This window comes from Dipodomys merriami, unplaced genomic scaffold, assembly GCF_024711535.1.
Source record: "Dipodomys merriami isolate MVZ:Mamm:240054 unplaced genomic scaffold, mDipMer1.0.p SCAF_1978, whole genome shotgun sequence".
In the NCBI taxonomy this organism is placed as follows: Eukaryota; Metazoa; Chordata; class Mammalia; order Rodentia; family Heteromyidae; genus Dipodomys; species Dipodomys merriami.
The window spans coordinates 19,762-83,215 of NW_027203357.1; the positions used below are offsets into that span (position 1 = coordinate 19,762).

A 63,454-nucleotide genomic window follows, 5' to 3' on the forward strand; every position below is an offset into this window, starting at 1 on the left:
TTTGAACCACAATCCTACCACTACTCAGCCTCCTGAGTAGCTTGGGTGACAGTTGTGAGCCGCTGGCAGCTGGCAAAGGATTGTTTTGAATAGTCTAGAACTTTGGTTGGGAGAGGGGAAATGGTGGTAATTATTGGCTGCAAATACTTGGAGAACTAAGATATGAAAATAGAATAGATACTTTTATGTGCAGCAGAGAAGATAAAACCAGAACCAGTGCAAAACTGGGAACTGGTGACTCACACCTATAATCCCAGCTACTCAGTAGGCTGATATCTGAAGAGAGTGGTTTGTAGACAGCCCAGGTAGGAAAGTCTGTGAGACTCATCTCCAATTAACCAACAAAAAGCTAGAAGTAGTGCTGTGGCTCAAGTGGTTGAGCACCAACATTGAGAAAAAAATTTAAAAAATCAAAAGCTAGGGGACAGTGTCCAGGCCCTGAGTTCTAGCATAATTCCAGTATGCATGTGCATGTGCTGTGTGTGTGTGTGTGTGTGTGTGGTGTGCTGTGCGCGTGCGTGCACACACACATGCATATAGACACAATTTTTTAAAAAAGATCAATGCACAATTAAAGAAAAAAAGATCAAGAAACAGCTTTTAGCTTAATTTAGGTTGGTCCCAAATAGAATGCATACACTTGTATAGAAGGAGGTTGTCCAGTCCTGGGAATGTTCATGTTATTCTGTTTCATAGGCTAGAATGCTTTCTAAATGGATTATCTAATTTGATCTCCCTAGGGGGGAAAATACATTTAGTCCCATTTCGTGGATGAGTGTCCAGACCTCAGGAATCCTACCTTCTCTGCCCAAAACAAAACAGTGGTGTGTGGGTCACAGTCACACACACACTCCTTTTCCAGGTTTTTATTCATCTTGTTGCTACAGAGATGGGGGATAGGTAGATTCCAGTTTCTTTCTGAGTTTTCTCTTTTCTGAGAGTCCAGGGTATAGCATCTCTGCTTTTCACTTCCAGCGTCTACACATGTAGTGCAGTGACTGACCGCCTGCTTCCTGCTGAGTCTTAGGTGGCTAATCTAAGTTTTTGAAAGGCCAATTATACAGTGTGTATACCTGGAAAATTTCAACTTTGTATTTCCTTCCAGTCTACTAGAATCTTCTCTTTCTCCTCCTCCTCCTCTTCCTCCTTTTGTACCAATCCTGGGGCTTAAACTTAGGGCCATGGTGCTGTTCTCGAGCTTTCTGGGGCAAGGCTAGTCCTCTAAAACTTGAGCTGCACTTCTGACTTTTTTATTTAGTCGTTTATTGGAGATAAGAGTCTCATAGGCTTTCCTGTTCAGGCTGGTTTTGAACCTTGATCCTTAGATCTTAGCTCCTAAGTAGGTAGGATTATAAGAGTGAGCCACTGGTGCCTGGTTTTATTATTCTCTTTATACACAGTTGTAGTCTGTCTCTCAAGGTGCAGCTCAAATCTCATCACCCCCTAGAGCCTTCTTAGGGAATGAAATTTGGGACTTCTTTGAGCACCTGTAGTATGTATCCTGTGTCCTGTTTGTCTCAAGTCATGGAAATTCTGCTCTCCATGCTTCACATATGCCAGCCATAGCTTCTTGCTTGTGCTGTGGAATCCTCTATGGTGTATTTTCTTCTCCTTTTCTGGGGAACTGCACACCACCCACGGCAAAGCTGGAGTTGACCCAAAAATGATAAGCATCTACTTGATGATTTTTTGTTTATCTCCATGGGGTTTTGATCTTCTTATTAATAACATCTTACAATATGCCCCAAAACATTATAGAATTTCAACTCCAGCACTCAACCATCTAGTGTTTGACTTGTGGCTCTGCTACTTTCTACAAATGTAATCTTTATTTTTTGTCAGTCATGGGGTTTTAACTCAGGCTCTGGGTCATGTCCCTGAGCTTTTTTGCTCAAGGGTAGCACTCTACCACATTGAGTCACAGTTCCACTTCCTGTTTTCTTGGGGTATTCTCATGGGAGGTTGGCATAAGACAAAGAAGTGTACACTCTGGCTAGTTTCTTAGGACTGGGTCACCAGGACATTTCATTTTCCTTAAAAGATACTGGAGCCTCAGCAGTTTGCTTACTGAGAGGCTAGGATTACAGGCATGAGCCAGTGGCACCTAACAAGGACCCTCACCTAAGTGAGGCCCTATGAAATTAATAAATAAGGGTTCAGTAGCCATCTTGCAGGCCTGTGAAGTAATGTAGGTAGAGGAAAGGCTGCAACTTGAACTTGAATTCAAGGCCTTAGTGCTGTCCTTTTGATGCTCAGTGCTAGCACTCTACCCTTTGAGCCACAGGTCCAATTCTGTCCTTTTGCTGATTAATTGAAGATGAGTGGCTTTAGAGTTTACTGACTAGACTGGCTTCCAACTGTGATCCTCAGATCTCAGCCTCCTGATTAGCTAGGATTACAGGCATTTACTTTGGACAGATGCATACAAGCCTCTTCACAGAATTTTCACAGAATTGTAGAGACATACCTCATCTGTTTCTCTGTCACTTTTATACTACCATGTAGGACTTAGCCAGTCCCATAGTGTCCTCTTAGTTCAGAAAAGGAGAACCATAGAGTTGACTTCCTTCTCTCTTCCTATTGGTACAGATCCCTTCACCATAACTGGGAGGAAGATGAACAAGTAAACCAGTAAGTGGATGTTGGTACAAAAAGAAGTTCTGTTCCTGAAAACTGGGTATCTTTGAGGCTTCTGAACCAAAGTGCAAGTTTGTTTGCCTACCACTTATGAGGGTTGATGCTTGGCACTTCAGTGAATGCCAAATAACACAGTTGTGAATGTGGTTGCAATTGTGGATTCTCGTGGATGACAGGGAAAGCAGTGTGCAGAAAATCAGATCCTGTGGGGAAACAACATTCTCACTGGCTATCACAGGGTGAGTTTTGGAGAATTGTCTTTCAGAAGCTCCTGGAAGTATGTTGTGATGATCATTCTGCTCCCAGGAGTCTCCTCCCTTTCTCAACATGCAAGTCTGCATATATGATGGACAGCCACAGCATGAGTCCTGGCAGAAAGGGGCTGTGGTAGAAGGCTCAGGATTGGGAGGTCAGGCTCTAACTTTCCTTGTCACCAAACTGCCCACAGCATCATTTGTTTCATCTTCACTCTGTGGATGGACTTGTACAATGATGACTTTTATGAGCGTAAGGACCATGACACCCTGAAAGAACTTACACAGTATGTCAAATTCAACTTGCTGTCTTCGGACTGGTCTTCCCCTTACATATTCTTCTTGACAAGCTGGAGGAGTGTGTGACCAGTGAGTCCAAGAAAAAGAGGAAGAAGTCCTTGTTTAGATGCCTCATAGCCTATGAATAGGGTTGGAGCCTGGGTGTCTAGGGATAGGCCTGAATGGCCAAGAGCCCCTAGTACTACCCGGCTTGGCAAAATGTTCTTTTATGGATATTCTCTGCCAGGTAATTTTTCTTTTTGAAAATACATGAACATAGCCACTCATCAGTGTTCAGTCCAAGTTCAAACTATAGAGATCCCCCATTAGATCCTCATGGAAGTTTAGTTGCACCTTACCTTCTAGATTCCACTCTAAAATCCTGTGCCTATTTCCATTCTCAGGTTAGCATTACTGTACAGCAGCTTCTCCTGAACTCCAGATAAGGAATCTATTAGTGATGTTGGTGTTGGTAACCAATGGAGATCAGGAGCCATCCCTGCACTCCAGAAAGCATGTGAACATAGAGGGGTTTATTCCATTGGTAGCAAAGCCCAAACAGGTTTTGAGTCCTGTGCATATTCCAGTGGTTCTGAACCCCACATGTGATGCAGGTGTACCTGCATGAACCAGCAAGGAAGAACATGATCCAGAATGACTTCCATTGACGTTTAGAATCCACCTAGATCTGCTCTAAACTAGTCAAATCAGCACTTGTTTTGTTGTGCAGGATAAAGTATTACCCATGGGGCTAATGGAAAATGCCCCCAGTCTATGTTCAGGAGAATCAATAAGTTCCCAGCCAGTGATATCTGGAAAAATCTGAGTTTCTACAAAATCATATAATGAGGTCCTAGAAAAGCTTTGAAGCCTGACTTAAATGTGACAAGCAAAGAAATTGGCCAGTTTGAGGCAATTTAATATCCTGGGTGGTATTTATTGTCATTTTGGGAGTAGAAATCAGACATTTATGGCCTACTAAAGTACTGTTCAATTGTGCTATAGGCTCTGAGTCCAGAGATTCAAATTTCTTTTTTTTAATTTATTGTGAAAATACTGTACAGAGGGGTTACAATTACATGGGCAAGATTTCTATAACCTATTAGCTCTCCATCATCTATACCTCCATTTCCAAGGAACACAAAGTTTTACAGGACTTCTACATTTCTTCTTCTGTTTCCACAACTGTTCCATTTATATAATTGTTGGTTTGTAAATCTGGTAGTAGAGCTGCATACTTATAATCAATCACAGCTTTTGGAAAGGCAAATCTGAATGCCATCCCAGGGCAAAAACTGAACACCTCATCTGAAAATAAACAAAACCAACTGCCTAGGGCAGGGTCAAGTAATAGAATACCTCCCTAGTCAACTTAAACTTCTGAGCTCTATGCCAGGACAGCTTATTATTTTTTTCTCTCTCTCAGTGATTCCCAAATTGAGAACACAAAATTCCTTACATCATTGCATTTTTTTCCACAGTGTTTTTGTCCAGGATCAAAACCGTCTGAAGATAATTTCTCCTACATCAGAACAAATAATAAAAGTATTACACACCTCTAGCCTCTAGCTTCTTGGCTTCAGCATACCTGCTCACTCGGCTTAGTCTTCCAACTCTTCTAAAACTGCATCTTTCAAACTATTATTCCAGCCAGGTGCTTGTGGTTCACACCTGCAGTCGTAGATACCAGGATGAGATCTGAAGATTACAATTGAAAGCCAGCCTGGGCAGAAATAATCTGCTCTAACCATCCAAAAAAAAAAGCTGGAAGTGGAGCTGTGGTTTTAGCACTAGAGTGCTTGTCTTGAGCAAAAAAGCTAATGGACGGCACACAGGCATTGAGTACAAGTCCTTGGCCAGAAGAAAACACAAAACCCCATTATTCATAAAAATATCCTTTTCTTGTTCAAACTGCTATAATTTTGTTTAAATTTTAATTTCAGGTTTTAGTCTTTTATTTTTGTATTATTTCCTTAGCTCCAGTTCTGTCTCAATTTTCCTAATTCAGTCTGTTTACCCTTGAGTCTGGATACGCATCGTCTGGACTAAATACACATTACCAACTTAGGTTATTAATTGTCAGGACTAGTTTAGTAATAGAAAATGGTTTTTGTTGCTGTTGTTGCTATGGTACTGGGATTAGAACTCAAGTCTTGGATGCTCACAAAATGCTCCCAACTCCATAATTGCAGAGGTCAGCATATATTGCTTTTCTTATAAAATTCTTCTTAGGTTTACAGTATTTTTTTTTACAATTTGGCTATGGCTCCATTTCCTGTTTTTTTAACTAATTAAGTGAATATGATGGAGTTATACAGGCTTTCCTGCCCTGGGTGACTGAATCCTAGCATCCTCAGAACTTAGATTACAGGTGAGTCTCCAGCATACATGAAATTGATTTTTTTTTTAAATTGTATTTTATTTTATTTGAGAACATACTGTACAGAGGGGCTACAATTACATGGGCAGGATAATGCATACATTTCTTACCAAGCATTGCAGCCTCCTCCTTTGTTTACCCTTCACTTCCCTTCCCCGCCTCCCCCCCCCACCCAATTTTACCCCCCTCCCCCCACCCAATTATACCCCCCTCCCCCCCCACACCGAAATTGTAAAGCTGGTTTTGACATGACATTTTGTACTTCTCATTGTTGCAACAGGTCCACCTGAATCCTTAAACGACTTGTTTGTCCCCATCTCCTCCACATGTTATACTGACATCAAATATAGTGAAAGCGGGGGTTACACTGTGGGGGAGGGACATACAAAGCAACAAAGAAATAATCTTATAAATGCATTAGAAACACATGCATGAAAGAAACGAAAACATTAAAATACATATTTAAGGGTTCATTTTCCTAACCTCACATTATCTGGCCTTTTCCGCTTGACTCATACCTATACTAGATATTGCAAATAAGGGAAACCATGGGACCTATGCTTCTTTGGGCCTGGCTTACTTCACTTAATATAATTTTTTCCAAACCTTTCCATTTCCTAACAAATGGGGAAATGTCATTCTTTCTGATGGAGGCATAGAATTCCATTGTGTATATATACCACATTTTCTTGATCCATTCATCTACTGAGGGGCATCTGGGTTGGTTCCATATCTTAGCTATGGTAAATAATGCTGCAATAAACATAGTTGTGCTGGTAGCTTTAGTGTGGTCTTGTTTGTAAACATTTGGGTAAATGCCCAAAAGTGGGATTGCTGGATCATAGGGGAGATCTATGTGAAGTCTTTTGAGGAACCTCCATACTGCTTTCCAAAGTGGTTGAACAAGTTTACATTCCCACCAACAATGAAGTAAGGTTCCTTTCTGTCCACATCCCCTCCAGCATCTGTTGTTATTAGAGTTCTTGATTTTTGCTGTTCTAACTGGAGTGAGGTGATATCTCAATGTTGTTTTGATTTGCATTTCTTTTATGGCTAGGGATGTTGAACATTTCTTCATGTGTCTATTGGCCATTCTTCTTTCTTCTTCAGAGAAGCTTCTCTTTAAGTCTTTCGCCCACTTATTTATTGGGCAGTTGTTTCTTTGAGGATTTGTTGTTGGGTGGTTTAATTTTTTGAGTTCCAAGTATATTTTAGATATGAGACCCTTGTCCGTTGTATGGCTAGTAAAGATCTTCTCCCAATCGGTGGGCTTTCTATTGATCTTGCCAGCTATGTCATTTGCCCTGCAGAAGCTCTGCAATCTTATGCAATCCCATTTGTCCAACCTTTCTTTGATTTGTTGTGCTTCCGGGTCTCTATTCAGAAAATTTCGACCTGAGCCAAGGAGACCTAGGGTTTCTCCTATTCCATCCTGTAATGTTTTCAGAGTGTCTGCTTTGAGTTCAAGGTCTTTGATCCATTTGGAGTTGATTCTGGTGCAGGGTGATATATAAGGATCTAGCTTTAGTTTTCTACATGTAGTTAACCAATTTTGCCAGCACCATTTACTGAAGAGGCTGTCTTTCTTCCATTCTATTGTTTTAGCTTCCTTATCGAAGATTAGATGGCTATAGGTCTGTAGGTTCATTTCTGGGTTTTCAATTCTATTCCATTGGTCCTGAGGTCTGTTCTTATGCCAATACCAAGCTGTTTTGATTACTATGGCTTTATAGTAGAGTTTGAAATTTGGTATTGATATTCCTCCAGCAGTGTTCTTTCCGTTGAGGAGCGTTTTTGCTATTCGGGGTCTTTTATTGTTCCATATGAATTTTTGGATTGCCTCCTCTATTTCCTTGAAGAATGAGGGTGGAATTTTGATAGGTATCGCGTTGAATTTGTAGATAGCCTTGGGAAGTATTGCCATTTTCACGATGTTAATCTTGCCAATCCAGGAGCATGGGAGGTTTTGCCATTTTTTAAGTTCTGTGTTGATTTCCTTTTTCAAGATTTTAAAGTTTTCATCATAGAGGTCCTTCACTTCTTTGGTTAAGTTAATTCCTAGGTATTTTATTTTTTGTGGGGCTATTACAAATGGAGTTGCTTTCCTAATTTCAGCCACACTTTTCTCATTGTTGGCATATAGAAAAGCCATTGATTTTTGGGGGTTAATTTTATAACCTGCTACTTTGCCAAAGTTTTGAATCAGCTTGAGTAATTTGGGAGTGGAGTCTATGGGATTCTTTAAATACAAGATCATGTCATCTGCAAAGAGGGAGAGTTTTATTTCTTCTTTCCCTATTTGGATCCCCTTTATGTCTGCATCTTGTCTTATTGCTGTAGCTAGGCATTCTAATACTAGATTGAAGAGAAGTGGAGAGAGTGGGCATCCTTGTCTTGTTCCTGAGTTAAGAGGAAATGGCTTTATTTTTTCACCATTGAGTATAATGCTGGCTGTAGGTTTGTCATATACAGCCTTTATTGTATTGAGGAATGTTCCATGGATTCCTAATTTTTCCAGAACCTTCATCATAAAGGGGTGTTGGATCTTGTCAAATGCTTTTTCTGCATCTATTGAGATAACCATGTGGTTCTTATTCTTGCTCCTGTTGATGTGATGAATAATATTAATTGATTTGCGTATATTGAACCAGCTTTGCATCCCTGAAATGAATCCTGTTTGATCGTGGTGTATGATTTTTTGGATGAATTGTTGAAGTCGATTGGCCAAAATTTTGTTGAGAAGTTTTGCATCAATGTTCATCAAAGAAATGGGTCTATAGTTCTCTTTCTTTGATGAGTCCCTGCCTGGTTTTGGGATGAGGGTTATGATGGCTTCATAGAATGTGTTCGGTACTGAGCTTTCTCTTTCAATTTCATTGAAGAGTTGGAGGAGTATTGGTGTGAGCTCTGCTTTGAAGGCCTTGTAAAATTCCGCTGTAAAACCATCTGGTCCTGGACTTTTCTTAGCTGGGAGGTCTCTTATTGCTGTTTCTATTTCAATGCTTGATATGGGCCTGTTAAGCTGGTTTAACTCATCTTGGTTTAGTTTTGGCATGTCAATATTTGCTAGGAAAAGGTCCATTTCTGTCAAGTTCTCAAACTTATTAGCATAAAGTTTTGAGAAGTATTCCCTTATAATGTTCTGAATCTTGGTTGTTTCCGTGGTGATGTTTCCATTCTCATCTCTGAGTTTATTAATTTGGGTGTGCTCTCTCCTTTTTCTGATAAGGTTTGCTAAGGGTCTGTCAATTTTGTTAAGTTTTTCGAAGAACCAACTCTTTGTTTTGTTGATTCTTTCTATAGTTTTTTTGGATTCTAATTCATTTAATTCTGATTTAATTTTGATTATTTCTTTCCGTCTACTGGATTGGGGTTTATCTTGCTGCTCTTTTTGAAGGAGGTTTAGATGTGTCATTAAATTGTTAGTTTCCGATCTCTCCAATTTGTTGATGTAGGAGCTCAGAGCTATAAACTTGCCTCTGAGTACTGCCTTTGCTGTGTCCCAGAGGAGCTGGTAATTTGTGTGTTCATTTTTGTTGAATAGCATCAACATTTGAATTTCCTTTCTAATCTCTTCCATGACCCACTCATGATTCAGCAGTGTGTTGTTCAGCCTCCATGTGATACCGGACTTTCTTTGGTGGCTTTTGGTGTTGAGTTCTAGTTTTATTCCCTTGTGGTCAGAGAGAATGCAGGGTATAACTTCAATGTTTCTGAATTTAGACAAGTTTGCTTTGTGGCCTAAAATGTGGTCTATTTTAGAAAACGTCCCATGTGCTGCTGAGAAGAACGTGTATTCTGATGCTGCTGGGTGAAATGTTCGGTAAATGTCTGTTAAGTCTAGTTGATCTATGCAGCTGTTTAGATCTGCGGTTTCTCTGTTGAGTTTTTGCCGAGTTGATCTATCTAGTGGGGAGAGTGGTGTGTTAAAATCCCCAACAATTAATGTCTTTGGATCTATCTGGGATTTGAGGGAAAGTAGTGTTTCTTTGATAAATTTGGGTGCTCCATTGTTTGGCGAATAGATATTTAGAATTGTAATATCCTCCTGAAGGAGAGATCCTTTAATTAGTATGTAGCGACCTTCTTTATCTCTTCTCACGAATTTTAATTTGAAGTCTATTTTATCTGATATTAGGATTGCAACTCCCGCCTGTTTATGAGGGCCGTTTGCTTGGTAGATTTTGTTCCAGCCTTTAACCTTGAAAATATGTTTGTTTTTACGGGCAAGATGTGACTCCTGCAGGCAGCAGATAGAAGGGTCTTGTTTTTTAATCCAACTAGACAGTCTATGTCGCTTAATTGGAGAGTTCAGTCCGTTAACATTAAGAGATAGGACTGAGAGGTATTTGGGAGTTCCTGCCATGTTATCCACCTTCTTGGGGGCTGTGAAAACTGGGTTCTTCCTAAGGTTCTTGGATTCTCAGTTTGGGTGCAGTTTCTTGGCCTTTGTTGCATTCTTGTTGGTTTTCTATGTGTAGGACATCTTTAAGAATCTTTTGCAGGGCTGGTTTGGTGGAGATGTATTGTTTCAATTTTTCTTTGCTATGGAAGGTTTTTATTTGGCCTTCAGTTATGAAGGAGAGTTTAGCTGGGTACAGTATTCTTGGTTGATAGTTGTTTGTTTTTAGGGCATTGCATACATCATTCCAGGCTCTTCTTGCTTTGATTGTCTCTGGTGAGAAATCTGAGGTGATTCTAATTGGTTTCCCTTTATAGGTGATTAACCTTTTCTCCTTGACAGCTTTAAGGATCTTTTCCTTGGTCTGGGTTGATCCTGTGTGGATTATAATATGACGGTGGGATGTCCTATTCTCGTCTGGTCTATTTGGGGTTCTAAAAGCTTCTTGTATCTGAATAGGCCTATCTTTTTGTATGTTTGGGAAGTTCTCTGCTAGGATCCTGTTAAACAAATTTCCTAGACCATTAACTTCTGTTTCTAGGTGCTCCTCTACACCCATTATCCTTAGATTGGGCCTTCTGATGGTGTCTTCCAGGTGTTGGATAGACCTATCATATTTCTTGGACTTGTCTTGGATGGTTGTATGTTCTTTCTCTATAATATCTAGGCTGTCTTCAATCCCTGAGATTCGATCTTCTGCATGGTCTAACCTGCTGTCAAGACTCTCTACTTTGTTTTTAATCTCTTTTCCTTCTAATTGGTCAGCTTTGATGGCTTCAAGTTCTTTGTTGAAGCTCTGTTTTAGGTCTTGTATGAATTTCTTTACTTCCTTAATTTGGTGTTCAGTGTTTGTTCTCAAATCACTTAGTTGATTGGTTATGGTTTCTTTGGACTCCCATTCCTTCTGTTGGGTTCCATTCAGCATTCCCTTTGTGGTCTCCCTGACTTCCTTCAGCTCTTTGTTAATGGATTCCATGAATGTCTTTAGTGATCTTTGTGTATTCTCTACCTGGTCTCTTAATTCGTGAATTACTCTTTGATTAGTTTCCTCCCTTCTGTGGGATTCCTGCAGTTCTCTTTGAGTGTTCTCTGCCTGCTCACGCCATTCCTCCCTTTCTCTTTGAGTATTCTCAAGTTGTTCACGCAAATCCTGTATCAGTTTTTGAGAAGCTTCCTCACGCTTATGATGTTCCTGTATAAACTTCTGGGATGCCTCCTCTCTCTCCCTATCACGCTCATACAGAGTCCTTTGTACATTGTCAAACTTCTCATTTATCATGTTTGCTATTAGTGTTTGTAGAGCTATTTGGGAACTCTCCTCTGGATTATTCTTTATCTGTTCTAATCCCTGATTATCAAGGTTGGGAATTGAGATACCCGAATTTGCCATTTTTCTTGTGTTTTTCCGGCTTACTCGGCCCATTTGAGATACAGATTGCACCAGTTTTGTGCTAGAACACTATCTTAAGGCAACCATCAACCAAAGTTTGCATTTGTACAGTCAATAGTCTACAGATACAATCTAGTTCAACAGATACATCTATTCAACATCAAATGACTATATGTTAAAGGACTTCGAACCGCAGAAAAGAATTTGGAAAACCAGAAATTATTAGGATTAGGGAGAGATGTGGGTAAAAAATAGGAATAGATTGGTGTGGGGAGGCACAGGGAGAGTTAACTATGTCCTAATCACAGTGCAGGAAATGGGTTGGGTAGGATGCAAGTAGAGAGAGAGAGAAAAAGAAGAGACGGAAAGGGGAATAAAGAGAGACCAGAAAAAGAATAGAAACGTAAAAATTAATGTTATTATAGAGGTTAAAAGACCGTCTATTTAGAGAGGAATGTGAATATGTTCAGAGAAGGGGAGGGACATAGAGGAGATGTGGAAAGCTTTAAGGATGGGAAAGGGAGAAGAAAAGATCAGAAGTTCAGTAGAGCTAGATAAAAAACAAAAAGATAATTAAGAATGAAAGAAAAAGAGAAAGAAGACAAGAAAAGAAAGGAAAACTCTCATTCACGTATTCCTAAAATAAAAATTATAAGATGAGAAAAAAAAATTACTGGAAAACAATTATTTTTTCAGAAGAGGCAAAAATTAAAGATTAATAAAAGTTTTAGAAGGGAAAAAATTTATATATATATATATATATATATATATATATATATAAGGTAACAAAAAACAAAAAACAAGCAAAAAAAAGAAAAGAAGAAGAAGAAAAAAAAAAAAAAAAAAAAGAAAAAAAAGTCTTTTGATTTTTTTTTTTTTGGGGGGGGAGGAGTGGGAGGAATCCTGTATCTCCCTTTTGTCTGCGACCAGTCTCTTGTTGTAGTCTCTGGTCAGCTTGAGGTCCTGTGGCTTGATTGGTTTCTTAAGTCGGTTGGTTGGAAGAGGCAGAAAAATGCTCTGCTTTACCCAAGATTTTGAGATCCCCCTCCCAGGTTAGTTTTCTGGGAGGGTGGTCTGCTTTGAGAGTCACAAAAGAGGGGGATGTGGTTATGAGGCTAGGTTCTGGGTAGGGTTGAGGCCTTTCAACAAACAGTAGCTTTTCCCTGGGGCTATTTTGTGATAGAGCTCACAGCGCCCAGCCTGGAGCCATTCTCAGGGTTTCTGTTTTTCAATTGATTGTGGTGGCTGCTAGAGGGAGGGGCAGCCTCTGGCTCTGGTTACCCAGTGACGCTAGGCACTCCGATGGCTGGAGCCTGAGCTGGGTGACTTTTCCCTGGATGGAGCTGAGTCTGGCAGGTCACTTCGGCGTTAAGTTCTTGTGACCTGCTAAATGACTCGTTTTATTCCAAGGCCTGAGCTGGAGCTAGCAGCAACTCCGAGCTTTGTCGGTATCCAAGATGGAGATCACCGGTGCTGGGGGGGGGAGGGGTGGCCTTCCCTCCTCTGCTCCCTGAGGAGTGAGGATGTCGGGCTTGTACTCACGCCGAGTCTTGGATCCTGGGTCGTCTCTGGTCTGCAAACAGCAGGATGAAGATGTTCGCTCCTTGTCGGTTCTTGTTGGTGTTGAGTAGAATCCGCTCGTCCGCTGCGTCTGGCTCCTTCGTCCCCGACTCTCTGTGTCTCAGGTATGACTCCCGCGCGGCGACCCCGCCGCCGGAGCGGCAGCTGGTGCGTTTCCTTGGCTTCCCCTCTCTTGTCTAACTCTCTGTCCTGTGATGGTACACTTGGTGTGATTCTCTGGCTTAGGACTGTTCACTGGAACTCTAAACCTACTTTCTATGCGAGAGCTTGTTCAGATTCCAGCTTCTCCTCCGCCATCTTCCCGGAACCCCCAAGGACAAGCTTCTTATCCTATGATAATCTATTCAATTCCTGTACCAAGATGGCCACCTGTAGATGGAAAGTTAGCATTCTCTCCAAAAGGATCTCAAAAGAGCCTTCTGAACTATAGTCTCTGACTATACTGAATTAAAGATTATTTTTGTTCCCAAGCTGCAAACACATATAAATATGCCAATGGCTCCAGAGATGGACAAAGTCTTACAAATACTCACATAAAATTATATACTATGTTTCAATAATTCTGTGACAAATCATCAAAGGCATGTCTTGATTTTTTCTTTTCTTTTTCTTTTTTTTTTAAAGAAATGGAAACACACTGAGTGCATCAGGGGGTGAGGGATGGTTTGGTTGCTGAACTTTTGAATGTACTCCTGGGCATGGGAGATCCCTGTCTGGGTGACCTTTTGTGGGGGTGGGTGTCCTCACAGCTTCACAAAACAATGGCCATAACTTCTATGACATCACAGATACTTTTGCCATGGCAGCAGATAGGTTTCAGGCACTGATCTGGCCATCAGGTGGACTCAGATACACAGAGAGCACAAAAGATGAGAGGAAATGACTGCTAGACACCAGGCTACAGCTTGATGAGCTGTCCTGACTGGTAGCTAGGATTACTTGAGCTGGAACAGGCTTATTCCCATGCTAAGGCTCCTGAGCACTAAAGACCAGGCACTAGGCAGGGGTTGGAGAAACAGAAGTGAATGTGGCTGCCTCCATGCCTATTTCATGCTGAGAAGAAAACCAGAAATCATAATGACAATTTCTATAACTCAGAGGCATGACATTGGTGGTATTGTGGGTACAACTTCACAGTGGGGATAGGAAGAGACATCCCTGAGGAGGGGACATTTGATCTGAAAGCAGGGCCATCATCCATGCAATTTTCTAGGAGCAGATGTTCCAGGTAGCAAGAACAGCAAGCACATTCCCAATGGTGGGAATGGACCTGACTTGTTTAAGAAAAGGAAGAAAGCACTGACATGCTGAAGTTCATGGAACAAGGAAGGACTGGTACAATGAAGAAGAAAGAGATCAGAGATGAAGAGAGGAATAAATTAGATATTGTGTGCTACTTGTTACAGGAAGAAAAGTTCTGATTTTACTCTAAATCGGACATGACTCACCGGAACCAATGTTCTCAAATTGTAACCAGACACACCAGACTAACCTAGAGAAAACTTTTAAAATGTGATCCTAGCTGGGTACTGGTGGCTCATACCTCGAATCCTAACTACCCCCAAGGCCAATATCTGAGGATGAGGTTTGAAGCAAGCCCAAAGAGGAAATTTGGTAAGACTGGCTTTCAATCAACCACCAAAAATCTGGAAGTGACGCTGTGGTTCAAGAGGTAGAACATTAGCTTAGAACAAAAAAAAACCTAAGGGACAGTACCCAGGCTCAAAATTTAAATCTTCACAAGACAAACCAACAAACAAAATGTGCCCCATTGTTCATCATTGGGCAATCTAGTTCAATATATTTGGTCTGAGCCTTGGAAATTATATCCTTAGCAAATGCTCTCCTCTGAATTCTGCTTCATAGCCAGTTTTCAGAGCTCCAGCATCACCACTGTCTCCTCCAAGTTAGCACAGCAGCCTACCACTGGAAATTTGAAGAAATCTTTTTAGTAATCATAAGAAATCTGATCATTTGTCCACATACATCAAATCAGTAGTTGCCACATTCCACTATTCTGAATGTATTTAATCCCTTTTTGAGTTAATAAGCCTTAAGGATTAAAATCTATAGAATAGTTACTAAATTAATTCAACAATCATCATTCTTCCAACCAATCTATAAGTTTATAAAAGCAGAGACTGCCGGGCACTTGTGGCTCAGGCCTGTAATCCTAGCTACTTAGGACGCTGAGATCTGAGGCTCATGGTTTAAAACCAGCATGGGCAGGAAACTCCGTGAAACTCTTTTTTTTTTTTTTTTTTAATTGTATTTTATTTTATTTGAGAACATACTGTACAGAGGGGCTACAATTACATGGGCAGGATAATGCATACATTTCTTACCAAGCATTGCAGCCTCCTCCTTTGTTTACCCTTCACTTCCCTTCCCCGCCTCCCCCCTCCCCCCACCCAATTTTACAGCCCTCCCCCCACCCAATTATACCCCCCTCCCCCACCCACACCGACATTGTAAAGCTGTTTTTGACATGACATTTTCTACTTCTCATTGTTGCAACAGGTCCACCTGCATCCTGAAACGACTTGTTTGTCCCCATCTCCTCCACATGTTATACTGACATCAAATATAGTGAAAGCAGGGGTTAAACTGTGGGGGAGGGACATACAAAGCAACAAAGAAATAATCTTATAAATGCGTTAGAAACACATGCATGAAAGAAACGAAAACATTAAAATACATATTTAAGGGTTCATTTTCCTAACATCACATTATCTGACCTTTTCCGCTTGACACATACCTATACTAGATATGGCAAATAAGGGAAACCATGGGACCTATGCTTCTTTGGGACTGGCTTACTTCACTTAATATAATTTTTTCCAAACCTTTCCATTTCCTAACAAATGGGGAAATGTCATTCTTTCTGATGGAGGCATAGAATTCCATTGTGTATATATACCACATTTTCTTGATCCATTCATCTACTGAGGGGCATCTGGGTTGGTTCCATATGTTAGCTATGGTAAATAATGCTGCAATAAACATAGTTGTGCTGGTAGCTTTAGTGTGGTCTTGTTTGTACACATTTGGGTAAATGCCCAAAAGTGGGATTACTGGATCATAGGGGAGATCTATGTGAAGTCTTTTGAGGAACCTCCATACTGCTTTCCAAAGTGGTTGAACAAGTTTACATTCCCAACAACAATGAAGTAAGGTTCCTTTCTGTCCACATCCCCTCCAGCATCTGTTGTTGTTAGAGTTCTTGATTTTTGCTGTTCTAACTGGAGTGAGGTGATATCTCAATGTTGTTTTGATTTGCATTTCTTTTATGGCTAGGGATTTTGAACATTTCTTCATGTGTCTATTGGCCATCCTTCTTTCTTCTTCAGAGAAGCTTCTCTTTAAGTCCTTCGCCCACTTATTTATTGGGCAGTTGTTTCTTTGAGGATTTGTTGTTGGGTGGTTTAATTTCTTGAGTTCCAAGTATATTTTAGATATGAGACCCTTGTCCGTTGTATGGCTAGTAAAGGTCTCCCAATCCGTGGGCTTTCTATTGATCTTGCGAGCTATGTCATTTGCCCTGCAGAAGCTCTGCAACCTTATGCAATCCCATTTGTCCAACCTTTCTTTGATTTGTTGTGCTTCCGGGTCTCTATTCAGAAAATTTCGACCTGAGCCAAGGAGACCTAGGGTTTCTCCTATTCCATCCTGTAATGTTTTCAGAGTGTCTGCTTTGACTTCAAGGTCTTTGATCCATTTGGAGTTGATTCTGGTGCAGAATATAAGGATCTAGCTTTAGTTTTCTACATGTAGTTAACCAATTTTGCCAGCACCATTTACTGAAGAGGCTGTCTTTCTTCCATTCTATTGTTTTAGCTTCCTTATCGAAGATTAGATGGCTATAGGTCTGTAGGTTCATTTCTGGGTTTTCAATTCTATTCCATTGGTCCTGACATCTGTTCTTATGCCAATACCAAGCTGTTTTGATTACTATGGCTTTATAGTAGAGTTTGAAATTTGGTATTGATATTCCTCCAGCAGTGTTCTTTCCGTTGAGGAGCGTTTTTGCTATTCGGGGTCTTTTATTGTTCCATATGAATTTTTGGATTGCCTCCTCTATTTCCTTGAAGAATGAGGGTGGAATTTTGATAGGTATCGCGTTGAATTTGTAGATAGCCTTGGGAAGTATTGCCATTTTCACGATGTTAATCTTGCCAATCCAGGAGCATGGGAGGTTTTGCCATTTTTTAAGATCTGTGTTGATTTCCTTTTTCAAGATTTTAAAGTTTTCATCATAGAGGTCCTTCACTTCTTTGGTTAAGTTAATTCCTAGGTATTTTATTTTTTGTGGGGCTATTACAAATGGAGTTGCTTTCCTAATTTCAGCCACACTTTTCTCATTGTTGGCATATAGAAAAGCCATTGATTTTTGGGGGTTAATTTTATAACCTGCTACTTTGCCAAAGTTTTGAATCAGCTTGAGTAATTTGGGAGTGGAGTCTATGGGATTCTTTAAATACAAGATCATGTCATCTGCAAAGAGGGAGAGTTTTATTTCTTCTTTCCCTATTTGGATCCCCTTTATGTCTGCATCTTGTCTTATTGCTGTAGCTAGGCATTCTAATACTAGATTGAAGAGAAGTGGAGAGAGTGGGCATCCTTGTCTTGTTCCTGAGTTAAGAGGAAATGGCTTTAGTTTTTTACCATTGAGTATAATGCTGGCTGTAGGTTTGTCATATACAGCCTTTATTGTATTGAGGAATGTTCCATGGATTCCTAATTTTTCCAGAACCTTCATCATAAAGGGGTGTTGGATCTTGTCAAATGCTTTTTCTGCATCTATTGAGATAACCATGTGGTTCTTATTCTTGCTCCTGTTGATGTGATGAATAATATTAATTGATTTGCGTATATTGAACCAGCTTTGCATCCCTGAAATGAATCCTGTTTGATCGTGGTGTATGATTTTTTGGATGAATTGTTGAAGTCGATTGGCCAAAATTTTGTTGAGAAGTTTTGCATCAATGTTCATCAAAGAAATGGGTCTATAGTTCTCTTTCTTTGATGAGTCCCTGCCTGGTTTTGGGATGAGGGTTATGATGGCTTCATAGAATGTGTTCGGTACTGAGCTTTCTCTTTCAATTTCATTGAAGAGTTGGAGGAGTATTGGTGTGAGCTCTGCTTTGAAGGCCTTGTAAAATTCCGCTGTAAAACCATCTGGTCCTGGACTTTTCTTAGCTGGGAGGTCTCTTATTGCTGTTTCTATTTCAATGCTTGATATGGGCCTGTTAAGCTGGTTTAACTCATCTTGGTTTAGTTTTGGCATGTCAATATTTGCTAGGAAAAGGTCCATTTCTGTCAAGTTCTCAAACTTATTAGCATAAAGTTTTGAGAAGTATTCCCTTATAATGTTCTGAATCTTGGTTGTTTCCGTGGTGATGTTTCCATTCTCATCTCTGAGTTTATTACTTTGGGTGTGTTCTCTCCTTTTTCTGATAAGGTTTGCTAAGGGTCTGTCAATTTTGTTAAGTTTTTCGAAGAACCAACTCTTTGTTTTGTTGATTCTTTCTATAGTTTTTTTGGATTCTAATTCATATAATTCTGATTTAATTTTGATTATTTCTTTCCGTCTACTGGATTGGGGTTTATCTTGCTGCTCTTTTTCAAGGAGGTTTAGATGTGTCATTAAATCGTTGGTTTCAGATCTCTCCAATTTGTTGATGTAGGAGCTCAGAGCTATAAACTTGCCTCTGAGTACTGCCTTTGCTGTGTCCCAGAGGAGCTGGTAATTTGTGTGTTCATTTTTGTTGAATAGCATCAACATTTGAATTTCCTTTCTAATCTCTTCCATGACCCACTCATGATTCAGCAGTGTGTTGTTCAGCCTCCATGTGATACCGGACTTTCTTTGGTGGCTTTTGGTGTTGAATTCTAATTTTATTCCCTTGTGGTCAGAGAGAATGCAAGGTATAACTTCAATGTTTCTGAATTTAGACAAGTTTGCTTTGTGGCCTAAAATGTGGTCTATTTTAGAAAACGTTCCATGTGCTGCTGAGAAGAACGTGTATTCTGATGCTGCTGGGTGAAATGTTCGGTAAATGTCTGTTAAGTCTAGTTGATCTATGCAGCTGTTTAGATCTGCGGTTTCTCTGTTGAGTTTTTGCCGAGTTGATCTATCTAGTGGGGAGAGTGGTGTGTTAAAATCCCCAACAATTAATGTCTTTGGATCTATATGGGATTTGAGGGAAAGTAGTGTTTCTTTGATAAATTTGGGTGCTCCATTGTTTGGCGAATAGATATTTAGAATTGTAATATCCTCCTGAAGGAGAGATCCTTTAATTACTATGTAGCGACCTTCTTTATCTCTTCTCACGAATTTTAATTTGAAGTCTATTTTATCTGATATTAGGATTGCAACTCCCGCCTGTTTATGAGGGCCGTTTGCTTGGTAGATTTTGTTCCAGCCTTTAACCTTGAAAATATGTTTGTTTTTACGGGCAAGATGTGACTCCTGCAGGCAGCAGATAGAAGGGTCTTGTTTTTTAATCCAACTAGACAGTCTATGTCGCTTAATTGGAGAGTTCAGTCCGTTAACGTTAAGAGATAGGACTGAGAGGTATTTGGGAGTTCTTGCCATGTTATCCACCTTCTTGGGGGCTGTGAAAACTGGGTTCTTCCTAAGGTTCTTGGATTCTCAGTTTGGGTGCAGTTTCTTGGCCTTTGTTGCGTTCTTGTTGGTTTTCTATGTGTAGGACATCTTTAAGAATCTTTTGCAGGGCTGGTTTGGTGGAGATGTATTGTTTCAATTTTTCTTTGCTATGGAAGGTTTTTATTTGGCCTTCAGTTATGAAGGAGAGTTTAGCTGGGTACAGTATTCTTGGTTGATAGTTGTTTGTTTTTAGGGCATGGCATACGTCGTTCCAGGCTCTTCTTGCTTTGATTGTCTCTGCTGAGAAATCTGAGGTGATTCTAATTGGTTTCCCTTTATAGGTGATTAACCTTTTCTCCTTGACAGCTTTAAGGATCTTTTCCTTGGTCTGGGTTGATCCTGTGTGGATTATAATGTGATGGTGGGATGTCCTATTCTGGTCTGGTCTATTTGGGGTTCTAAAAGCTTCTTGTATCTGAATAGGCCTATCTTTTTGTATGTTTGGGAAGTTCTCTGCTAGGATCCTGTTAAACAAATTTCCTAGACCATTAACTTCTGTTTCTAGGTGCTCCTCTACACCCATTATCCTTAGATTGGGCCTTCTGATGGTGTCTTCCAGGTGTTGGATAGACCTATCATATTTCTTGGACTTGTCTTGGATGGTTGTATGTTCTTTCTCTATAATATCTAGGCTGTCTTCAATCCCTGAGATTCGATCTTCTGCATGGTCTAACCTGCTGTCAAGACTCTCTACTTTGTTTTTTATCTCTTTTCCTTCTAATTGGTCAGCTTTGATGGCTTCAAGTTCTTTGTTGAAGCTCTGTTTTAGGTCTTGTATGAATTTCTTTACTTCCTTAATTTGGTGTTCAGTGTTTGTTCTCAAATCACTTAGTTGATTGGTTATGGTTTCTTTGGACTCCCATTCCTTCTGTTGGGTTCCATTCAGCATTCCCTTTGTGGTCTCCCTGACTTCCTTCAGCTCTTTGTTAATGGATTCCATGAATGCCTTTAGTGATCTTTGTGTATTCTCTACCTGGTCTCTTAATTCGTGAATTACTCTTTGATTAGTTTCCTCCCTTCTGTGGGATTCCTGCAGTTCTCTTTGAGTGTTCTCTGCCTGCTCATGCCATTCCTCCCTTTCTGTTTGAGTATTCTCAAGTTGTTCACCCAAATCCTGTATCAGTTTTTGAGAAGCTTCCTCACGCTTATGATATTCCTGTATAAACTTCTGGGATGCCTCCTCTCTCTCCCTATCACGCTCATACAGAGTCCTTTGTACATTGTCAAACTTCTCATTTATCATGTTTGCTATTAGTGTTTGTAGAGCTATTTGGGAACTCTCCTCTGGATTATTCTTTATCTGTTCTAATCCCTGTTTATCAAGGTTGGGAAGTGAGATACCCGAATTTGCCATTTTTCTTGTGTTTTTCTGGCTTACTCGGCCCATTTGAGATAAAGATTGCACCAGTTTTGTGCTAGAACACTATCTTAAGGCAACCATCAACCAAAGTTTGCATTTGTACAGTCAATAGTCTACAGATACAATCTAGTTCAACAGATACATCTATTCAATATCAAACGACTATATGTTAAAGGACTTCGAACCCCAGAAAAGAATTTGGAAAACCAGAAATTATTAGGATTGGGGAGAGATGTGGGTGAAAAATAGGAATAGATTGGTGTGGGGAAGCACAGGGAGAGTTAACTATGTCCTAATCACAGTGCAGGAAATGGGTTGGGTAGGATGCAAGTAGAGAGAGAGAGAAAAAGAAGAGACGGAAAGGGGAATAAAGAGAGACCAGAAAAAGAATAGAAACGTAAAAATTAATGTTATTATAGAGGTTAAAAGACCGTCTATTTAGAGAGGAATGTGAATATGTTCAGAGAAGGGGTGGGACATAGAGGAGATGTGAAAAGTTTTAAGGATGGGAAAGGGAGAAGAAAAGATCAGAAGTTCAGTAGAGCTAGATAAAAAACAAAAAGATAATTAAGAAAGAAAGAAAAAGAGAAAGAAGACAAGAAAAGAAGGGAAAACTCTCATTCACGTATTCCTAAAATAAAAATTATAAGATTAGAAAAAAAAAGTTACTGGAAAACAATTATTTTTTCAGAAGAGGCAAAAATTAAAGATTAATAAAAGTTTTAGAAGGGAAAAAAATTTATATATATATATATATGTATATATATATATATATATAAGGTAACAAAAAACAAAAAACAAGCAAAAAAAAGAAAAAAAGAGGAAGAAGAAAAAAAAAAGAAAAAAAGTCTTTTGATTTTTTTTTTGGGGGGGGAGGAGTGGGAAGAATCCTGTATCTCCCTTTTGTCTGCAACCAGTCTCTTGTTGGAGTCTCTGGTCAGCTTGTGGTCCTGTGGCTTGATTGGTTTCTTAAGTCGGTTGGTTGGAAGAGGCAGAAAAATGCTCTGCTTTACCCAAGATTTTGAGATCCCCCTCCCAGGTTAGTTTTCTGCTTTGAGAGTCACAAAAGAGGGGGATGTGGTGATGAGGCTAGGTTCTGGGTAGAGTTGAGGCCTTTCAACAAACAGTAGCTTTTCCCTGGGGCTATTTTGTGATAAAGCTCACAGCGCCCAGCCTGGAGCCATTCTCAGGGTTTCTGTTTTTCAATTGATTGTGGTGGCTGCTAGAGGGAGGGGCAGCCTCTGGCTCTGGTTACCCAGTGAGGCAAGCCACTCCGATGGCTGGCGCCTGAGCTGGGTGACTTTTCCCTGGATGGAGCTGAGTCTGGCAGGTCACTTCGCCGTTAAGTTCTTGTGACCTGCTAAATGACTCATTTTATTCCAAGGCCTGAGCTGGAGCTAGCAGCTCCTCCGAGCTTTGTCGGTATCCAAGATGGAGATCACCGGTGCTGGGGGGGGAGGGGTGGCCTTCCCTCCTCTGCTCCCTGAGGAGTGAGGACATCGGGCTTGTACTCACGCCGAGTCTTGGATCCTGGGTTGTCTCTGGTCTGCAAACAGCAGGATGAAGATGTTCGCTCCTTGTCGGTTCTTGTTGGTGTTGAGTAGAATCCGCTCGTCCGCTGCGTCTGGCTCCTTCGTCCCCGACTCTCTGTGTCTCAGGTATGACTCTGCGGCGGTGGTCGCCGCCGCGACCCCGCCGCCGGAGCGGCAGCTGATGCGTTTCCTTGGCTTCCCCTCTCTTGTCTAACTCTCTGTCCTGTGATGGCACACTTGGTGTGATTCTCTGGCTTAGGACTGTTCACTGGAACTCTAAACCTACTTTCTATGCGAGAGCTTGTTCAGATTCCAGCTTCTCCTCCGCCATCTTCCCGGAACTCCCTCCGTGAAACTCTTATCTCCAATAAACCATCAGAAAACTGGAAGTGGTGCTCTAGTTAAAGTGGTGGAGCACTAACCTTGATCTGAAGAGCTGAAGGAAAGGGCTTAGGCCCAGAGTTCAAGTGCCACGACTGACCTAAATAAATAAATCAATAAATCAATAAAGCATAGACTATATTGAAGTGTGCATATGATAATTTCTAACTATAATACTCTCATGAAATTGGGTTTTACAGAAACATCTTGATTGCTTTGCCAAAGGAAAGGATAAATGATTTAAATAAGCTACCTAACATCTCAGAAGGAAAATGTTACTGGGTTTAGATCAACTTCATATACCCAGTACTGAGGAAATAAGTTTCAGAAATGGCAGAGGCAAAGTATTATAAAAATCACTTTATCATGAGGTACAACCAGGCTGCCTAGATCAACCTTGCAGGAAAAAAGGGATGAATGAAAAGCAACTAAGGCTTCTAAAATGAGCCAGTTGGTGGTGCTTTATGCTTGTAATCCTCAGAAGCCTGAAAGCAGAGGGTTTGGATTCAAAGCCTTTCCAGGAAGAAAACCTTTTTCTCTGCAACCAGCAGATAGAAAACATCAGCTCTTTGCCCACAGCCCAGCTGGATGCCTTCTTCCCACAGAGCTCCAGACAACCAAGACCCCTCATCTGAAATATTGTCAAATATATTAAAATATTATCTCCTGTTTGGGAGATAATATTTGAAAGATATATCAAAAACATTTCACTGACTTCTAAAGAAAGAATGAAAGAGGAAATATGTGCTCACTAAAGGGTAAGTTACCTACCAAAATGATATTAATATGGCTAGATGCCCATTTGGAAACTTATCCACTCAGCCATCTTTCCTCACATCTTGTCAGTTAGCCTGAACTGTCAGATTTTTGGATGCAAGGGATGTGTATGAGTATGTAGGTTGTAAAAGTAATAATGAAAAGCTAAACACTGGAGGCTCAAGCCTGTAATCCTAGCTACTCAGAAGGCTGAGATCTTAGGATCCCAGTTCAAAGCCAACCCATGCAAAAAGACCCTTACCTCCAATTAACCAGCAAAAGACAGAAAGCTGAGCTGTGGTTCAAAAGGCAGACTACCAGCCTTGCAACAACAACAAAAGTTAAGGGACACCATCCAGGCCCTGAATCCAAGCCTCAGTAGTGGCTCTCACACACAAAAAATAACCATGATACCACCACAGGATGTGCATATCTTAGGTAAGGATGCAGATGGATGGGATGATGACTGTATTGTAGCCCAGTCTGTGAAAAAACCTAGGTGAAATCTTTCCTCAATACATCTTCATTTCCCTCTACACATTTAAAATCACACACACACACACACACACACACACACACACACACACACACACACACACTTACATGGTTATATTTGTCTATATAATTATGTAAAATACATATCATACACACTTGCTTCTGAATTTTGTCCATCTTTTGGTTTTATAGGTAGTACAATATATCCAGGGTTTGGCTCATACTTGTAATTTCAGCTGCTCATGAAGGTGGGATCTGAAGATCACAGTTTGATGCCAACCCAAGGAAACAAATCCTCAAGATTCTTATTTCAATTAAGTAGCAAAAACCAGAAGTGGAAATCTGACTTAAATGACACAGTGATTGCATTGAACAAAATAATCTAAGCAAGATACCAGACCTCCATTCAAGCCTACGTACTGGCCCACTAGCACTCCAAAAGCCAAAATCCCCAAAAGACCAAACCAAAAATATGTCAAAATATTTTATAATTTTTGAAGCAAAATCCAATGAGGCAACGTAGTTTGTTGAAGATTTGGTGGTAAAATGTTGAAAAACCCCAAATTCCACATGTGTTTAAATGATTCAACAGACAAGCAACCAAGTAAAAATTTCCCAATAATGTTCCTTAGTATCCACTGGGACCCTTGACAAAGATTTTTTTCTATGCTTTTCAAAAAATCAGTTATTTTTCAGTAGTATAAATATTATAAGTTATAGAAGTTTTTTAAAGTTCCAAAGTGAATTGAATGTAAAACAAAAAGCACTTAATATTACCAGTTTCTATGACTCTGGTAGAAAACCTGTAATACTGTGGCCTTTATGAAGGAGGAGAGGGAAGACTGGTCATGAAATGTTGGGAAGAAGAGTTTCCAATTGACTGTTTGAAACCCAATCTTCTGCCCCCCACCCCAACAGGCAGAGGCTTGAACTCAGGGATTAGGTGCTGTCTTGAGCTTCTTCTGCTCAAAGCTAGCATTCTACCACCTGAATCATGGCACCACTTCTAGCCTTTTCTGAGAAGTTTGTTAGAGTTGAGAGACTTATGAACTTTTATGTTTGGGATTGGCTTCACATCTCAGTCTCCTGAGTAGCTAGGATTATAGTTGTTAGCTTCCCATGCCTGGCTTACATTCCACACTATTGAACACATAAAATTCAATTAGGAGGCTAAGATCTGGAGAATGGTGATTCAAAGCCAGGCCAGGCAGAAAAGTCTGCAACTCCATCTTCAACAAGCAAAGAGCTGGACTTGAGCAGTGGTTCAAGTAAGGTGAGTATGAGACCCTGATTTCAAATACCATTATGGGCAAAAACATAACAAAATAAAGCAATGCCCCAAATTAAAATAATAAAATTGCTCAATACCAAAATAATGGTCATTAAATAATGGTTTGAAAAGTAGAAAACAAATACACCCCTCCATAAATCCACATATAAAAATCTTCCAGCCAGATACCGGTGGCTCAAGCCTGCAATCCTAGCTACTCAAGAGGTTGAGATCTGAGGATCATGGTTCAAAGCCAGCCCAGGCAGGAAAGTCCCTGAGACTCTTATCTCAATAAACTACTCAGAAAACCAGAAGTGGCACTGTGGCTCAAGTAGTAGAGTGCTAGCCTTGAGCTGAAGAATGAGGGACGGTGCTTAGGCCCAGAATTAAAGTCCCATGACTGACAAAACAAAAAACAAAATCCAAAAAACAAAAAACAATAAACAAAAAAGAAACTTCCACAAAATATTTGAAATGGGTGAATTTTCAATAAGGAAACAACATTTTTCTTTCTGTTTTTTTCTTGCAACAGCAAAAGAGATGGTTTATTGTACATGTGTCACACTTGGCCACAACTATGAACAGAACTAGTCCAGAATGTCACAGGTCTGGGGCACAGGATCATCAGGGGATGCTTGGTTATGAGCAAGGTGTGTCTTTCAGAGATGATCTTGGCAATGAAAGTTCTGGATCCACTGGGAAATCACAGCGGCATGCAGTCCAACATCTCAGAGTCCCAGCCTATGGCATTCCTTATTCCTCCTGCTCCTCTGGCCTTGATGGGTGCACAAACTGGTTTACTTAGACCTCTGCCTCATCTTTCTTCTTTTGCCCTTCAGCCTGCGCATTCGCTTCCTCTACTTGGCTCTCATGGTGCTGTTTTTTCTAGGAAGATGGTGCTAAGGCAAAGAGCAGGAAACAACATTTTTCTACCTAAAGATGTCTGTGGGGTTAACAGTGGAAGAAATAGATTTATTACCAGATATTTAGACCAACATGCCAATTCTGACATATCTATGATGATAGAGACTAGCTTTAGAATGATAAAAATAAACCAAAGGACTACATCCCAAAGTACTGGACAAGGCTAACAAAGCAGAGTAGGGCATCAGGGTATAGGGTAAGAGCTATGTAGAAAAACTAGTTGTTCCTACAATGAAAAGTATTACCAGGCCTAGCAATTCAAGTTCGCCATACCAAGTAGATTTTGAAAAATAGTCTGTTACTTATTATATTAAAGAAAAATTTAAACTTGTAGGCTCTTCAACTTTATATCAAACAACCTAAACTTTGCTCAGGGGACATGGTACTTAATATTTGGATCATCAAGTGCCAATTCCAAATTTAATTATACAAATAATAACTCTACTAATAGAGAATGTTAATGGTTTCTTACAGATGGAGCTGAAGGTAAAACTGCTAAGACTTTTCCCACGTAAGAGACTATTCTTATTACACCTCTTCCCATGGTCTTCCAACTGCCTCAGTTCATTCATTTTTTTTTTAACCAAACTCGAATATTTCCACTTTATTCACCCAGATGTCCTTTTAACACTTCAAAGGCTGTTTTTGAGAAATAATAAAATTTTCAAAAGCACAAAAAATGCCACCCAAGTTAAGAAGTTTTGAGATCAAGCAGATGAAAGGGAAAATTTGAGTAAGGAGCGAGTTTAGTGTCCTAGCCATGACAAAATCCTAAGAGTTAGTGAGTGAACACATGACTCTGCACATATCCACAGAGTTGAGGTCACATGATGATTCTGGCTCCTGGTCCTCCTCTTTGCTTTCCTGGTCTGACACACCATTCTCTGGGATGCTGAGCTCTTCTTTAGGCTTTCTTCATTCCCCTCCAGTAACTCCTGCTTTATAGGCTTGCACAAGATAGTCTTTTTCTTCATTTTGATATTTGGTTTAGGTTGAGAAAGCTATTTTTTCTCCAATTCAATGCTATTTGCCTATAAAAATCACAATAAGAAAAACCCAACTAAGACAAGCATCCTTGGTTAAAGGCATTCTAGGTTGTAATCTCTGAACTTTTAGGGCCTACTTTACTCTTGGCTTTGACTGTCTTTTGTCTTCCTTCTCAATCAAACTCTCCCCATCCCCACTGCTAGGACTTGAACTCAGGGCTTAGAATCTGTTCTTGTTTGCTTTTTTTCCCCCTCAAGGTTAGTGATTTTCCACTTGAGCTGCAGTTCCACTTCCATCTTTTTGGTGATTAATTGGAGATAACTAAACCATGATGCTCAGATCTCAGCCTTCTGAGTAGCTAGGATTACTCAATGAATTTTCAGGAAGAGGCATCATGATGTTATGGGATTTCATGAAGTCATAAATATGATGATACCCAAAACCTTGAACAAGGACATTCTCAACTTCACCCCAGCATAACCATTGAAGTGAGGGATTTTAAACACTTATACATTAGTACTGCTCATATTCCCCTCAGACTTCAGGATCACACATCACTTTTGACTATCAAGCCTCACTGGTTACCTGGAACTCCCAACAACAGTTTCTGCTTTCCTTTTACTTGGAGACCTGAAACTTGAAGATTAGGATTTACTTTGTTCAATTTTGAGTCTCCTCGGTATTTTTCTTCAATTTTTGTTAATCAGTTTTAACTTGAAGTGATACTCTGCTAAGATCAAGGCAACCTAAGACATAGCATATCATTTTTAATTGTCTCTTTGCTTAGTTTACTTTAATCAAAGGATTAAGAAATCTATTATAAGGTTTTTGGTGGGGGTAGCATTGTGAAGGGAAGGGCAAATGGACAAATGTGGTGGAAGTACTTTATGTGCTCCTACAAAAGTAAACAATGAAGGTGGGGGAAAGTGGCTCACAACTTTAATCCTATCTATTCAGAAGGTTGTAAGCAGGAAAAATCAGTGAGTCTTATCTCCAAAAAACTACCAAAAGAAAGGAAATGGGTTGTAGCTCATGTGGTAGCATGCTAAGATTAAGCAAAAGGAGCATAGATATGATACTCAAGCCCCGAGTTCAAGACCTAGAATAAGCACAAAACAAACTAACAAAACCTGCTGAAATTGCTTTAAGAAGGGTCTATGAGAGAAAAATGGTTAGGGTAGATTTGATTTGGGAACATTTGGTATCTGTCACAGTATATGCGAATAGATCCACTATAGGTTGCTGTGGAAATATTATTCCTTGTTCCATTATGAGCTATTTGGATTCACTATTTCAGTGTGAAGTGATATTTCTTGAGAGAAAATTGTCAGTTTGGAGCCCAGCACTGCTGGATCATGCCTATAGCCTTAGCTGCTCAGGAGGTGGAGATCTGAAGACCAATGTTTGAAGCCAGCCCATGAAAGAAAGTCCATGAGACTCATCTCCAAAAAACTACTAAAACACTCCTGGAAGTGGTGCTGTGACTCAAGTGGCACAGCACTAGTCTTGAGCAAAATTAGCTCAAAGACAGCACCCAAGCCCTCAGTTCTAACCCCAGGATCAGCATATACACAGAAAAATTTTAGTATGACTTCTGAACGAGGTTTTGTACCATTTTTCCATGAGTTCATTTTCAGACAGCACTATGTCCTGTGGGAGGCTTCTGTGTTCTGGCTTACATGGCATTTCTATTAGATGATATGTAATAGGCATCTACACAAAATTCCCTCACTCAAGTTATATTCTTCAGTTAACAATCTATTATGGGAAAGAATTGAATTTCCCCATTTGTTTAAGTACTCAATGAATTTAACAGTATAAATTTGTAGATTGCTATTTAAGTTATATTCCATTTCTATTAGTTTACGCTCTTAAAGTTCTTATTCTTAGTTTATGTAAGTATGTATGTATGTATGTATTTTGTTGGCCATGGGGTCTGAACAAAGGGCCTGGGAGCTGTCCCTCAGCTTTTCAGCTCAAGGCTAGTGCTCTACCACTTGAGCCACAGTACCACTTTCTGCTTTTCTGCTTATGTGGTTCTGAGGAATTGAACCCAGGGCCTCATGCATGTGAGGCAAGCACTCTACCATTCAGACACCTTCCCAGCCCCTCTTTGTTTAGTTTTAAAGTGCCTTTAATGACCTTTCTTAATATAAGATGATATAATTCTATAACTATATCTAGTTTTTTAATAGGTTGATGATTTCCCATAGATTCACCGCCATCAAAAGATACAAAGTATTTCCTTCACCCTTGAAAGAACAGCCAACTTCTGTTTCCTCAGAAGTTGCACAGAGGTTCTTCCTGCAGAGTATCTCATACTTATATCTAACACCATGTGACAGAACAGACAATAACAATGTCTTGTTATTCTGTTATCCTCAGAAAATAAAATGCTATTCAAAAAGACTTTGGACCTTTGTTTCCTCATGTTATTTATAATTTAAGGGAGCTCAATGCCAGACATTACTATTTTCTGTAGTTGTATGTTACAAGATCTACATTCATTCCCATGGAATATTTTATTTTTGTTGGGTGTGGTGGTCCTTGTACTAGGGCTTCAACTCAGGACCTGGTAATGTCACTTCAGATTTTTGCTCAAGGCTGGGACTCTTCCACTTGAGCTACCTCACTGCTTCTGGCTTTTTAGTGTTAACTGGAAATAAGACTGGGTAGGTGATGGAGTGGGTATGACTGTGATACATTGTATCCATGTATGGGAACGTCACAACCTCCTTCTTGTACAACCAATACTTGCTAATAAAAAGAAAGATAATTAGAGGTCTAATTGTTCACAGTAAGTTTCTTGTAATTTCCCTTCTTATGTCTTTCTCATTTTTTTCATGCTAGCATGTGTTCAGTGCTGACCCTTAGCTCTTTTTCTTATGGCTAGTACTTCAGCCACAGCTCTAGTTCATTTTTGCTAGTTAATTGGAAGAAAGAAACTATCTGATATTTGTGCCTAGGTTGTCTCTGAACCTCAGTACTCAGATCACAGCATCCTGAGTAGCTAGGATTACAGGTGAGAGCTACTCAGATCCTTGTTGTCTCCTAAATTATCCCATGTCCATTTCACAATGGCAGTCCATTTCCATGCTTCCCAGCTTTGCAGAAATAGCTTAATTATAATCCAACACCAAGTCTAACCTCACCACAGATGCTATTTTTTGTGTCATACTCTGACTATAGACACCCTTCTCCTGGCTGATGCATTGCAACAACCTAGATGGCTCTCATACTACGCCACAAGGATAGGAAGCCAGGAAACACTAGCTTAGAAGCTGTAAAATCAGAGGAGCAAAAAGATATCGTAGTGCATTCTGCTGTGATCTTATTCTGATTTAAACAGCCTTGTCATCTATTACCAGGAGTAGCTTTGACATCACATTCTGAGTAGTGACTGGGTGTAAGCTGGTGTGTCCGAGCTGACTATAGTATTGTCCTGAGCCTGTGCAGACTGAAGAGACAAGCCAGTGCCAGTAGCACACACATTGGAATAACAAAGCAACCTATAGTTAGGCATTGCCACTCTTTGTTATAGAGTAATGAATGAATGACTCTCTAATTTCTTGACAAGAAATTCCTGCAGACCCATATGCAGCTGCCTCATCAGAGCAAGTAAAGAGCATGGTGCTGCCTGGAGGAAACACTGTGAGAAGCTGCCAGAAAGCATCTGTTTACTGGACTCATGGGGCTCCTCTGTCCTCTAGAATTAATGACAAATGAGGAGCAAACACCTCCCCCTCTAGGCAGACATACACAGGAAGAGCATTGCCACAGCACAACAGGGGACTCCCAAGACATACACTTGATCTGTGCTGTCAGAACTGAGAGTTTTATTTTTGGGGGGGAGGGTCCGGTTGTGGGGCCTGAACTCTGGGCCTGTGCCCTGTCCCTCAGCTCTTCAGCTCAAGGATAGTGCTCTACCACTTGAGCCAAAGCGCCACTTCCGGCTTTCCATTTTGCTTATATGGTGCTGAAGAATCGAACCCCCGGGACTCAGGCATGCAAGGCAAGAGCTCTACCACTGAGCCAACTTCCCAGCCCCAGAGCTGAGTTTTTAATGACACTTCATCCCACAGTGCTCCCTAAACCTTCAACCCAACCCTGCTCCTTTCATGTCCCTGACAATGTTTAGAGGCATCCAACATCCAGACTGAAGATGTTCCTTCATGTTTGGAGTAAGTCTGATCAGACTTTATATGGATCCACTGCTCAGTCAGGACTCTCGATCCCTCCCATCCCCATTTTGATAATGTGTGTCTCTTGACCTATTCCTGTCTTCTCTTTTCAAGATTCAGTCAGGGCCGGGTACAGGTGGCTCACACCTGTAATCCTAGCTACTTAGAAGTCTGAGATCTGAGGATCGTGGTTCAAAGCCAGCCCAGGGAGGAAAGTCCGTGAGACTCCTATCTCCAATAAACCACCAGAAAACCAGAAGTGGCTCTGTGGCTCAAGTCGTAGAGTGCTAGCCTTGAGTTGAAAAGCTCAGGGACATCACCCAAGCCAAGCCCAGAGATCAAGGCCTATGACTCAAAAATAAATAAATAAATAAATAAAAGAAAGCAAAAACATACAAAGCTCAGAATGGCAAGCAGCTGAAAACAGGATGGAATAAACCAACATTATCTATGACAGTTTTCAGATTATGCAGAGAAATGCCTGCATTGTTGAAGCCCAAGCCCATCTGATAGCTGAGTTTTAGCTGGCTGGCATGCCCATGATGCCAGGTAATGGTATTCACCAATTTTGTGATATTATTGGATGAGACCAATAGGCTTCAAGTTGGGAAGCTGAAAATTTTCTATTGATCTAGAAGGAGAAATATATCAAGACAAGAAATGGGATTAACACAATGCCAAAAGCAAAAGGCCATCCAATCCAAGGAAGACAGAATAACTCTGTCTCTGAAAAGATGATTCTCTCAAAGGAATCCTGAGCTGAGTATGGTGATCTATGTTTGCAATCTCTGAATTTAGGAGGCTGAGTCAGAAGTTAGGTTGAGACTAGCCTAAGTTCCATGCCAAGAGAAGAACACAAAACCAAAGCTCATCTTACAAAATAAAAGAAGGACTGGGAATGTGGCTTAGTAATAGAGTGCTGGCCTAGCACATACATGAAGTCCTGGGTTTGGTTCCTCAGTACCACATAAAGAGAAAGGCTGGAAGTGGTACTGAGGCTTGAGTGGCAGAGTGCTAGTCTTGAGCAAAAGAAACTCAAAATGAATGGTGTTAGGAAAAATGTAAAATTAATGAAATAACATCTCTCTCCCTCCCCTATATCCCTTCCTGCTTTCCTCCCTCCCTCCTTTTCTCAGTACTAGGGTTTATACAAAGGATTTCATGCTTAGGCAGGTGTTTAACTCTTAATCCACACTACGGCCTTTTTGTACTTTAGTTTTTAAGTTAGGGCATCCTGTTTTCTTCCCATCCCAGGACCAGCCTCCCATCTAGCTGAGATTATTGGAATCAGCCCAGCTTGATGATTGTGATCAGATCTCACTTTTTGCCTGGGTTGATCTTGGATTGCAATCCTCTCAATCTATGCCTCCCAAGTAGATGGTACTACAGGAGTGATCTATTATGCTTAGCCTTTAAAATGATCACTTAGAGCTGGGCACAAGTGGCTCCTGCCTGTAATCCTAGCCACTCAGGAAGCTGAGATCTGAGGATCGAGATTCAAATCCAACCAGTGCAGGAAAGACCATGAGACTCTTATCTCCAATAAACCACCAGAAAACCTAAGTGGTCCTGTGGCTCAAGTGGTAGAGTGCTAGCCTTTAGCTGAAGAGCTAAGGGACAGCAGTACCCCGGCCAAGAGTTCAAGTCCCAAGACAGACAAAAAAAATCACTTAGGAAGATAAAAGAAAAACTCCTGAATTCTCACATTTATTTAAATAGCGGCTGCCAGTCATATTTCATAAAGCACTTATGGGGCCCATGAAGTCTTTTATTTTTAAAATACAATAAAATAGTACTAGAGCAGTTGGGATATTGTTCTGCCAGTAACACAACTGTAAGAGGCTCGGAGGGAGCAAGCAAGCCGGCTACAGGCCAGCTCCACCGCCGCTTCTTCTGAGCAGCAAGCAGCCATGACTGGGGCACAGGCTCCTCAGGCCAGACCCTGCAGGCAGGGCAGCCCCTCCAAATCCCTCCAGTGGCTGACCTCAGGCCTCAAAGGCTCCAGCGCCGAGCTTCCTGGGCTCATCCCTAGGCTGGAGGTGCAGTGTGAAACAGCAAAGGAGCCAGCGAGACTCCTCCAGTGTCAGGGCAACCAGGCAGGAGTGGAGCCAAATGGCCAAACTTGCAGCAGCGACTGCAGCAGTTGTTGCTGCCTCGTGCAGCATGGGCCAGGGCTCCTGCAGCTGCTCAGGCACAGCCAGAGGTGGAGAAAAACTCCAGGACTGACACAGCCCCCTTCCACCCAATCTGCCTAAGATCTGGGAGCTGGAGTGGGAGCAGAAGGAGAGGGGTTCATATGGGTGTTGGAGGCATAGGCCTGCAAAACCCCATTTGAGCACCTGTGTGCCCTGAGGGTGCATACAGACATGCATCCCTTCCTTCCAATTTATTTATTTTTGTTGGTTGTGGGGCTTGAACTCTGGGCCTGGACGCTGTCCCTCAGCTCTTCAGCTGAAAGCAAGTGCCCTACCACCTGAGCCACAGGACCACTACCAATTCTTCTCGGGGAGGAAGGGACACCCTTTCCTCCATGCTGGGCAAAGGTTCTGCCCCGGTGCAAGACTCAGGTAATGGTTTGCTCAAAGTACCATTCGTGCTTCATCTACTTAACCACGTAGAACAATGCCTGGAGACCCCCCCCCCATGTGTAAATCACCTGTGCTTTACCTATTTTTACAACCTTGTTTAGTGGAACTGCTCCACATTTGTTGACAAGGATTAGCTTTTTCTGTTTAAACTCTCATTGTCTGTGCTCCCATAAAACTGTTTAACTCTCTGCCCCTGACTGAAGATTTACTTCTCCTGCTTGTGTGCTGTATATAAGCATGTGATGTTCCAATAAATTTTGTCTATACCCACATGGTGTAGTCCCTTCTTGCCTATACCACACATCGTGTTCCCAGATCCCGTTGTGGAAACAGCAACAGATGGGGTTATGCCGGTTGATGCCTCTGACATCTCCCCCCTTTTTTGTTTTTTAAGTACAACCGTAAGCAAGAGATCCTTTGCAGAAGGGATTTGCAGAAACTATTTTGGAATGTAGACAGCAATATCTTGACAAGACATAATGCAATCAATCCTGTAGAAACACTATGGGTAAAACTGTGCCACCAGGTTCGAGGGTCCAATTGGTTTAGCACAGATGCAATTCCCTCAGCCAGACCTTCATATCCCACCCCAGGGAGTTGTGCCAAGAAAGTCTCAATGACTTCCTGCTGTAACTAGTGGATGTCCCAAGTCAAATTTCCTTGCAAGACTGGCAGGTGGTAGTGAAGTCCCTGCCAAGTAATGTTAGAAGTGTTGAATCAAGTAGGAGTGATGCACAGTTTATTGAGCTCTAATCACACTTGAAGGTTAGCTGTTTCTGCAGATCAATTATCTGGTCTCCCATCCACTGCACCGTGTGTTGCAGGGTGTTCAGACGGGAATCAATGTCCTGTTTAATATTGTGCTGATGAGTCCATAGCTGGTGACAGTCCAGCCACTTCTCTACAAAGTCCTTGGTTTGGATGGAGGAATGCAGGGCCACTCCGGCAGTCGCAGCAGTCATGGTGATAGCAGTCATTTCAAGGATCACAGCTACACTCAGACCCAGGAATCTCCTAGTTCTCTTCAGCAGTTGCTGGAAGACTCCTGTCAACAAACCAACAGTGGGGCTCTCCTGCCAAGGTCGGGTGAGGTTAACAGGCACCCAGACCCCTAAGCGAGATCTTAATATCAGGAGAGACTGAGAAGGCATATTAAAAGAAATAGTATGATTTAAGCATGTAAAGAGTCCAGGCTGCGTGGGTTCTCATTGATTGACACTGTCCCTGTGGGCTAGGACATAGGAAAGTTTAATACAACCCTGTACAGTAAAAGAATGGTTCCTGTAAAATGTATAATTTGCCTCATGGGCCCTAGTAAAGTGACCAATCCAATTCTGAGTTGTATAAAATTGCGTGGCAAGTTTTATAAATGCCACTGCTCAGGCCCTAAGTGTCCCCTGAAGTTTATATGTGGCCTACGAGGCACAAGGCCTCCATCATGTCAGGTGAGCAAGCCAATGGGTTCTACATGATTTATAACTCCATTGTATAGACGTCACCATCAGAAGAATTATTAGTATACCAATCACCAACATGCTTTTCAGAATAATTGGCAATGAAACATCCATGAGGACCTCAATCTATAAATGAGATGTTATCATTATGCTGTATAATCTTTCCTCTAGGGTTTTGACACTGAGACCACTGAATAGAAACATAAACAAAATTCAATAATTAATGTCCTGGCATACTAGGTTAGGTGGTCGCCCAGTCTTATTTGTATAAGAATGATCCTTACCAATAAAATTTAAGGAAATTGTGCTGAATAGCCCCATATGATTGTTGATTTTATCATCAGGCAAGATGTATGCCCATACCTGTCTTCTGGTTGGTAAGCAAGGTGATGTCCCTAAACACAGTGGTAAAGACTCAAATCCTAAGGAAATAATATAAGGTATGCCTTCCTCACCTGGATGAGTAGGGTCTGCATGATCCCATGGTGGAGGAAAATACATGCTGTCATTTGTATACGCCACCGGACCTTGGTCTAGCTAATCCACTAATTTTAACAATGGTCGGTGAGTGACATAGGCCCAATATGCATGTTCACTACTCACTGCAGAAGTATTCACAAGCAGTGCAATCATGGCCAAAACAGATATTCAGGTATTCTAGGGGTTTTTGTACTGACCAGGGTGGCTTCGGTCTTGTGTCAACACCTTATTCTGACCCCATGTTGCTGGGGTCAAGCTGGTTTTCTTAAGATAAGGATGATGGCTTCCTCCAGACTTCAACCTTAGGTCTGCAAATCTGCGTACTAGATGTTCTTCCTCAGGGTTGTGTTGTGTTGTTTTTGCTTCTCTGGAGGTCGGATGAGTCAAAAAGGGACCCAGATGTTGCCAGTAGATCCATCTGGAATGATAGAAACGCTATTTTCACTTATGGGGCATTAGTCTTATTCTTCATTGATTAAATTTTTTAAACCATATGGGAATAGATAGTGAGGTGGTGCTAGAGGGATAAAATGCTTTTCAGCTTTAGTGAAAGGATCACTTTGAGTGAAATTTTAAAAATTTAGAGTAAATAAGGTTAAGGCAAAAGTTCCCTTGGGGATTCCCCTTTTTTGTTTTTTTAATAATTGAAGCTTAAATGTTTTATGGGTGTGTAAACAGTTGGCATTAGTCTACACAGGTTCATTAAAGAAGTTTTACCTAGGGACTAACTTTAGTAAACTCCCCTAATATTTTTCTGATTGTACACTGGCTTTTAGAATATGGTGTGGGGTAGTTTGTCAAGGTGACAACTTTTTACTAATTACATTTTATTCCAAACTAGAGTTTAGGCATAATTTTTTAACTTTTCATAACTGTATGGACCCTTTGGGGGGCGGCTATAGCAGCATAGCCTGTTTAGTACTTTGGTTTGTAAAAGATTTAAATAGTCTAGGATGTTTAAAGGTAAGATCCATAAGAAGTTCCACTTGTAGGTGTTCAGTGGCAGTTTTGTAATTGACAAACAAGTTATAAAAGCAGACCTAACAGTTAGTGATTACAAATTGCATCAAGGCAAATAGGGTGGTTGAGTCCACACAACTGCCTGTAGACATCCTGGTATCTAGGCTGGAGATGGGGGCATTGCACCCAGCTTCAAGGCCTGGAGGTGGGACAAGTCTTACCTTGAAATCCTAGGAAAACATTACCTCCCCAAATGGGCGAAAGCATTGTTTAGCTCCTCAAATAGCCTAGGTGGGACAGGCAGGCCATCCTTTGGAATACAGATGTTTAGTGTAGCTCCTGGTGCTTAACTCTCTACTTAAGCCCTTATCTTTGAAAATTTAACATTTGGTCTAAATCCTGATATAAATGATCTTTTTAGTAATTATCAGACCACAATTTTGTTTTATTTTGGTGTTTATACCAATGTTTCTCTGCTTACCTGGGACTTATTTGTCTCAGTTAAATTTGAATTTTCTCCTTCCTTGTTCTGATTAATACCCTATCTCTTTACTTTTGATCTGGTCCTAACAATTTCATATTTTATTCTTAAACAAATTTATTTGGTTAGTGTCAGCCCAGAATTTACTGCCAATTAGGGTTTTAAGCACATACAGAGCAGTTTGGATTTAAGCTATTCCCCACAATTCACAACCTCAGCCTTTTACAGCCAACTATTACAAATGGTTGACAAGTTCTTGCCCAGTTATGCATGCTTATAAAGTAGCTTGCCATGACCTCCAGCTCTGATCAATTTTAGAAGAGCCAAACATTATTGCCAAAGTCCCAGGAGTGCCTCTTTCTATGTTAGGGTAAACGCAACCTTGACATTTCCCTTGGTCACTGGACTTGAACTTAGTGCCTGAGTGCTGTTTTTCAGCTCTCCAGTGCAAGGATTGCACTTTGCCACTTCGGACTCCAAAGCAACTCTGCCCGCTTTTTTGGCACTCTGCTGGCTAGTTAGAGATGATAATCTTTCTCTGCCTGGACTGGCTTTGAACTGCAGTTTGTAGATCGCTCACCTTTGGTCCTCAGCTCCACCCTCATCTGGGCCCCCTCCCATTTCTGGAGTTCCCTCCATACAACTGGTCTCTCCCTCTCTCCACCCAGACCCACCTGAACTCCCATCTACCTCACTTCCTTTTCTCTCAGATACTTCTGCTACCAGGATGATGATGGAGGTCATGTGCTCCCTCTTGGGGGAAATATGGCTCCTCTAATAAACCTTGTAATAATCTTTCTCCTTTGCCTGCCTGCCTCTGCATGGTCCCATAGGATGGATGTGTCTGATCCTCTTTCACTGGTGGCTCCATACTGGGATAGGTTCCCCAGTGCATTTGCTCCCCCTGCACTTCAGAAGGGAGTTCAAACAGCTGCCCTGGGACCTATTCTGAGATCCTTCACTCCAGTCACCAGAGGACCATCAAGGTAACTTTCTCCTGACTGAGTGCTCTACCAGCCCATCCAGCCCCACTAATTAATTCCCACTCCAGGGTAAGTGACAAGTTTGTCTGAGGTCAGGGTTTCTGATTCCAATATCAGTGGTAAGGCCACCTGAGCCTTTCTGGGCTAACTGAGCCCCACCCTCACCATCTGACCAAAAACTTGGCCAAGTGCTGGAATTAGCCACTAGAGGCCTACCATGGCCCAAGGACCCACCTTGGACCAACATAAGGACAGTCTCCACTGGTGGGGCCACCACCTATTTAGGAGCCAACCTGCACTGCAGAGGACACTCTACTCTAGGCACATGGCTTCAGGTCACTTACCATGGGAAGGACACTAAATTTCTTTACATTAAGGCCACCTGGCCTTGGAGGGCTGTTGAGTCCCCATCATTAAATTTGGCCCCACATTTAAAACTCCACTTCTGAGAGTGCTTGAGCAAGTAGCTCTCTCTCTCTCTCTCTCTCTCCCTCCCCTTAAACTCTGCCTCTTGCCAAAATTACCTGCTTGTAACCTCTTTCACAAGTATTTCATATGCTAAACGCTTTGGTTAAGCCCTGGAAGAATGTAACCAGTAATTGCTTGTTTCTACTCATTAGATAGAAAATGGGTGAGTTTAAGTCTAAACTCCCTGAAATAAAGGCCAACAAGTTTGGATATTACCAAAAGTGTATTAATCTTCTCTCTAGCATTGAGCAAGTGGTGGATGTGCCAAATTGGCATCTTGGTACTTCAGCTTAGTACTACCCCTTCCTCCTCCCCTGTCCTGTGGTGCCATTATGCTAGGCCAAGTGTATGTTCCTATTGCCTCCTGTTCACTAGGTTTCTTGTTGGCAAAGTTTTGTATTTTAAAATGACCACATGGTTCCATCATAATTAGAAAATTAGTTCCACTAAAATTTCAAAACTTTAAAAGTCTATTTTAAAATCTAAGCACGCTCTATAATCTGTGCACAAACATGTCTGTCTGTGTCTTATTTGACTATATGTAAGTGATTATGGTTTCAAGGTTACTCTGCCTACTAAAAATCTTTGTCAATGGAAGCTGTGAATTAATCTAAATTGCTTTAAAACTTTGTGACCTGACTAAGCCAAAGAAAAAACAGGCAGTTTTAAAAGACCTTGGAAAAGGACTTAAAAAAGACAATGTCCTTTACAAAGTAAATGAAATTGGTAACTAAGTTTGCTGTGAATTATGTCATTCCTATGTCCATTTATGCTAAGAGTTAACTATTGTTCACTGACCATGGCTAGTAAACTAAAGCTAAGGGTTTCATTCTCTGTTTTCTCCCCTGTGTGCCGATCAACTTCAATTAAGATCAAGGGACCAGAGTGACTATGCCCAGTCACAGCTGCCTAAACCAGTGGCACCAGCCTGCAAAAGCCAGTGTAAACCAGGTCTCTAACCAGTATATGTAGAAATATTGCAGGTTACCAACAGGAGGTGCAACAGTCCATACATGTTGGGAGATGCCACAGTCTCTCTCAGACTCTGGCCTTGCTTCATCTCACATGACCAAAAGCCTGTTAATTAAGGGTAAAACACAAGACACATTAGATATTTGGTTCTGTAAATGTTCATCGCCAGAAGTTAGACCATACGGGGTGTATGAGCAAAGGATAGAAATTGATTTCTATACTATTTTACAATTGGAGGTAAATTCCTAAAGGTAACAAAGACTGCAGAAAAAAAATATGGCCACTCTTTCTATTCACTGCCCACAGGACAGCCTACAGGCAAAGAATATACAGCCCAGTGTTTCAATGATGCATTTAAATGCAAATTAAAATAACTTTACAAAAAGGATTTAAAATGACATCCCCCTTGCAAAAATTTGAGAAGTTGTGGGGAGTGGCTGGCCTCCCAGACAAGTTTAAAAGATAAAATTTTCCTAAAGGTTTATTTCAAAGTAAAAAGAAATAGGATTATTCTAGTTTGCCCCTAAAATTTTTTGTAACAGTTGCCGGAAGGCCCACAGTAAAAGATAGGACAAGTTTGTCAAATGTAATTTAATAAGTAAAACCATGCTTATAAAACTACTTCCAGCCGGGCGCTGGTGGCTCACGCCTGTAATCCTAGCTACTCAGGAGGCTGAGATCTGAGGATCACGGTTCAAAGCCAGCCCGGGCAGGAAAGACCGTGAGACTCCTATCTCCAATAAACCACCAGAAAACCGGAAGTGGCTCTGTAGCTCAAGTGGTAGAGCGCTCGCCTTGAGCTGAAGAGCTGAGGGACAGCGCCCAGGCCCAGAGTTCAAGCCCCATGACCGACAAAAAAAAAAAAAAAAAAAAAAAAAAACTACTTCCAATGACCATCTTTGTTGCTTTTAATTGGAGTAAAAGTGACTGTTTGTAAAAAAAAAAAAAAAAAAAAAAAAAAAACTCATTGATCTGCAGTTTGAAGCCAGTCCAGGCACAGGCAGACTAAAGTCCCTGTGAGATTGTCATCTCTAATCTGCCAACAGAGTGCTCAAAGCTGAGTTGTTTTGGAGTTTAAAGTGGCCAAGTGCTAGTCCTGAGCTGGAGAGCTGAGGGACAGCACTCAAACCCTGAGTTCAAGTCCAGCGACTGACCAAGGAAAGTGCCAAAGATGTATTTATCCCAACATAAGAAAGGCACTCCAGGGACACTGACAATGTTAAAACATCCAGAGGCAATTACAAACAAATGTTTGGATGACAAAAGTGGTATCAGGTCCTGAGTTACTTGAGCTTGGTCCTCCAAAAAATTGATCAAGCCAGAAGGTCATAGAAAGATAAGTTTGTAAACATGCCTATCACCCATGTTGGTCTAACTGGGCAAAACTTTCCAGAGATCTGTGATAGTGGGTAATAAAAGCTAAGATTGTAGAATGTAAATCCCAAAACCCCTGTATCTCCTCAAAGTCCTAATTGGCAGTAACTTTTGAGCTGGTTAAATTCATCTGTTGAAAAGCTTGTAGAGCTGAGATTATGTTCCTATTGAGATCTGTCTAAAGGCCTACATAGGTAGGCATTCCTCTGCCAGACAGAAAATGCTTTTATAAACCAGGGTGTTAAACAGGCTATGCTGCTGTAGCCCAAGAAAAGGCCTGTACATTTGTTATAGGTTAAATGTTGTCTATAAGCCACTTTAAGCAGGCTACCCAGAGGCAGTGGGTCATAGAGTGCCAATCAGTCTCAGGTTAAAAGCATCTACTGGGCTTTCTTTTAAAAATCTCTGACAAGTAATTGTTAGTCAATTGTGAACAAGTTATAGGTAACCTCCATTTCATTGATCTCCTTGTTGCTTTAACTGGAAATAAAAAGAGCTTTTGTAAGAAAGTTCAAAGCCATCCTGGGCACACAAAAAAAAATCCTTCTAAAACTCCATCTCCCTACTAATCAGCACAGAACCAGGACTATCCAGCCAAAGGCTGAAAGTGGCATTGTGACTCTAAGTAGTAGAGCATTAGCCTGGAACAGAAGGACTCAGGGACAGTGCCCAGGCCTTGAGTCCAAACTGTAAATGCCAACCGGGACAAGCTATCCCAGGAATGGATGTTGAGACAATGGCCAGGACAAAGTCAGTCCTGACCATGGAAAACCATGGAAAAGAGTAAGAGATGCTACCCTAAATGGAGTCACTTTATGCTTTATGCATTGTTTCTGGCAAAACTGGGGCTTCAGCTTCCACCCCCACTACAAAGGCAGAGGAGGGGTCCCGCAGAGCAGTGGGGACCTCACAGATGAAGTCCTTCAGGGGAGGGGGCCTCACAGAAGAGGCTGCAAAAAGGGGTGTACCTCACTGGGAGGCCGCAGAAGTGAGAGTGCATTGTGGGGAGGCCACAGAAGTGAGAGTGCCTTGTGGGGGAGGCCGCAAAAGAGGGGAGGGCCTCACAGGGGAGACTGCAGAGGAGGGGAAACTGCAAAGGCACAGAGGAGGAGTTTAAACTTAAACTCATCCATACTTTTACCTTCAGTTACAAGGGAGAGGGAAAGAGGGAGAGGGAGAGGGAGAGAGGAAGAGAGGGAGAGAGGGAGAGAGAGAGAGCCAGAGCTATCTGCCCAAGCACTCACAGAAGTGGAGTTTTAAATTTGGGGCAAAATTTGATTGAAGGGCTCAGCAGCCCTCCAAGGCCCAGGTGACCTTAATGTAAAGAAATTTAGTGTCCTACCCATGGTAAGGGACCTGATTCCACGGGTCTATATTAGAGTGTTCTCCACAGTACAGGTTGGCTCCTAAAGGGGGTGGTGGCCTTGCCAGTGGAGAATGTCTTCATGTTTGTCCATTTGCATTCCTTGGGCCATGGAGGAGGGTTCCTTGGGCCAAGGTAGGCCCCTGGCACTTGGCTAAGGTTTGGCTCTGATGAGGGGAAGGGGGGCTCAGTAAGTCACAGAGGCCCAGGTGGCCTTACCACTGAGATATCAGAATCAGAAACCCAGACCTCAGATAAACTGGTCACTTACCCTGGAGTGGGATTTAATTAGCAGTGTTGGATAGGCTGGTAGAGCGCTCAGTCAGGAGAAAGTTACCTTTGTGATCCTCTGGTGACTGGCATATAGGATCTCAGGATGGGTCCCAGGGAAGCTGGTTGAACCTCCTTCCGAAGTGGAGGGAGGATCAAACCCACTGGGGAGCCCATCCCCACAGGGGCGACCAATGTAAGAGGATTAGAAAAAATCCATGCAAGGGGACCATGCAGAAGCAGGAAGGCAAAGGAGAAAGATTATTACAAGGTTTTTTAGAGGACCCATATTTCCCCCAAGAGGGAGCACATGACCTCCATCACTATCCTGGTAGCATGAGGATCTGAGGGAAAAGGAAGTGAGGTAGATGGGAGTCCAGGTGGGTCTGGGCAGAGAGAGGGAGGGGTCAGTTGTATGGAGGGAACTCCAGAAATGGGAGGGGGCCCAGGTGTAGGTGCTCATACTTCGAGCTCATGAATCTACCTGATTCTGGGGCCTGGATGAGTTGCCTTGATCTCTTCTAAGTCATTTACCATATGAGGCTTTTCTGAACTCATACATCACTGCAAATTGCTAGCATTCCTCCCTAGCACATCACTCAATATATTTTTTCCATCATATATTTAAACATATTTATGTGTATACATTCTCTACCCTCCCCCAACCCCACACACAAAGGCATAGACCTTCAAAACAAAGCTTTTCTTTTTTTCCTTGCTACAGTGTCTAGAACCTAATAAACTCAATAGATACAAAAGAGTGAGCTGGGTACTAGTGTCACACCTATTCAGGAAACTGAGATCTAGAATCACTTTTTCCATTTATTTCCCATTTTGATTAAAATTTAAGCATTAAAGGAACTTTTAAAGAGAATCAAGACTTCCTTTTTTCTGGAGGTTTCCTTCACTCCCTTTCACCTAGTCCAGCTCAACCTATGTCCCCCTGGGGGCTTTGGCATCCCAGAAAATCCACAGTCCCCCAGACCCCAGTTAAATTCAGAGAGAATCCAGCATTGCCTTTAGTCATGTGGTGGGCAGAGCAGAAAGCATCCACCACGTGTGCTACCCAACACCTCTAATCCACACCAGTGCCACTTCTATACTCCTAGCCACATGAGCAGCATTGTGTCACCGTCGCTTGCACTGGCATAGGCTTCCGTGGTCATCAGGACAGATGTCCTGAGAGTTATTTCATCTGCACAAGGTGCCATTTCCTGGGTCCAGGTATATTGCTGATCTGGGAAATCACTGGCATTGGAGCAAGCCAGGGCTGCTGCAACCGCACTGTAGGATGCATCTCTCTGCAGCAAAACCTGAGGCCCTTCCTTCCTAGACACAATGGAGATCCTAGAAAATTCCCTGCTTGTCCCTAGATGAGTCCATGAATATATCTACAGCCCTCATCTGTCAGAAATGAACAAAGAGTACAGAATTGTTCAAGTCATTTTCCTTCTTCACAGAAGGGTGCACTATCATCCTGGCCCCCCAGAGCGAGGCAGCACACCAAATGGGGGGATCCACTTGGTTTTCATCCCAACCTAGGAATGATATTATCCCTTCTCATGTTGCTAAGGAATCAGGATCACATCTTTGTAAACAATCGGTTACCAGGGTAATAGGGTCATAGAAGGAAGACAAGTCATTCTAACCATCAGTGGACCATCCCTAGTCAGGAGGCAGTGTACTTTGGGAGGCTATTGCTCAAAAACAAACATCCTTTTTACCTGTTAATGAAACTGCAAATCCACTGCACCTCACCTTTGTCATTACAACAACAACAACAAAAAGAAAAAGAAAAGGGTGTTTTGGATTTTCTTGTCAGGACTGGCTTGAAACCACAATCCTCAGATTTCAACCTCCTGAGTAGTGCCAAGGTTTTTTATGAGACAATTCTCTCAAATTAACCACCAAGAAAGAAGCAAAAAGGAATAAAGAAAAGTCCAGGACTTGAGCTGAGGCTCAACTGGAAGATAATGGACAGCACCCATGCCCTGATTTCAAACCTATGACCAGCACATCATCATCATCATCATCATCATCATCATCATCATCATCATCATCATCATCATCATCATCATGTGAATAAAAAGACTGTAAGAGCCTATTAAGAATATTAAAATTGAGGGCTGGGAAGGTGGCTCAGTGGTAGAGCTCTTGCCTTGCATGCATGAGGCCCTGGGTTTGATTCCTCAGCACCTTATATCAAAAAAGAAAAAAGCCGGAAGTGGCACTGTGGCTCAAGTGGTAGAGCACTAGCCTTGAGCTGAAGAGCTGAGGATAGCACCCAGGCCCAGAGTTCAAGCCCCATGACCAAACAAAAAAAATATTAAAATTGAGTGAGCCAGGCACTTTTTGGTGGCTGACATGTAATGCCAGTTAGGAGCATGAAATCTCAGGATGGTGGTTAAAAGCCCACCTGGGCAGGAAATTCCATGAGGCTCTGATCTCCAACTAACCAGCAAAAATGCCAGAAGTAGAGCTGTGGTTCAAGTGGTAAAGCAACAGCCTTGAATGAAAAAGCAAAATAACAGTGACCAGGCCCAGATACATAGGGTAGGACTACTACTAAGTAATCAATTAAATACAAATACACAAATAAAAATCAGAGTGGAAGATGAGCACAAAAGCCAAGAGAATTGGTGGTTTACACCTGGAGCTCAAGCTACACAAAAGACAGAACTTGAAGATCTGGGTTCCAAGGCAACTGAGGCAGAAAAGTCCCTTAGGAATTTGTGAGTATGTATCAGGTGTGGGTCTTGAACCCAGGGGTTGAAATAGAATTTTTTTTTTCTTAAAGGTAGCATTCTACCACTTCCTTTCTTTGGGGGATGAAATGGAGATAAGTTTTATGGACTTACCTGCCTGGGCTTTCAACCCCAATCCTCAGATTTCAGGTGCTGATACAGTACTCTTATCTTCTATGAGATTTTTTATCTTCCATGAACTGCCAAAAAGTAAAAGAAGCCAGAAGTTGATCTGTGTGGCTCAAGCCACAGAGACTGCTTGCTTTGAGGGAAAATGAACAACAAAATCCCTCATACACAGTGGCCCTGCCCTGGTTTCAAACCCAGGAAGTGACCAGGCCCTATGTTCAAGCCCTAGGACCACCACCACCAGCAACAAAAGAATGACTCAGGGACAGGGACTAGGCCCTGAATACAAAGCCTAGAAACAGCATTAAAAATAAAAGAAAAACAAATTCAGAGACTGTGGCTAGGCTCCAGAGTTCAAGGTCTACAACCAGCACCAGGACGGACACACACACACACACACACACACACACACACACACACACACACACACACACACACACACACACGAAATGAACAATATAATAAGAAGGCAAAAGAAGAAGAGCGAAGTCAATGAAATATTTTTAAGTAGTGGCTCATGCCTATAATCCTAGCTACTGTGGAAGCTGAAATTTTAGGATTGTGGTTCATAATCAACCTGGGCAGGAAGCTCCATGACACTTGGTTTTATGTGTGCTAGTCCTGGGGCCTGAACTTGTGCTGTTTTGCACAAGACTAGAACTATTCTACTTCCAAGCTCTTGGTGATTAATTGGAGATGAGAGTCTCAACAACTTTCCTGCCCTGGCTGGCTTTGAACCACCATCCTCTGGCTAATGTCCCTGTCTTCCCATGAGAATCTTTCTTTTTTTGGGGTTGGTCATGGGGCTTGAACTCGGCCTGCACACTGTCCCTAAGCTCTTCAGCTCAAGGCTAGTGCTCTACCACTTGAGCCACAGGGCCACTTCTGGTTTTCTGGTGATTTAGTGGAGATAATTGTCTCATGGACTTTCCTTCCCAGTCTGGCTTTGAACTGCAATCCTCAGATCTCACCCTCCTGAGTAGTGGCTTACAGGCGTAAGCCACTGGCACTCAGCTTTTTTTTTTCTTTTCTTTTTTCTGTTTTATGGGTTGTGGGGCCTGAACTCCAGCTCTGGATGGTGTCCCTTAGCTCTTCAGCTCAAGGCAAGCACTTTACCACTGAGCCACTTCCCAGCTCCTCCATAAGAAACATCCCTTATGAATCACCAAATTTGTTTTACAAAGCCAGATGTTGAAATGTGGCTTAAGTTTTAGGACATGGGAGAGACTCCAGCACAGTGACCTTGCCCTGATTTCAGGTTTAGGAACAATCACCACTCCCTGTGTTCCAGCCCTAGGACCAGAACCAAATAAATAAATAACTCCCCCATTTTCACTGTATTTGATCCCATTTTCACTGTATTTGATGTTGGCGTAATTTGTGAAGGTGAAGGGAAAAAACAAATTGTTTAAATAGGGATACAGCTAGACCGATTGCAACAATGAGATGTATAAGAAATTATTTCAAAAAATGAACTTTACAACTTTTGCCTGGTGGGGGTGGTAGAGAACATTACATAAACAAAGCCATTCATGCAGCTGTTGCTCAAGCTGTTAAAGTATGCTAGCCTTGAGAACAAACAATACAAAAAATTCTTCATTCACAGTGGCCCTGCCCTGACTTCAAGCCTCAGGAGAGTGGCCATGTCATGAGTTGAAGCCCTAGCAACAAAAATGAAAATAAATAAATAAATAAAGCCAGAACTTTATCTGTGGCTCAAGCCATAGAGACTGCTAGTCTTGAGAAAGAAAAGGGAAAAACCTCAGACACAGTGGCTCTGCCCTGATTTTATGACTAGCAAAAGTTAAGGCCCTATGTTCAAGCCCTAGGACCAGCAATGAAGAAAAAAAAAAATACAGCAACAACAAAAACTCTGCAAAAATGCCCAAGTCCTGAGTACAAGCCATAAGAGCATCACCTAAAATAAATGCAGAAAGAAAGAAAAATACATAAAGAGCCACAATTTGAACTGTCTTGAGGTGGGAAGCCTACTAGTCTTGAGAAAAAATTAGGAATAATGACCAGGCCTGGAGTTCAAGTACTATAACAAGCTCAAAAAAAAAAAAAAAATCTGTTGGGAGCCAAAAGGAGTCTCTCAACATGAAGATAGGCTTGACTATCTCACCAGAACATCTTGTGGCTGAGTTTACAGAACCACTCTCAGAAATCCGAGGCTTTCATCCTGCCTTATGCAAATATCCTGCAGCTGCTAATGACCACCCTTTCACCCTGCCCTATGCAAACATCCTGCAGCTGCTATGGCCAATGAAAAAGCTTCCTTAATGGCCAATTTAAAAGCTTCCTTATTCCAAGCATATAAATACCCCAGTGTGAAAAATAAAAATTTGCAGCTTGATCAGAATCCCTGTCTTGCTGTCATTCTTCATGTCTCTTGTCCCTTCATTCCTCTCGTTTAGGTTCATCGCCCTCGTTGACGTCCTGCAGGTTGGGACAAAAATCCACAAAAAAAAAACCTTCAAAACAAAAACCTCAGAAAGAGTGGCCAGCCCTAATAATAAGCTAGATGACCCAAACTTACGAAAAAGAGAAAAAGAATAATAAATTAAGTGAAAAGAAGGACAAAAATATTAGAGCCAATTTAAGATTTTAAAAATATGGTTCACACCTATAATCCTACCTCCTCAAATAGCTGAAATCTGAGCATTTGTGGTTTGAATCCAGCCTGGGCAGGAAAGTAAATGAGAATTCTTTTCATTTATGCTACTCCTGGGCTAAAACTTGAGTTTTACTCAAGGCTAGAGCTCTACTGCTTCCTACCTGTTGCTGGTTAATTGGTGAAAAACGTCTCATGGTTTTTCATGCCTAGGATGGCTTTGAACCTTGGCTCTCAACTTTCTTTTTTTTTTCTTTCTTTCTTTATTTTATTTTATTTATTTTTTTTTTGTGAACACACTGTACAGCGGTTTTACAATTACATGGGCAGGTTAATGCGTACATTTCTTATCAAGCATTGCAGCCTCCTCCTTTGTTTACACTACACATCCCTTCCCAGCCTCCCCACCCAACCGCCCACCCAATCCTCCCGGCTTTCCCCCCCACCAACATTGAAAAACTCGTTTTCGACATGACAACTTGTACTTCTCATTGTTGCAACAGGTCTACCTATATCCTTAAACGACTTGTTTTTCCCCATCTCCTACACAAGTTATAATGACATCAAATATAGTGAAAGCAGGGTTATACTGTGGGGGAGGGACATACAAAGCTACAAAGAGATAATCTTATAAATGCGTTAGAAACAAATGCATGAAAGGAAAAAAAACATTAAAATACATATCTAAGGATTCATTTTCATAACATCACATTATCTGACCTTTTCTGCTTGACTCATACATATACTAGATATTGCAAATAATGGAAACCATGGCACCTATGTTTCTTTTGGCCTGGCTTACTTCACTTAATATAATGTTTTCCACGTTTTTCCATTTCCTAACAAATGGGGCAATGTCATCTTTCTGATGGAGGCATAGAATTCCATTGTGTATATATACCACATTTTCTTGATCCATTCATTTACTGAGGGGCATCTGGGTTGGTTCCATATCTTAGCTATGGTAAATAATGCTGCAATAAACATAGTTGTGCTGTTGGCGTTAGTGTGGTCTTGTTTGTAAACATTTGGGTAAATGCCCAAAAATGGGATTGCTGGGTCATAGGGGAGCTCTATGTGAAGTCTTTTGAGGAACCTCCAAAGTGCTTTCCAAAGTGGTTGAACAAGTTTACATTCCCACCAACAATGAAGTAAGGTTCCCTTCTGTCCACATCCCCTCCAGCATCTGTTGTTGTTAGAGTTCTTGATTTTTGCCATTCTAACTGGAGTGAGGTGATATCTCAATGTTGTTTTGATTTGCATTTCTTTTATGGCTAGAGAGGCTGAGCATTTCTTCATGTGTCTATTGGCCATCCTTCTTTCTTCTTCAGAGAAGTTTCTCTTTAAGTCTTTAGCCTACTTGTTTATTGGGCAGTTTTTTCTTTGCAGATTTGTTGTTGGGGGATTTAATTTTTTGAGTTCTAAGTATATTTTAGATATGAGACCCTTGTCTGTTGTATGGCTAGTGAAGATCTTCTCCCAATTAGTGGGCTTTCTATTGATCTTGCTAGCTATGTCCTTTGCCATGCAAAAGATCTGCAACTTCATGCAATCCCATTTGTCCCACCTTTCTTTGATTTTTTGTGTTTCCGGGTCTCTATTCAGAAAATTTCGGCCTGAGCCGAGGAGACCTAGGGTTTCTCCTATTCCATCCTGTAATGTTTTCAAAGTGTCTGCTTTGACTTCGAGGTCTTTGATCCATTTGGAGTTGATTCTGGTGCAAGGTGATATATAAGGATCTAGCTTTAGTTTTCTACAAGTAGTTAACCAATTTTACCAGCACCATTTACTGAAGAGGCTGTCGTTCTTCCATTCTATTGTTTTAGCTCCCTTATCGAAGATTAGATGGCTATAGGTCTGTAGGTTCATTTCTGGGATTTCAATTCTATTCCATTGGTCCTGATGTCTGTTCTTATGCCAATACCAAGCTGTCTGGATAGTCATCTTGGCTTCCTGTAGTTCTTTTTTCCTTTCTGTCTTTTTTGACAGTTGTGGGGCTTGAACTCAGGACTTGTGTGCTGTCCCTGAGCCTCTTGTACTCAAGCCTTGTGCTCTACCATTTGTGCCATAGCGCCACTTCTGGGTTTTGAGTGGTTAATTGGACATAAGAGTCTCACAAGGACTTTTCTGTCTGGGCTGGCTTCCAACTGAGGTCCTCAGATCTCAGCCTGTTGAGTAGTTAGAGCCATAGAACACTTATCTCATATTTGTTAGGTATGAAAAAAAGAGATAGCCGAGTAAGAACAGCACCATGCACATGCTATTCAGGTAAGGGGTAGTTTTATTCAGTAGACCTGCTGGGACCAGGCAAGGTTGGCACTCCACATGGCTGGGAAAGGCCTTGGAATGAGAGAGAGCTGGGAAAGAGAGGAAAGAGAGAGGAAAGAGCTAGAAAAGAGCAGAGAGAGCAGAGAGAGTCTGGGCCTGGGCTAGGCCTTATCTAGGGTACGGGCAGAGAAAGGTGTGGACACATCAAATTCAGATATGACCTCAGTGGATGCAAATGTGACTTCTTCCAGGTGTCCCAGTTGCCTAGGTAACGCAGTTACTGGGTGGAGACTTTGCTGTGAGGAGTGTGGAGTCTGCTCGCCATCCAGGAGCAGACCTTACAATATTAACAAAAAAAAAAAAAAGATGAGCTATGGCTCAAATTGTAAAACTTCCATCCCAGAGGGGGGAAAAAGCCCAACACCTCAAGAAGACTGGCAGGTCAAGCCCTAGTATCACCATAAAAAAATGAAAACCAGGGCTGGGAAGGTGGCTCAGTGGTAGAGTGCTTGCTTGCTTTGGATGCATGAGGCCCTGGTTCGACTTCTCAACATCACATAAGCAGAAAAAAAAGCTGGAAGTGGTGTTGTGGCTCAAATGGTAGAGGACCAGGAGCTGAAGTGCTGAGGGATAGCACCCAGGCCCAGAGTTCAAGCCCCGTGACCAGCCAAAATAAATAAATAAATAAAAGCCAAATACAAAGAAATAAAAACAACCACCAAAAATAAAAAGGAAGAGTTGTGCACTGGCTAAAGATGTAGTGCCTGCTAACTTGGGGGGAGGGGGGCGGAGGGGGAGAAAGCATGGACACTGGAGACTGGCCAGGCCACTTTGAAGCCCTGGGATTAACACAAAGAATAAAAACAACAACAAAAAGGCAGAAAGTGATCTTTGGCTCAAATAGACTATCAGCTTTAAATCAAAAACAAAAACTAAACAACACTGACCAGGCCCTGTGTTCAAGCCCTAGGTCCAGAACCAAAACATAAGAAAAACCTAGCCAGGTGCCAAAGGGTCACACCAGTAATCCTAGCTACTCATACTCAGGAGGCTGAGTTCTGTGGATCACAGTTTGATGCAAGGAAGGAAAGTCCGAGAAACATAATAGACTACTCAGAAAAAGCTGGAAGTGGTGCTGTGGCTGAAGTGGTAGAGTGTTAGCCTTGAGCAAAAGAAGCTCAGGGACAGGGCCCAGGCAGAAGAGTTCAAGCCCCAAGGTCAGCAAAAATGAACAAAGAAAAAAGAAAGTGAGTAATTAAGCTGTGGCTCAAGGTATGAAGCCTGCTAGCCTGGAGAAAAAAAGGTAAAAAATGTAAACAAAAATATTAAAAAATTATTCCCAGAACCACATGCTCCAGTGCACTTTTCCCTACACCCTTAGTTTGCAGACAACCAGGCCAATGCCCCTGCTATACCCTGTATCTCTATGCCAAAAATTTCAATTATTTGAAAACTGCCTTCCGAGAATTGCCACATAGGGACCACATTGAGAATTATTGACCTCAAAAATATTTATTAACATGATTTCTTTTATTCTTGTGATTTTTCTATGTCATTCTCATCATTACTTCCCTAGCACCTAGCAAATTACCTAGAATAAAAATATAGAGACATATCTGCTTATTGAACATCTACATGTATATTTGGGATAATAAGCTAGTTTATATGGGGTCAACAACACTGAGCATTTTTTACAATGAGCCTCATAGTTTGTAAAAAACAAAAACAAAAACAAAAACAAATAACACAATTTAACCCTCAAGAACTCTACATTTGCTAGTCAGCAGTCACTCATACCTCTCATCCTAGCTACTAAATGGAAGCAGGTGCTTGTGTTGTTAAAAATAGTAATGTTATAAAGGAAAAGCAGAGAATTATTATAGACTATAGGAGATCAAGTATACACAACTATATATAATTCATGATCATGTACTGGTATTAGTACTGGAGAAAAAAATGACAGGGACAGAATTGAGCCAATTGTCAAGACTGAAATATAGACAAAGATTAAGCAAAGTATGGCATTGTGATTAATTTACTGAAGCCGGTAACTACTGTGGCTATGTAATAATGGGACATTTTTATCCTGAGGAGAGCAAGATTAAAATATGTAGGAATAGAGGACTATGATATATACAAGTTAATCTCAAATGTATGTCCACAAAGAGAACATACACACAAATAAGTGATTAAGCGAATGAAGGAAAATGTTAACTATAGTGAATTTTCATAAAAAGCACATAAATACTGTTTATATTCTTTTTATGACTTTTCTTAAATTTGACCATTTTTAAACAATACTAGATTGAATAGTGAAGAGATGCACTTGAACTGCAGAAGATGAGTTCCCGAAGAGTGTTCTGAGAGGGTTTCATGGAGAAAGCAAACATTAGGGGATAAGAATAAAAGATCAAGTGTTAACATATGAAAAATTATGGAAATCCAAACATTCAGACTACAACAATAAAGTACCAAGAGTAAGAAGGTTCACAGACACAGAAAATAACTCAGGGCTACTGTGGGTTGAGGGAAGGCAAGAGGCATGAATGGTTTAATGGTCCAAAATTTTTGTCAAGGGTGATGGATATGTTTGGGATAAGATAAAGGTGATGGTTCTACAATACTGGAAATGTACTGAATGTCACTGAATTGTGGTTATAATAATAAATGTTATTACTATTTCCCTATAAAGAAAAACAATCATCCCATTTTAGAGGCTACTGTTTCCAGGAAACTCTCTGACATTATATACTCACAGGAAACCGTACTCTTTCTTTCTTACATTCAGTAGATTTTAAACATGTATTTCTTTATGTTTTTTTTTTCTTTTTGAGGTCAAACCCTGCTAGCACAGGCTGGCCTGGAACTTTCTGCTACTTTGTTGCTTGAGGAATGTCTTTCTTCTACCCAAGACATTCCATAACAAAATTTATTTTCTAATAACAACAACAACCAAAAAGATCAGTTATTAGGGTCCTTACCCTAGGACTTAGGAGCACACAGGACATCTTGATTATATCAGTTCCCTCTGTCCAGAGAGCATTGTGTGCCTGGGGCTTACTGGTTTACAGAATGTCTCCTGAGCCTGGGAAAGATAGGTATAAAAGGAAAAAGCATCCCATGTCCTGTGCATGAGCAGGCAATGGAATATATGTTGTATTAAATATTTCTCTGGATATAGAACCTCTCTGCCCACTCTGACCTTGGATATGAACATAGCTCACAAGTCATCAACAAAGAGAAAGGCTTTTGCTCTTACTTCCATATTGTAAATGGTTACTATCTCAGTTTTTATTCACTGAAGTGTCACAAATAAATGAATCACAATCACCAAGAAGTAATAACTTACCCTGGCCAGTTTGTCTGGTTTGCAGGAGATGTGTTGGGAAAAACATCTCTGTTATCTCTTCAGAAAAATCTTCATCCCCTGAAAAAAACAAAGTTTTACATGAAAAACATTCCAGAAAAACTGCTGAGGATCACAAGAAAGGTGAGAAGGAAGAGGAGTGAAGGCAGCAGAAGTATGCATAACAATTTAATGAGCATGGAATATGAGTGCTTATAGAATTTTTTCCTTTCCTTCTCAAGTTTTTATGATGCATTGTTATCATTATCCATTCTTTCACTATTAAACTTAAATGTCCAATTAAGACAAACATTTCTGAGACTTTTCTTCCACCACTGGTTAAGCTGAAGCTACAGGCGTTAGGGATAATAATAATCACTCGGCCTTCTGAGATTTCTGGGCAGACTTTGTGGCCTTGCCAGCTCCTGCAGACTTCTTGTCCACATCTTTGATGCCACACACAGCAACTGTCTCCTATCACAAACAGCAAGATGACCCAAAGGAGGATAGTCAGAGAAGCTCCCCACATACACAAGGCTTGCTGGAACCATATGAACCATGACAGCATCACTAGACTTCAGGAATTTAGGACTAGCTTCCAACTTCTTACAAGATCTCTGTTCAAGTTTCTCTTTCCAGTCAGTAAACTTGCAAGCAATTTACGCTGAATGACAATCCAGGACAGAGGCATAGTTAGCACTGATTTGGCCTGGATGGTTCAGGAAGGTCACCTGAGCAGTGAAGCTAAATGCTTCCTTGGGTGGATCATTCTTGTTGTCATCACCCACGTTGCCACCCCAAACATCTTTGGGTGACATGCTTATAGAATTTTTTTGTGCATAGTATGTCGATAGATGTTCTTAATGGGCTTATAAGAGAGGTGGGCATTATCACACTTTGGCAATAAAGATAATGAAGGCTGGAAGAGGTCAAGAATTTCCACAAGATTTCTTAGCAAAGGTTAGGAGTTAAACCTTGGCCTCCACTCTCAATGCTCTTTGCGTCACATTACAGAAGAATGAATGGAGAGTATGAAGCAGATATTGTATAAAGTAAATGGAATTCAGGGCTGGGAATGTGGCTTAGTAGTAGAGTGTTTGCCTAGCATGCATGAAGCCCTGGGTTTGATTCCTCAGTACCACACAAACAGAAAGAGACAGAAGTGACCCTGTGGCACAAATGGTAGAGCACTAGCCTTCAACACAAAGAGGCTCAGGGACAGAACCCAGGCCCTGAGTTCAAGCCCCAGGACCAGAAAAAAAAGAAAAGAAAAAGAATTTAAAAAATGGAATTCAAGTTTTGGGAAGAGTTTCAGGCAGAGAAAATGAGTGCCAAGATTAGGGGGTGAAAGCATAGCAGGAAGTTTAGTATAATCACAGCATTTAATGTAAACAAAGGAAAAAAGCGACAAAGTAGGATCCAGCAAAGACTAGGCCTTTACATCCTAGTAAGATTTCAAAGTTTCTAACGAAGAGATGAGGAACCACTGAATGATTTTTAGAACAGAGACAAGTAAGATCAAATTTAAATCAAAGGAAGATCATTTTAATGGCTGAGTAGAGAACTGATCAGCACTAATCTAGGAACAAAAAAGGAAGTAAAATTGAGGGAATAATCCATGATCCAAGTGAGCAAGATGATGTTTAAATCAGCGGGAGAAAGGATTAATGTTGGAAGGGTGCTAAGGAAAATGCTATCTTGATGATGGGAAAACAGAACACCTCACTGAAGAAACATGCAAACATATGGGTAAGTCAAGAGCAAACTATAATCAAGACAGCCAAACATACTGTCAGGAAATATTCCTTCTCTCTTTACACACCTAAATCCTATCCATTCACTCACTTTGAGACCAGCCAAAGGTTTTAACCTTTAGAATCTATATATTTCTTAATCATCAGTCTATAGCTTAAAGGGCAAATTGTTACTGCTTTATCTGACCATTGTCCCCCAAATTTCCTGGGATTGGTGGGAAGAATGTATCATAGCTCATTTGTGCCTCTCCCTTGGCATTTAAGAGAAAGAATTAAAATGACTTAGCAATCCCAAGTATAAGATGGATTGTGAAGGTGATCTCATTAATACCATCCTTACCAACGTAACTCATTTAAGCAACATTTAACTATATCCTAATATGAATAAAAATCTAAAACCTGACTCGTAGGTTGTCATCCAACTAAATCCTACTGGGTGCAAGAAATTAATCTAAAAACATAATGACATACCTATATCACAAAATATTGACAAAATGATCCAATAGCATGCAGAATTTTTTTCATTTATATTTATCTCATTCTGTTCTAAAAAATTATTTAGTGTATACTTAGAATGTAAATAATATTCCAATATATACATTTAATTTACAATGTTCAGATATAAAATGTATTATGTTTGAGTGTTAATAACTTTTTTTTGGTAAGTGTTGAGAACAAAATGAGGCAGGTCACTGCTGTGGCTCATGCCTGTAAACCTAGGTATTTGGGAAGTTGAGAATGGAGGATTATAATTTGAGGTCAGCCTTGGCAGCACAGTTTGTGAGATCCCTTCTCAGCCATAGTCTGTTACATTAATATGTGCTCATCCTCCTACACTAATGTGAGAGTCCAAAATTAAGAGGATCTCAGTTCCAGCCCAGCCTGGGCAGAAAATTTTAGGAGATTCCATCTCAACAGAGAGGCTGGACACAGTGGCAAGTGTCTGTGATCCTAACAATGACAGGAAGACTGAAATCGGTAATTGTAGTTCAGGCATGCATCCAGGCAGGAAACCATACTCTCCCTGAAAACAGTCAAGGGAAAGCAGGGCCCAAGGCATGGCTCAGTGGTAGAGTGTCTGCTTACTAAGTTTGAGTGAGCTGAGCTCAAACCCCAGTACCATCATAACAAAGGAAAACAATGGTGGAAGATCACTACCAAATACTTTCCACAGAATTAAGTATATATTGGGCAGGAGTGTGGCCCAGTATTAGGCTAGGGATGTAACTCCATGGTAGAGTACTTGCCTGAGGCTTTGCATTTGGTGACTGGCATTGAGATGAGGAGAAGTTGCATCGAAAGTATGTAGGATGGTGCTGGTGGCTCACGACAATAATCAGCTACTCAGGAGGCTGAGACCTGGAGGATGGACGTTTAAAGCCAGCCAGGCAGAAAATTCTGTTTAGATCTATCTCCACTTAGCAAGAAAAAGACAGACTGGTGTCGTGGTTCAGATTAGTAAGACATCAGCTGAGTTCAAGCTGTGGTCCTGGCACCAAAAACAACAATAACAAAATAAATAAATAAAGGAATAAAGTGTGGGCATTGGAGGGACTTTGGAGAAAGGCAGGACTCTCCCAAAATCGGAAGACATATTCTTAGGCAAAGGGATGGCAAGGACCAAGAATGCTGATAGAAAAAGATGACCAACACTACCACAACAGTAGGTTCCTACCTTTATCCCCGTCAGCTACTTCCATTTTTTCAGTACTTCATTGAGATATCATTAAATGCCAACATCACTGCTGAATTCTCAACAAATATCACTGAGGAGGGCTGGCAAAGAGTGATAGGAGTTGGGCAGGAGTCTCTTTTCAGAGTCATTTCTGGTGAACATATTAGACAAAAATCCAACTGTTTAGAAAATCCCTCAGAGTCCTCTGAATGGTATTTAAAGTTCAAGATTCCCATTCCTACACCAAACAGATGCTGATTACATGAACAAATGCAGTTAATTGCAGAAAAAAGTTTATAAATAACACAACTGTCATATTGAGGAGTAATTAGAAAGAATGCAACTATCTAAACACATCACAATGGCTTTATGTGTTTCCTAAGTTAAGACTTCTAAAAAGCAGATTTTTTAATCTATTATATCTTTGGAATCATTAAAATAATTACCATCTCTTGCTTATGACTATTATGCCACTTATTGAATACATTATTTCATTTTTGTTTTGTTTTGTTTTTGCCAGTCTTGGGGTCTGAACTCTGGGCTTGGGCACTGTCTCTCAGCTCTTCAGCTCTTCAGCTCAAGGCTAGTGCTCTACCACTTGAGCCACAGCACCACTTCTGGCTTTTTCTGCTTATGTGGTACTGAGGAATCGAACCCAAGGCCTCATGCATGCAAGGCAAGCACTCTACCACTGAGACACCTTCCCAGCCTCTGAATAAAGTATTTAATTTAGTACTTATTTTAACAACCTGTAAGGAATTAGATTGGGTTACCTTACAGATGAGGAAAGAGCTCAGGATTGCAGGTCACATGGCTTTAGTAAAAGACAGATCTTCATTTTGACTCAGTGGATAACTACAAAGCCCATCATAGTTAACTGCCATCTCAATACTTCAGAAAAACATTAAGAACTTATGTTCAAAAAATCTTTTTTTTCTTTTTTTGTGCAAGTCCTAGGGCATGAACTCAGGGCGTGGGTGCTGTCCCTGAGCTTCTTCAGCTCAAATCTAACAATCTATCACTTGAGCTACAGCTCCACTTTGGGCTTTTGGTAGTTACCTGGGGATCAGAGTCTCACACTTTGCTGGTGAGCTGGCTTTAAACCCAGATCCGGGGTCTCAGTTTCCTGAGTATCTAGGTTTACAGGTGTGAGCCACCAGTACCTGGTCAGAAAAAAATTTCTAATCAGGAATCAAGCTTTTACATAGACTAAGGAATCATTTATTAGTAAGATGTTATACAATTGTCTAGTCTGACTTCTTAAACACGATGCTGAAGACAACAAACAAAAAAGAAAATGTCCCAGTCTGCATAAAATCCATACTAAAGGAGTAACAAAAGTTTCTCACTGAGAAATATTCGCTTTGCAGAAAACTTGAAGACTAGTTATTTTACAGTTGATGAGAAATAGAAAAAAATCAAAGCCGGGCGCTGGTGGCTCATGCCTGTAATCCTAGCTACTCAGGAGGCTGAGATCTGAGGATCGCGGTTCAAAGCCAGCCCGGGCAGGAGAGACCATGAGATTCCTAACTCCAATAAACCACCAGAAAACCGGAAGTGGCACTGTAGCTCAAGTGGTAGAGCGCTCGCCTTGAGCTGAAGAGCTGAGGGACAGCGCCCAGGCCCAGAGTTCAAGCCCCACGACCGACAAAAAAAAAAAAAAAAAAAAAAAAAGAAAAAAATCAAATGAGGTTTAGAAATATCAGTGGCAAGCACACTGACAGTTCAAAGAAGTAAACAGAGAGCCATCTTTAAAAGCACTAATATTTGGAAATTTTTCATCTGGCAGCTCTCAAACATGCTAGTCTCAGGACCTCTTAATACTCTTAAATTTTGAGAGCTCCCAAAGAGCTAATTAAAAAGGTAAGGTGGCTCAGTGGTAGAGTGCTTGCCTTGCATACATGAGGTCCTGGGTTCCATTCCTCGGCACCACATAAGTAGAAAAAGCCAGAGGTGGCACTGTGGCTCAAGTGATAGAGCGCTAGCCTTGAGCTGAAGAGCTGAGGGACAGTGCCCAGACCCAGAGTTTAGGCCCCACAACCGGCAAAAAAAAATGTTAGTAGAGCCAGGAACTGTTGGCTCTCACCAGTAATCCTAGCTACACACTCAGGAGACTGAGATCTATAGATTGCTATTAAAAGCTAGCTGGAGCAGGAAAGTCAATGAGATTCTTATCTCCAATAAACTACTCAGAAAACAAAACAAAACAAAACAAAAAAAACCCAGAAGTACAACTATAACTCAAGTGGTAGACTACAGCTCAGGATCAATGCCTAAGTGCTGAATTCAAGCCCCAGGACTGGCACAAAAATAAATAAATTAAATAAAAAATAGGGGATACACATGCATTCGCATGTGCATGCACACACACACGAGAGAAACAGACAGATATGTTAAAAAGTAGAACTCAGCTAATGAGCAAAGCATCAGGTATTGAGTCCTAGTTTCACAACCCAAACAAAAGAAAATTTAGAACTCAAGTGCTTATGGTAGTTTTGTAAACTTAAGAACAAAAACACTGGGGATGGGAAGGTGGCTCAGTGGTAGAGTGTTTGTCTTGTATGCATGAGGCCTTGAGTTCAATTACTGAGCACCACATAAGCAGAAAAAGTTGTAAGTGGCGCTGTGGCTCAAGTGGTAGGATACTAGCACTGAGCTAAAGAGCTGAGGGTCAGCACCCAAGCCCAGAGTTTACTCCACACAACTCACCAAAAAGAAAAAAAAAAAGAAAGAAAAGAAACACTACTTATTAATATACGCTTATTGAAAAAAACTGTATTTTCCAAAAAAGGTAAAATTTCAGCAGAATAGTCCCATTGTTTTACATCTTTAATAAATCTCTTCATCCTTTAGCCTAATGAAAGACACCTGTATTCTCTCATCTGCTTTTATACTGTCTGTTGGGTTATGATGTTTCAAGTATATGCAGAAAATCTACCTTACAAAGTCACTTAGTTAGAAAAGGAAGAAATATTTTAGTTGCCTTCTCAGATTATCAATAAAGCTAATGCTGGCATACTCCTTAATATTACACTAAAACTCAACTAGTGGTCATCTCTTAAAATTTAGTTGTAATGAGATATATAGCAATGAGCCTGAAGCTATACCATAAGATTTTCTGCTTGGATGTATTAAATTAAAATCAGTTAGTCTTTTCTTTTCTTTTGCCTGTACATGATTTGCTAACATCACACATTAAATAATGGGAAAATACTCACACTGAGTCACACAAATCTTCCAAATGCTGACCAACTGTCCTGAAATCAATGAATATAGCTGTTATTATCAACACAGATTTCATCAGCATAGTCTGTAAACAGCACTGGGAAGCTACAAAGCTCAACAGAGCAATAAATACATTCTATAAAATTGAAACTTAGTTTGAATGTGTATCATGACTCATACATCGTTGCTTTTCTCGTCGTAAAGGCTCATTTCATTCACTTTTAAGAAATGTTCACCAAATAAAATTCTAGTCTCTATGACCACTTGTATACTTCAGAGTGAAAATGTCATTCCATGGCAAAGTAAATAGTTCATTTAAACACTACAAATGGGCTAGGCACTGGTGGCTCATGCTTGTAATCCTAGCTACTCAGGAAATTAATATCTAAGGATCATGGTTCAAAGCCAGCCCAGGCAGAAAAGTCTGTGAAACTCTTATCTCCAATGAACTACTCAGAAGAAGCCAGAAGTGGTGCAGTGGTTCAAGTGGTAGAGCACTACCCATGAGCAAAAAAGCTTAGGGCAACATCCAAGCCCTGAGTTCAAATCCTAGGACCAGCTTAAAAAAAAAAGACAAAACTGAATTCATTGGATTCCACTTTCTTAAAATAGCCAATTAGCAGAGAATATGTCTTAGAAATATATCTAATTAAATGTTAAAATAAAACAACCTTAAGATTCATTTGTCCAGAAATTACATTTTATACTAACTGCCACATTACCTATTACTATAAAAAATGAGCAGCTTCAACATTCATATTTTCTAAGAGATACAGGCTTTAAATTGTGGAGGCAGGGAGGGGGAAGAGTGTCACTCATGTTTTAGGTACTACCACCTTTTCTGCCTCAATTCAAGATGGGATTAAGGATCCCACAAGTCACGAGGCACAGATGAAGTATCCAGAGATATAAAGAAACATTAGCCAAACTGAGGACAAACTCTGAAAAGAGCAATCTCTAACTGTAATCACTGGCAGGGGTGTACGAACAATATCAGTATGAGGGATGCTAAGAGGAGTCTGACAGGGAAAAAAAGAAGAAGACATAAGCAAGAGGCTGACGTGTCTGAACACCTAGATGGGGGAAAGTTGCAAAAAGAATTCTACATGAAAATTCTCACTGCAAAAAAGAGAGAGATGCAGGGTACCAGTGGCTATCCTTGTCAGACTGCTACTCAGGCAGCTGAGATCTCGGGATCACAGTTGGAAGCCAGCCTAGGAAGAAAACTCCATGAGACTCCTATCTCTAATCACAAAAAATAAGCTGGAAGTAGAGGTGTGGCTCAAGTCCTTAAAGGTCTAACTTTAAGCAAAGAAGGTCAGGGACAGCAAACAGACTTTGAGTTCAAGCCCCAGGACTAGCACAGGCGTTGTGCGTGCACACACACAAACACACAAATTGCTCTAGTAATAATAAATAATCTAGTAATAATATTAATATTAATAATAATGAATACCCTAGTAATAATAAATACTCTAGTAATAATAAATACATTGCATCTTCCCACTCCGATTCTGAATTTTCATATTACCTTTTTTCTCTTCTTCTTCTTCCTCATAAAATTCTGCTAGGGAAAATGCTTCTGAGTTGTTCTAATTCAAATATTAGAGCCTCTAATTCTTCTCCACTCAGAGAATTAAGTAAAGATTTCACCTGAATGAAAATAATAAAATATTGTGTAAATATTAATGAAAAAAATCTCATAAGGAGAAAAGACTGAAGAGCTCATGCCAGCACAGCTCTGTGTGTGTGTGTGTGTGTGTGTGTGTGTGTGTGTGTGTGTGTGTTTGTGTTGGTCCTAGGGCTTGAACTCAAGGCCTGGGGGCTTAGCTTTTGTGCTCAAGTCTAGCACTCCATTATTTGAACCACAGCACAACTTCCAGCTTTTTGGTGGTTAATTGGAGATAAAAGTCTCACAGACACTCTTATCTGAGCTGGCTTCCCACCATAATCATCAGATTTCATTCTCCTAAATAGCTAGGATTGCAGTACCCATTTCTAATTTTTTTTTTTTTTTTTTTTTTTTTTTTTGCAGATCCTGGAGCTTGAGCTGGGAGCTATCCCTGAAGCTCTTTGTTCTCAAGGATAGCGATATACACTTGGAGCTACAGGACTACGTCCAGCTTTCTGAGTTATTTATCAAAAATAACCTGTCTGGTCTGGCTTTCAATTAACCTCATATCTCAGCCTCCTGAGCTAGGATTAGAGCCAGAACTAATTTTTTTAATAACCGTAACACTAAAGGGTAGATATTATAGGAAAATAGATAGAATTTGAATTTCCAAAATTAATATAGGCCAAAAGATAAATGAAAATTATCAGTGCTTAAGCATGACTTCGAAGCCCAGGCAGAAAAAGTCATGAAACACTTATCTCCAATAAACCAATAGAAAAAATACTGAAAGTGTTGCTGTGGCTCAAGTGGTAAGTGCCTGCCTTGGGCTGAAGAGCTGAGGCACAGGACCCAGGCCCAGAGTATAAGCCCCAAGACCAACATAGAAGAAGAAAAGAAGAAGAAGAAGAAGAAGAAGAAGAAGAAGAAGAAGAAGAAGAAGAAGAAGAAGAAGAAGAAGAAGAAGAAGAAGAAGAAGAAGAAGAAGAAGAAGAAGAAGAAGAAGAAGAAGAAGAAGAAGAAGAAGAAGAAGAAGAAGAAGAAGAAGAAGAAGAAGAAGAAGAAGAAGAAGAAGAAGAAGAAGAAGAAGAAGAAGAAGAAGAAGAAGAAGAAGAAGAAGAAGAAGAAGAAGAAGAAGAAGAAGAAGAAGAAGAAGAAGAAGAAGAAGAAGAAAGAAGAAGAAGGAGGAGAAGGAGGAGAAGGAGGAGAAGGAGG

At 40.9% G+C, this 63,454-nt stretch overlaps 1 protein-coding gene across 6 annotated transcripts; it reads right to left on the reverse strand.

The window, feature by feature from the left end:
* Positions 1-33,158: 33,158 nt before the first annotated feature.
* Positions 33,159-57,508, reverse strand: LOC138831464 (endogenous retrovirus group K member 18 Env polyprotein-like). Of its 6 annotated transcripts, XM_070028518.1 has the most exons (8): positions 57,403-57,507; positions 56,975-57,216; positions 53,977-54,054; positions 53,609-53,712; positions 45,731-45,816; positions 39,886-39,970; positions 36,199-36,419; positions 33,159-35,112 (listed from the first exon to the last, which is right to left on the reverse strand). In XM_070028518.1, the coding sequence occupies exons 6-8, from the start codon at positions 39,951-39,953 to the stop codon at positions 34,817-34,819; spliced, it is 585 nt and encodes a 194-aa protein (XP_069884619.1). In that variant the 5' UTR covers positions 39,954-39,970; positions 45,731-45,816; positions 53,609-53,712; positions 53,977-54,054; positions 56,975-57,216; positions 57,403-57,507; the 3' UTR covers positions 33,159-34,816. The 6 variants fall into 6 exon arrangements, 3 of the variants coding, with proteins under 3 accessions (XP_069884619.1, XP_069884618.1, XP_069884620.1); XM_070028517.1 differs by lacking the exon at positions 53,609-53,712; XM_070028519.1 differs by lacking the exons at positions 53,609-53,712; positions 56,975-57,216 and having other exon boundaries at positions 57,403-57,508.
* Positions 57,509-63,454: the final 5,946 nt, after the last annotated feature.

Coding starts and splice junctions, on each gene's coding strand:
- LOC138831464 (XM_070028519.1), bottom strand. CDS start 39,953: ATGAAGCAAGGCCAGAGTCTGAGAGAGACTGTGGCATCTCCCAACATG. Junction 36,420..39,885: donor TATGGACTGTTGCACCTCCT/GTTGGTAACCTG, acceptor CTATCATTCCAG/ATGGATCTACTGGCAACATC. Junction 35,113..36,198: donor ACAAGACCGAAGCCACCCTG/GTCAGTACAAAA, acceptor GTTTGTTGACAG/GAGTCTTCCAGCAACTGCTG.